General features: G+C 32.5%; 8 protein-coding genes across 12 annotated transcripts; 5 read left to right on the top strand and 3 right to left on the bottom strand.

Moving 5' to 3' along the window:
• Nucleotides 1-5564: 5564 nt before the first annotated feature.
• Nucleotides 5565-8045, top strand: LOC133038883 (uncharacterized). Its single transcript, XM_061117390.1, has 2 exons — nt 5565-5606; nt 6026-8045. The coding sequence occupies exon 2, from the start codon at nt 6953-6955 to the stop codon at nt 7727-7729; it is 777 nt and encodes a 258-aa protein (XP_060973373.1). The 5' UTR covers nt 5565-5606; nt 6026-6952; the 3' UTR covers nt 7730-8045.
• Nucleotides 8046-12142: 4097 nt separating this feature from the next.
• LOC115695392 (uncharacterized) lies at nt 12143-13551 on the top strand. Its single transcript, XM_061118204.1, has 2 exons — nt 12143-12253; nt 13171-13551. Exons 1-2 carry the CDS (start codon nt 12143-12145, stop codon nt 13549-13551), a joined length of 492 nt encoding a protein of 163 aa, XP_060974187.1.
• Nucleotides 13552-20569: 7018 nt separating this feature from the next.
• Nucleotides 20570-29058, bottom strand: LOC115725294 (probable protein phosphatase 2C 62). The gene is made up of 9 exons (XM_030654758.2): nt 28588-29058; nt 26998-28445; nt 26020-26147; nt 25403-25469; nt 24845-24932; nt 23399-23568; nt 21799-21942; nt 21475-21603; nt 20570-20919 (listed from the first exon to the last, which is right to left on the bottom strand). The coding sequence occupies exons 1-9, from the start codon at nt 28814-28816 to the stop codon at nt 20749-20751; spliced, it is 2574 nt and encodes an 857-aa protein (XP_030510618.1). The 5' UTR covers nt 28817-29058; the 3' UTR covers nt 20570-20748.
• A 2821-nt stretch (nt 29059-31879) lies between these two features.
• Nucleotides 31880-33156, top strand: LOC115725295 (chlorophyll a-b binding protein CP24 10A, chloroplastic). The gene is made up of 2 exons (XM_030654759.2): nt 31880-32391; nt 32494-33156. The coding sequence occupies exons 1-2, from the start codon at nt 32165-32167 to the stop codon at nt 33041-33043; spliced, it is 777 nt and encodes a 258-aa protein (XP_030510619.1). The 5' UTR covers nt 31880-32164; the 3' UTR covers nt 33044-33156.
• A 3491-nt stretch (nt 33157-36647) lies between these two features.
• LOC115725510 (uncharacterized) lies at nt 36648-39299 on the bottom strand. Its single transcript, XM_030655060.2, has 4 exons — nt 38792-39299; nt 38626-38686; nt 38269-38413; nt 36648-37119 (listed from the first exon to the last, which is right to left on the bottom strand). Exons 1-4 carry the CDS (start codon nt 39045-39047, stop codon nt 36874-36876), a joined length of 708 nt encoding a protein of 235 aa, XP_030510920.1. The 5' UTR covers nt 39048-39299; the 3' UTR covers nt 36648-36873.
• A 3046-nt stretch (nt 39300-42345) lies between these two features.
• LOC115695393 (cation/H(+) antiporter 4-like) lies at nt 42346-46696 on the top strand. The gene is made up of 3 exons (XM_061118205.1): nt 42346-42615; nt 43163-44170; nt 44711-46696. The coding sequence occupies exons 1-3, from the start codon at nt 42346-42348 to the stop codon at nt 45845-45847; spliced, it is 2415 nt and encodes an 804-aa protein (XP_060974188.1). The 3' UTR covers nt 45848-46696.
• A 7247-nt stretch (nt 46697-53943) lies between these two features.
• LOC115725314 (uncharacterized) lies at nt 53944-56966 on the top strand. Of its 5 annotated transcripts, none has more exons than XM_030654785.2 (2): nt 53944-55555; nt 56025-56966. In XM_030654785.2, exon 1 carries the CDS (start codon nt 54182-54184, stop codon nt 55502-55504), a length of 1323 nt encoding a protein of 440 aa, XP_030510645.1. In that variant the 5' UTR covers nt 53944-54181; the 3' UTR covers nt 55505-55555; nt 56025-56966. The 5 variants fall into 5 exon arrangements, with proteins under 5 accessions (XP_030510645.1, XP_030510646.1, XP_030510647.1 ...); XM_030654786.2 differs by having other exon boundaries at nt 56551-56966; XM_030654787.2 differs by having other exon boundaries at nt 56600-56966.
• A 9423-nt stretch (nt 56967-66389) lies between these two features.
• On the bottom strand, nt 66390-67124 carry LOC133039505 (uncharacterized). Its single transcript, XM_061118406.1, has 2 exons — nt 66920-67124; nt 66390-66825 (listed from the first exon to the last, which is right to left on the bottom strand). The coding sequence occupies exons 1-2, from the start codon at nt 67028-67030 to the stop codon at nt 66442-66444; spliced, it is 495 nt and encodes a 164-aa protein (XP_060974389.1). The 5' UTR covers nt 67031-67124; the 3' UTR covers nt 66390-66441.
• Nucleotides 67125-71791: the final 4667 nt, after the last annotated feature.

Raw genomic sequence — 71791 nt, forward strand, 5'->3', positions numbered from 1 at the left:
ATAGATGTGAATGAGAGTTACTCTATTGATAATAATAATAGATATTTAGTTAAAATTATTATTGAAAAAATAAATAAATGATAAAAATTAAGAAAATAAAGAATAGGATAGAAAACACATATAGATTGCCACCTCAACTCCCTAATGTTTTCCTTTATATGTATATATTGATATTGATTGATATTGATATATTGATTGTGTTATAAATCATAATAAATGCAAATTCTTCAAACAAATTAATTAAAATAGTAATAATTTTATAATATTTATAATTTAATATATCACTATTTAATTCTTCTTTTACCTGAGTCATTTTTGTGTGAGGGTTGTTTGTACAGTATTACTTTGTGGATTTCATAGAATAAAAGAAAAAAAACTTTAATATGAGGATATTTGTTCTTCTAGAGAGAGTCATCTTTAAGTTAACATATATCTTAAAAAATACATTATGTGATTATATATATATACTAAAAGGTAATATTAACATATTTTATAAAAATATGGTTTATTATTATTTATTTTCATTTTTAACGTATTTTTTTTATATTATTTTACTAACGTATTTTTAATTTTATATTCCCATTAGATTTAATAAAATAAAACGTATAATTATAGTACACAATAAATGTAAATTTTTTAATTAAAATAAATAATAATAAACTATATTTTACAATATATGTTAATATTACTTTCTTTTGTTGGATTAAAAACTATATACTTTTAGTATATATACAATCACATAATGTATTTAAATATATATATGTTCTAGTATTTATACACAACAATTTAAAAATATATACACATGCAATTTAAAATATATATACCTATAAGTATGTACATACAAATATACAATATTACATAATACCTAAAATATATATACCTTTTAGTATATATAAAATCACATAATTTGTTAAAATTACAAAATATGATTATAACTACTTTCTAGTATATATATCACACTAATTAGAATATAATAACATGTAGAAATTATTATATATAAAAATTAAAATAAATATATTAGTATAAATATTTGTATAACTGGTATATTTTATATACTATATAGTATCAATGTTTAAATCAGTTGTGTAAAGACCGCCTATGAATAGTACTTTGTATTATTAATTATTTAAGGTTTATGTATTAATAATTATGGAATGCATATTTTAGAAATATATTTTATATATCATATATGTTTTTATGCTATTTTATATTTAATTACCTAATTTCTGTGATTGTGCTCGGAAGCTGTGGAAAGCGACGTTGGGCCTAGAGAGTTGCATTTTATAATTTAGTTTATAATCGAGGTATTATTGTTAATAGTAGAAGCGTTAGAATTTTCGGGGATTAGTAGTTGACCATTTTGCCCTTGAGTTGTTTAATTATTTATTTTTTTTATTTATTTGGGGGGCAAGGAGGTCTTTTGGTGAGACTTTTCTTTTGTCTTTAGTGGCTAAGTTTTGGCTGAGAATGGATTTTACTAAGTAATTTTATTAAAAAGAAAAAGAAAAGAAGAAAAAGGAAGCAAGGAGAAGTTGCTTAAGTTTGAAGGAAAAACAAAGGAAAATAGTTCTTTCTCTTTCTCTCTCTTTCGATTCTTTTGGGCTGTAGTTGGGGGTGAGAATTTGTGTTGAATCAAGGGAATTCTAGTGGTATTGAAGCTTTGTTCAAGGTAATCTTTTTCCTTTATCTTTTACTTGAAGTTGTTGTAGTTAAATTAGGTTTTGATATGAATTTTGGGAAATTGGTGGCTGTTTGATTTGGGAATTGTTTAGATTAGTTTCTGGTGTTGATTAGAGGTTGTTATCCTGATTATAAGCTAAGCTAAGTGAGTATTTTAATGTTTGGATTGAATTTAAAGTTGTGAGTTCAAATTGGAGCTTTAATGGTGAAATGGGATTTTGTTTGATTTGTTGAGATTTGTTGATTGGAACTGGTATATTTTAGTGTATACAGGTATTCTGGAAAGTATTGGAAAATTTGGGGATAAATTGAGGTTGTGGGGTTGGAATTTTGGTTCCCGGACTGTAACCGAATTCCGGTTTCTGGGAGCTGTGTCAACCGGCCGACCGGTTGGTCCCGAACCGACTTCGGCTGGGAACCGCCCGCCGGGACTTTTTCCCGAACCCTATTTTTTCTCATTTTTAGATATTTTAGGGCATTGTCATCCTTTTCATCGATAGGGTTAAGCTTAGTTTGCATTTTATATTCCCGATAAGTGTTTTAGCGAGTCTCTCATCGGTTTTCGAATATATTGGTTTAGGGCCCTGTTATACGTCGAGCTGCACTTCCACTCAGGCTGACCGGCACACTTGAGCACGGAACGAGGTAAGATAGCGTAAGAATATATATATGAATGTTTATGCTTGTTTTGGATGTTATTATAAGTACGGTGTTACCAACACGAGTACCCAGGGTACGTCGTGTTCGTGGTACAACACTTAGTAATTCTCGGGAGTACAATCAGGGCTCTACCAACACAAGTACGGAGTTGGTACTTTAGTGCATTTGGTATAGTAGTCGTACTACCCTTAAGAACGTTCTTAATCATCAGGGCAGCTTGATCATAAAGCTGGCGACGTGCTACTTTTATATGTCTTGCATATCTTACTAAGTCTGTTGACTCATCAGTTTGCTACCTTGTGTAGGTAAAGGAAAGGCAAAGCTGGAGGAGCAGTGAGGTGGAACTCGGCATGATTGTACATATCGCGGCAGTGCAACCCGGAGGGTTCCGATCTTATATTATTTTGAGTCTGTATTTTGGAAATGCTTGTTCGCTAAGCTTGTAAAAAAAAAATGTATATGTGCATATTAGTAAAGTATTTTAAACTAGTATTTTGATACTCGGGATCCCGATCCGCATGTTTATTAATATATAAATTATTAAAATTAATTTCCGAGTTTATTATTATAAAATGCGGGCGTTACAGTTTGGTATCAGAGCCACTGGGTTGTCCACTGAAGACCGTCAAGATATGTACAATCAAGGCCAGTGTCGAGTTCAACTCACGGTTCCGTAAGCTTTATTCCTTTTTGCAAACTATTTTAAGATATGTTGTGTTATATATATTTATGATTAAATAAGATATTTTAAATTTTAAATTGCGGTCTTGAAAGTATTTTGACCACTGTCTGACCTACGTGCCTTGTGGGTTCGCAGGCTAAGTCCTAAATAATGGACGACCAGCGAAACGTTAGAAGGCAGGGTGAATTGGTTGAGACCGGAGGTGGTCGGGGTGGTAGAAATCCCCAAAACCCCCGTGGACGCGGTAGAGGCCGCGGTCGAATTCCGAGAGGTGGACAGGAGAATCCACCTCAGGCCCCTGTTGATTGGGAACAAAGGTTTGCTGAAATGCAAACTAGAATTGAGCAACAAGAAGAAGAGATCCGGCGACTCAGGCAACGGGATGCCCCCGTCGAGCCTCCCCGCAACCGGTTGTTGCGCTTCTGCAGCCCCTGCGGTGCCAGCTGAGCAACATGTTGCTGGTAACCGCATGGAACCTTTATATGAAAGGTTCAGAAAGCAAGCGCCTCCAGTATTTCTGGGAGGCCCTGATGTGGTAAAAGCTGAGCAGTGGTTGACCGTTATTGAGAAAATATTGAACTTTATGGGAGTAGCTGGAAATGATAGGGTGGCGTGTGCCACATTTCAATTTCAAGAAGATGCCCTGATCTGGTGGGAAATGGTATCCCTCACCAGAGATGTAACTAGAATGACCTGGGAAGAGTTTCGAGAATTGTTTAATGCCAAGTATTACAATGAGGCAGTCCGCAAGGCAAAGCGGAAGGAATTTATTGAGTTGGTACAAGGTGAGAATATGTCGTTGACCGAATATACCACCAAGTTTGATCGCTTGGCCAAGTTGGCCTCCGAATTGTACCAACAGATTTCAAGAAGAAAGAAAAATATTTGGTCGGGCCGAATGCCAAAATCGTACATGACTTGGTTATTACAACAAGTGATACCACAACCTATGCAGAAATGGTTGATAAGGCTCTTCGAGCCGAAGGAGCGATCAAATTTTTACAAGAAACCCGAGAGTCTTCGGTGTTGGTGGGGCTACTACTCTCCCTATGCTCGGGTCCCGAGAAAGAGAGTGGGGGTTCTACCTTTGAACGTAAGAAAAGAACTTTTCCATCTTCGGGAAGTTCGGGGCAAGGTAAAAGGTTTCGAGGAAACCGAATAGAGGAGGACGTCGGACTTATTCTTATCCCGAGTGCCCGCGTTGCAAGAAGCATCATCCCGGGCTTGTAACCGAGAGCCCGTTTTCGGTGTGGTTCGGTGGGACATCTCAGAAAGATTGTCCTCGATTGAAGAAAGAGGAACCAAAGCCCGAGGTCAAACCCGTACCCGCACTCGCTCGTGTCTTTGCTATAACTCGGGCGAGATGCATGCCGCCGCGTCCTTCGCAGTTGCGGGTCGCCTTCTAATCAATGGTTTTGTTTATACTGTTTTATTTGATTCGGGTGCTACTCGGTCTTATGTATCATCAAGACTTTTTGATCAATTTGATAGACCTAGTGAGATTCTCGAGACGGGGTTTGGAACCCTGTTGCCTAATGGGGAATTAATTATTTCAAGAAAGTGGATTAGATCCGTAATAATTAGAATTGAAGATAGAGAATTGAGTGCTGATCTCGTGGAGTTGCCATTGGCCGAATTTGACATTATACTTGGTATGGACTTTTTGTCTAAATACTCTGCTAGTATTGATTGTAAACGGAAAATGGTGACTTTTGAACCGGAAAATGAGGAACCTTTTGTTTTTGTTGGCTCGGTCCAAGGTTCTCGTGTCCCAAGAATCTCAGCGTTGAAAGCTAGAGATTTCACTACTACAATGTTAGCCTTTAGAGGCAGTTTTTTCAACCCCATTTATAATAAGGGAAGCTAAAGGGTGTGAAAATACCCGCTATGTTCGAAATTGACATTTAGAGGCGGTTTTTTGATAAAAACCGTAGGTATAAAATTGCATTATACCATTTAGAGGCGGTTGGAAATTAATTTTTTTTTTTTTTTTCTGAATTACCCTATGCCGTCGGTTTTTCCATGTGAACCGACGGCATAGGGTACACGAGATCATGACACGTGTACCCTATGCCGTCGGTTCCTATGAAGGAACCGACGCCATAGGGTCGACCCTTGTATATAGGGTTCGATCATCTTCTTCCTCCCCACTTCACTCAGCCCAGCAAAAAACCAGAGAGCCTTTTCCCAGCAGAAACCCTCGCCGAACCCACCTCCTCCCCACCCTATCTCCCCCATTTCTCAACCATTTCAGCCCATTTTTTTTTTAAAATCCTCCATTTTCGATACTTAATAACATATACCTAAAAAGTTTTGATTTTTTAGCCTCTAAAAGTGTCATCCGAACCCAAATAGTAAACTTTGGGTGTGAAATCCGGCCACCCATTTTTGTTGAGAAATTGTTCAATCTCAACCTCGTTTAAGGTATAAATATTGCTTCTATTCTTATTGTATTATGTATATTGTTTTATTTTATGTTTTTGTAAATTATTATTTGAGTTTTTTTATTTTATTAGTAATATTATTGTGTTTTATGTGTATAGTGTCGGGATTTTTACGGTGGTCGTCGGATTGCGGTTATTAGGTAATAATTTATACCACAATGTATAGTATATATATGTATTTGTATATTTTATTGAATATTTGTATATAATGTGTGTATATATTGTGTGTGTATATAGTGTGTGTATATTTTTTATGAAAATAAATTTTGTAATTGTATTTTATATATTTTTTGCAATGTATATTTATTGTGAATAAAATGACATTGGAGGGATTTTATTAGTTTCAAAAAAAAAAAAATTAGTTTAGAAATAAAAATTTTAAAATGGAATTAGTGTGTGATATAATTTTATTTTTTTGAGATAATAGTGTGAGATATAATTGATTATATATATGTATGTATAATTTAGTAACTAAGTAACTTGTTACAATTTTTTATAACTAGTTATAAGTTATGAAATAATTAATTTTGTAATTTCGTTGTATTTCTTTATATTATAGGGGTTCGGCATAATTTTGTGTGTAGCGTATTTGGGCTTGCAATTATAGGTATATACTTTTACTAACTTTTTCTTAATATATAATTAATTATCAATGCATGTTAGTTGAGTTTGAATATCTTAAATATTCATCCGTAGTGAAGTAGGTTCTGCGAATACATGTACTGCGGTCGGATGGGTGGATTAATTTTGTATTGTTTATCTGTTTTGTTTGTTATTTTAGGCACTTGTAAAATTTTTGGGAACGTCCAATTACAGCCGTTATGCTGCCGAAATTTCGGTAGAATTAGGATAAATCTTACTAAAACCATTCATAATATAGTTAATTATAACATAGTAATAAGAAGTTAGGTCACATAAAAAATAATAATATTCACATTTATGAAAACTTTTTAATTTTACCAACATTATAATCAACTAAACAACTTAATAACATGAACTAATGTAAAACGAAAATTTGAGTAATTTTTAGATTAATATGAATAAATTGTGTGAGAGACTTAGTTAGTTACATTGTGTAATTAGTAACTAGATATAATTAGTTACTAAATAAATTAACAAAATAAACATATAAAATCCTTCTTTTTTTATTTTTTTTCTTTCATTTGAGAGGTTCAATGTGGATTTTTATTTTTCAAAGAAAATAAAGAGCAAAAGTTAATTAAAAGGGGAAAATATTAGTTAATACCTTTATTGCTTTACCAAAAATTTTTCCCCTCAATTTTATTTATTAAAAATATTTAACATTTTAATAACATTCTAATCAACAAAACAACCTAATAATATGAACTAATCTAAAACGAGAATTTAAGTAATTTATAAATTAATATGAATAAATTGTGAGAAACTTAGTTAGTTACATTGTGTAATTAGTAACTAGCTATAAGTAGTTACTAAATACTGAATTTTTTTGGATAGGATTTTTGTTATGGATAAATCATGGATGCGTGAGGAGAGAGACACACTGCGATTTCAAGTAGGGTTCGATGCATTTTTAGAGTTTGCCTTAAAGAATTCTACAAATCACGATCGTATTCATTGTCCGTGTGTAGATTGTTGTAATGTATCTAAAGGGAATATTACAATGATTAAGGACCATGTGTATTTACGAGGTTTCAATAGAAGTTATACTAATTGGTATTACCATGGCGAACATTTACCTAATGATCCATATCCATTAGGAAAGCGGGGGGTAGATGATATCGAGGGTAATGATTTGGATGATTATCCATTGGACTTGCTTAACGAAGCACAGGAGGAATTTCTTAATGATCCTGAGAAATTCGATAATTTTCTTAGTGATGCTGATAAACCTCTGTTCGATGGTTGTAAAAAACTAAGATTACCAACAATGGTAAAGTTTTACAACATAAAAGCAGAAAATGGAGTGAGCGATAAATGTTTTACTCAATTTTTAGCTGCTTTTAAAGATATCTTACCATTTGCCAACTGCTTTCCGGAATCTACTTATGAAGTGAAAAAAACGTTAAATTCTATAGGATTGAAGTATGAAAAAATTCATGCATGTCCGAACGATTGCATTTTATATCGTAAGGAATATGCAGACATGAATTATTGCCCGACTTGCGGTTTATCCCGCCATAAAGTAAACAAGAGTAAGGAGAATAGGAAACTTATCCCCCAAAAAGTGATGTGGTACATGCCTTTGATTCCGCGACTGAAACGATTATATCGTAGTGCGTAACATTCTGAAAATTTGATTTGGCATGAGACCAAGAGAGTGAAAGATGGAAAACTTAGACATCCTGCAGATTCCCAAGCTTGGAAAAAAGTGAACTACATAAACCCTGAATTCAAATCTGAACCAAGACACATTCGTCTCGGTCTGTCTGCGGATGGAGTAAATCCACATAGATCTCTAAGTAGTCGTCATAGTTCATGGCCTGTCTTCCTAGTTATGTACAATCTTCCTCCCTGGTTAGTGATGAAGAGGAAATTTAACATGCTTTCTTTAATGATATCAGGCCCGCAACAACCTGGACATAATATCGATGTATATTTGGAACCATTGATAACATGCGAAGGAGATTGAACAATTAAAAGCCGAAGTCCAATCCCTTAAGCAGCAGAGGAACGCTGCCGAACAAGAGGAAGAAGGAGAGGTGGCTGGTGAGGCGTATGTTCCACAACCATACGCTCCTCAGGATGAGGTACAACCACAAATTTATGCTGAGGAGTTCATTTCCCTCAACGACCAAGGTATCCTATACAATTTTGATGACCATGCGGCCCTTAATCAGCAAGTACATCTCTCCTCTGACAACATCGACAATATTGTGGCCCGAGGGTATTTGTACGAGCATGTGGGTGAGATCAAAGTACACTGCAAGGATTACGATGATTCACATGCTCGAATCTTGGTTTCGGAAATCCTGCAAGAGGACGCTGAAATCCCAGTCCCACTTGAAGAGTTCAGATATGTTAGGGACGTGTACCAGATGTTCCTTCCTTGGCCTAAACACTTAATTTTAACAACCGAGGTAACTTCTCAACTGAAATTAATTATTAATGATTAGTGGAGTTTGAATATCTTCAATATTCATCCGTAGTGAAGTAGGTTCTGCGAATATATGTGCTGCGGTGGGATGGATGAACAAACTACTGTTATATATGTGTTATTTGTCGTTATACAGCCATGTTCAAAATTTTTGGGATCATTCAATTACAACCGTTATGCTGCCGAAATTTCGGTAGAAATTAGATAAAATTTGATATATATATATTATGTTCTGTTTTGTTTAGGGTCCACTCGCTCAACCGCCCTCAAGACGTGATGCGTCAAAGGGGAAAGCTCCGATGCTTTCTCCACAAAGCCGTGGTGCACGGGAAGATGAGTTGTTCACGGAAGAGAAGATGGCGTTGATCCCTAATTCGCTGAAATGGATGATTCATGAATTCCTAAGGCTCAAAGATAAACGTGATATAATCACAATTTCTGTCCCCCGAGGATTCATTGCACCGCGTACCCAGATCATTTTATCTGGAGAGGATTTGCAGCAGGTTGCTACGTGTAACTACATCGGCAACTGTGGAATGCCGTTTTGGAATGATGTATACTCTTCTTTAATCTAATTAACCTTATATCAAATTATAGTTAAATTATTATAAGGCACTAACACTTTTTTTTGGCAGGCACATATGGGAGAGCATCAACGGTCTGAGAAAAATTTTCAAGTTTTACGACCCAGAGCTTCTCACAGTGCATGGGATCAGCGATGAAGAACAGAGTCAGTCTTTTGACGATGCGGCAAGACGATTGGCTAATTGGTTATCATTAATGAACAGCAACCACCAAATGTTCTTTATTCCTTGGAATATCGGGTAAACTTTATTCAATTCTTTAGTGCTAATTGTTCATTTCTATATTATGTCTTCAAATTATTTTTATACTATCTTACTTATATTCCAATATAATTTTCTAGGATGCATTGGACGCTAGTGGTGGTTGCGCCAAATAAAATTATCCATTTAAACCCTCTAAAAGGCCGCCCAATTCCCGAAGAAATAGAACAAATGATCGGAAGGTAATTATTTAATGACTTCTTATGTAACGAATTTAAATTAACTAACGAATTGAAATGCTAATATAATTTTTCCAAACAGGCATTCATGTATATAGGGGACGCACATCAGTATCTTGGCCCGTGGCAAGGAATTGCACAAGCAAACTGTCCAAGACAACCTAAAAGCCAAGAATGCGGTTTTTATGTTTTGAAATATATGACTGACATCGTCGCACGTGCCAACCCCAACCGTTACATAGAAGATCAAAAAGCTGTAAGTTTTAATTATTGATCATAGTATATAAATTTTATAATAACAAATATATAATATACATATACATAAACTAATATAAATTTTTAATTTTTTTAACAGTTTGGGGGTAAAGAGCAAATACGATCCAAAAACAGAAATTTTACCACTACAGCGAAAGTGGATCGAACAATTGATGGCGGTGATTCACGGTGACGATTGAGGTTCAAAGGTCGAAGAATTTTTCTTCATTATGTAATTTTTATAGATTAACTTGTAATTAGATTTATTAACTTATTAATATTTTTAACTAATTTTACATGTTTGTGTAATATTTAATTATTTTTATGAAATCAAATTATGTTTTTACCCAAATTTAATTACTATTTAATTTAAAATGTAATTAATATATAATTAAATTAAATAAATATGTAATTTAAAATTTAAATAAATATGTAATTTAAATTAAATAAATATGTATATAAATTAATAAATATAAAATTAAAATAATATAATTAAATTAAAAAAAAATGAAAAAAACTGAAATCTGAGGAGTTTTGGCGTCGGTTCCTACGCCACATATGGCGTCGGTTATGGGCTAGGAACCGACGCCATATGTACCCCTATGGCATCGGTTCCTAGCTAAGAACCGACGCCATAGGGGTATATATGGCGTCGGTTCAAATAAACCCTTTAGCGTCGCCCTGATAGGCGTCGGTAGCGAATTTCGCGAAAACCGACGCCTAAAGGGCTTAAAAACTGCCTCTAAAGGGTGTTTTTGTAGTAGTGTTTATTACGAGACGGATGTGTTGGTTTTCTGGCAGTGGTAGTGGATTCCAGTAAACCTGTGTTACTTGGACCAGAAGAGGTTAAAGTGGTTAAGGAATTCCTGGATGTATTTCCAGAGGAATTGCCGGGATTACCACCTCAGCGGGAGATAGATTTCATCATCGACTTAATTCCTGGAGCAGAACCTGTTTCAAAGGCACCCTATCGAATGGCACCTGCTGAATTAAAAGAACTAAAGATACAACTCCAAGGGATGTTGGATCTAGGGTTTACTCGACCTAGTGTGTCACCTTGGGGAGCCCCTGTGCTATTTGTGAAGAAGAAAGATGGAACTCTTCGGATGTGTATTGATTATCGGGAGCTGAATAAGTTAACCATTAAGAATAAATATCCTCTGCCCAGAATTGACGATTTGTTTGACCAACTTCAGGGCAAGACTGTATTCTCTAAAATTGACTTGAGGTCTGGGTATCATCAATTGAGAATTCGAGAAGAGGATATCCCGAAGACAGCTTTTCGAACCAGGTATGGTCACTATGAATTCCTGGTTATGTCTTTTGGGTTAACAAATGCACCGGCAGCTTTTATGGATCTCATGAATAGGGTATTCAAGGATTTCCTCGATAATTTTGTAATTGTATTTATCGATGATATTCTTGTGTACTCTCGGTCAGAAGCAGAGCATGAGCAACATCTTCGAATGGTTCTGCAGCGACTTAGAGATCATAAACTCTATGCAAAGTTCAAAAAGTGTGAGTTTTGGCTGTCGCAAGTGTCTTTTCTGGGGCATATTGTTGGAAAAGATGGAATTATGGTTGATCCAGGAAAGATTGAAGCAGTGAAGAATTGGCCTAGACCTAAAACAGTCACTGAAATTCGAAGTTTTCTCGGTTTAGCGGGTTATTATCGACGTTTTGTGGAAGGATTTTCCAAAATTGCGATGCCGTTATCCGAGTTAACTAGGAAGAATCAGCGATTTATATGGTCAGATAAGTGTGAAAAGAGTTTTCAAGAGCTGAAGCAACGATTGATTACAGCTCCTGTTCTAGCCTTGCCTTCTGATCAAGAAAAGTTTGTGGTGTATTGTGATGCTTCTAGGCAGGGTTTAGGCTGTGTGTTGATGCAAGCAGATAAAGTCATAGCTTATGCTTCTCGGCAACTGAAAGATTATGAGCAGCGTTACCCAACTCACGACCTAGAACTTGCAGCAGTGGTGTTCGCCTTAAAAATTTGGCGACACTACTTGTATGGTGAAAGGTGTGAGATCTATACTGACCACAAGAGTCTCAAGTATTTCTTCACTCAGAAGGATTTGAATATGAGACAGAGAAGGTGGTTAGAATTAGTAAAAGACTATGACTGTGAAATCTTGTATCATCCTGGAAAGGCAAATGTTGTGGCTGATGCCTTAAGTAGAAAAGGACCTGATCAAATAGCCAACATGGTTATGATTTCCTCACAGCTAGCCTCGGAAATGACTAGAGCAAACATTGAGTTGGTGAGTGAGGAATTATTTAATCTGACATTTCAGTCAGATTTGTTGGAAAGAATCAGAATGGCTCAGTTAGAAGATTCAGAATTGACTAAGATTCGAGAAGATGTCTTAGCGGGCAAAGCTAAGGACTTCTCCATTGCTGACAATGGAATGCTGTTGTTTAAGGCACGGGTGTGTGTCCCTGATTTCATTGAGCTTAAGAAAGAAATTTTAGAAGAAGCTCATACTACCCCTTACTCATTACATCCGGGAACCACCAAAATGTATCAAGATCTGAAGCCCTATTTCTGGTGGTACGGGATGAAGAGGGATGTAGTGGACTATGTCACTAAATGCCTAACACCGTCGGCAAATCAAAGCCGAGCATCGGACCGGCAGGGTTACTTCAACCGTTAACGCTTCCGGAATGGAAGTGGGAAGACATTGCGATGGACTTTGTGGTTGGCTTGCCTAGAACCACAGGAATGTACGACTCAGTTTGGGTTGTGGTGGATCGTTTTACAAAGTCAGCACATTTCTTACCTGTTAAGGTAACCTATTCAGTGGATCAGTATGCTGATTTGTATGTGAAAGAAATTGTTCGTCTTCATGGGGTACCGAAGTCAATCGTTTCAGATAGGGACCCCAAATTTACCTCGAAGTTTTGGATGAGTTTGCAGAAGGCTATGGGAACTAATTTGAAGTTCAGCACAGCATTTCATCCTCAAACAGATGGTCAATCTGAACGAACCATCCAGATACTTGAAGACTTGCTACGAGCTTGTGTTATGGATTTTGGAGGGTCATGGAGTAAGTATTTGCCCCTGATTGAATTCTCCTATAATAATAGTTATCAAAGTACCATAGGAATGGCTCCCTATGAGCTGCTCTATGGAAGAAAATGCCGTTCCCCAATTCATTGGGACGAAACAGGAGAACGGAAATACTTGGGCCCTGAATTAGTCCAGAAAACAAATGAAGCAATAGACAAGATCAAAGCTCGAATGCTTGCTTCTCAAAGCAGGCAGAAAAGTTATGCAGACCCCAAGCGACGGGATGTTACATTCCAACCTGGTGATCATGTCTTTTTGCGTGTATCCCCGATGAAGGGAGTCAGACGTTTTGGAAAGAAAGGTAAACTGAGCCCTAGGTTTATTGGACCTTTTGAAATTCTGGAAAAGGTTGGGCAAGTTGCTTATCGGTTAGCCCTACCTCCTTCCTTGTCAGCAGTGCATAACGTGTTTCATGTTTCCATGCTAAGGAAGTATGTGTCTGATCCGATGCATGTTCTGAGTTACGAAGCATTGGAATTGCAACCTGACTTATCATATGACGAACAACCAGTGCAAATTCTGGATAAGAAGGAAAAGGTTCTCCGAACCAAAACCATATCATTAGTCAAGGTACTTTGGAGAAACAGTAAAGTGGAGGAAGCCACTTGGGAATTGGAATCTGATATGAGGGCCCAGTATCCTGAGTTATTCAGGTAGATTTCGGGGGCGAAATCCTTTTAACGGGGGGATAATTGTAAAGACCGCCTATGAATAGTACTTTGTATTATTAATTATTTAAGGTTTATGTATTAATAATTATGGAATGCATATTTTAGAAATATATTTTATATATCATATATATTTTTATGCTATTTTATATTTAATTACCTAATTTCTGTGATTGTGCTCGGAAGCTGTGGAAAGCGACGTTGGGCCTAGAGAGTTGCATTTTATAATTTAGTTTATAATCGAGGTATTATTGTTAATAGTAGAAGCGTTAGAATTTTCGGGGATTAGTAGTTGACCATTTTGCCCTTGAGTTGTTTAATTATTTATTTTTTTTATTTATTTGGGGGGCAAGGAGGTCTTTTGGTGAGACTTTTCTTTTGTCTTTAGTGGCTAAGTTTTGGCTGAGAATGGATTTTACTAAGTAATTTTATTAAAAAGAAAAAGAAAAGAAGAAAAAGGAAGCAAGGAGAAGTTGCTTAAGTTTGAAGGGAAAACAAAGGAAAATAGTTCTTTCTCTTTCTCTCTCTTTCGATTCTTTTGGGCTGTAGTTGGGGGTGAGAATTTGTGTTGAATCAAGGGAATTCTAGTGGTATTGAAGCTTTGTTCAAGGTAATCTTTTTCCTTTATCTTTTACTTGAAGTTGTTGTAGTTAAATTAGGTTTTGATATGAATTTTGGGAAATTGGTGGCTGTTTGATTTGGGAATTGTTTAGATTAGTTTCTGGTGTTGATTAGAGGTTGTTATCCTGATTATAAGCTAAGCTAAGTGAGTATTTTAATGTTTGGATTGAATTTAAAGTTGTGAGTTCAAATTGGAGCTTTAATGGTGAAATGGGATTTTGTTTGATTTGTTGAGATTTGTTGATTGGAACTGGTATATTTTAGTGTATACAGGTATTCTGGAAAGTATTGGAAAATTTGGGGATAAATTGAGGTTGTGGGGTTGGAATTTTGGTTCCCAGACCAGAACCGGAATTCCGGTTCCTGGGAGCCTGTGTCAACCGGTCGACCGGTTGGTCCCAGGAACCGGACTTCCGGTTGGGAACCGGCCTGCCGGTTGGGACTTTTTCCCGAACCCTATTTTTTCTCATTTTTAGATATTTTAGGGCATTGTCATCCTTTTCATCGATAGGGTTAAGCTTAGTTTGCATTTTATATTCCCGATAAGTGTTTTAGCGAGTCTCTCATCGGTTTTCGAATATATTGGTTTAGGGCCCTGTTATACGTCGAGCTGCACTTCCACTCAGGCTGACCGGCACACTTGAGCACGGAACGAGGTAAGATAGCGTAAGAATATATATATGAATGTTTATGCTTGTTTTGGATGTTATTATAAGTACGGTGTTACCAACACGAGTACCCAGGGTACGTCGTGTTCGTGGTACAACACTTAGTAATTCTCGGGAGTACAATCAGGGCTCTACCAACACAAGTACGGAGTTGGTACTTTAGTGCATTTGGTATAGTAGTCGTACTACCCTTAAGAACGTTCTTAATCATTTGGTGAGCTTCGTTGTTAAGCTCAGGGCAGCTTGATCATAAAGCTGGCGACGTGCTACTTTTATATGTCTTGCATATCTTACTGAGTCTGTTGACTCATCAGTTTGCTACCTTGTGTAGGTAAAGGAAAGGCAAAGCTGGAGGAGCAGTGAGGTGGAACTCGGCATGATTGTACATATCGCGGCAGTGCAACCCGGAGGGTTTCGATCTTATATTATTTTGAGTCTATATTTTGGAAATGCATGTCCGCTAAACTTTTAAAAAAAAAAAATGTATATGTACATATTAGTAAAATATTTTAAACTAGTATTTTGATACTCGGGATCCCGATCCGCATGTTTATTAATATATAAATTATTAAAATTAATTTCCGAGTTTATTATTATAAAATGCGGGCGTTACAAGTTGTTAGTATCTAAAGTTATATGTAATTTACACAAAGAATATTTATACTATTGACAATGTGTTTTTTATTTTATTATCTTAATTAATGTAAAAAAAATTGCACACCATCATAACTTTTTAATTAATATATTATTAGTTTTGAAATATATATAGAAATAAATAGAGAAATTTAAATATGAAAAAAAATTTATAAGTTACTAATTAATTAATATACAGTATATTTGATAAAATATCTAAATATCACGTTATAATATGTTTTATAAGTTGTTTTCGTAATAAAGTTTATAATAGTATATAATTATGTAAAGTTCCCTATAAAAAAAAAGGCAACAATATTATAAAATTACAATGAGCCGCCAATTTAAATATTTATACAGCTCACATATTATAAATACCTCTTGCACTCACCATCCAGTCACATGACCCACGCTTCTCTTCCTTGAACCCTTCATGCAATCAAACGAGGACAACAATAATGAATTAACCTCGGCAATCAAAGCCACTATTAATTCCGATGACTTCACTTGAGAAGAAGACCCAAACCAATACAAACATTTACAATTACTGAATGATACAAAAATTTGCAGAAAAATTAGCTTGAAACATAAACTCAACCATAAATGATAATTCAAATTCCAGAAAACTAACCCTCCTAATTAAATTTGCAGATTCATAAACTGTAGATCTATGTGAAATAGATATGGAAGTTCCAATCAATCCAAAACATGTATAATTCGAGAAAAAATGTATTAATACAATAGCTAATATTTTACCTGTTGCATTATCATTGTTTTTCAGCATTCAATAGTGGATTTATTCATATCAAATCACGAAAAATAAAGTAAAACTGCATTCTTCTCGAGCTACGAACATGGAAACATTGTTCTATTTTTTATGTTTCTAAGTAGTTGCATTACGGTTGGCTTAATATTTTAATAACGATCTAGAAATTGACATGTCAATAATTACAAACTGATAACTATACAATAGTTTTATGACATTTGTAAGTGTTTCATATCGACAATCCAACACAAGGCTCTCTAAAAAAATTATAATATATGATTAGACTTTTTTCATATATAAAATTAGTTGATTTAAAGTTGATTTATAGAGTTCTAACAATTATTTATCCATAAAATATTATTAACTTACGAGTGATTTTAATGAGTGCCAAAAAAAATATTGATAAATCTTTACTTAACGACGTCTAAACACATTTTCCATTCATAGTTGTGATTATGTTGTAAATCTGCTGAATAATAGTTGTGCTACTATAATATTATTATATATTAAAATAGGGCTTGTAATTGGCAATACACGACTCGTACAGAAAAAACTTGATTGTGGTAATAAGTTTGTTTGTTTCACATAGGGGGTTATAAGTTATTTTAAGGTTTTATACTAGATGCTTAACAAGAAATATAGTTGTTGCCTTTCAGTTTTTAGACAGTTTGTTCATAGTTGACTTATCATGCTTGAATTTTCAAATTACAAGGAAAATGACTCAATTTATTTTCTCATATTTTACAATGGGCAGTTTGATCAAGGAATAAATTATATAAATTAGGAAGCTAGTGGCCAATACACAAGTTGAATCAGGTGCTGGAATGCAACTAAGAAAATACTCAACTACAACTAAAATAACACACTAAGTGCAAGTAGTGACACACTTAGACTTGTAATAATCATAAGGATGAAATTTGTATTCTCAATCCATAGATATACAAAAAACACAAAAATAGAAACATGAATATTAAAACATAGATAGTTTCAAAACTATATTAAAACTAGAAATATACTTAAAAAAAATACATTCACACAGAACAACTAAAATCATGCCAATAAAACCAAACTACATTGCGACAATCTGTAAATATCAGCATAAACATCAATCATCGTTATTGATGGAACTTTTTTAAAAGCTACATTTTGAAGCACATTGTTCTCAGCTTGCACACAAGATGCAAATGGTCACAAATTTCTCTCATTATTGTCTATTGTAGATTTAGAAAAGTATAATGCATGGACTTGGTTTTTTTGTAAGATTAAGGTGAAATATATGGGGTCAGATAAGAATATCGATTGATCTCAGATAGAAATATCCAAGAAAAAATAGAATTGAATAGTACGAAATATTGGCATCACATATTTTTTTTTTCTTAATGTTGTCAATAACACTGTAAGTCAAAGTAGGGTATCACTTGGACTTGAAATAATCATAAGGATAGAACTTGTATTCTCAATCTTGCAGAGATAAACAAACAAACAAAAACATGATAATGATAATGGAAACGGTTCAAAACTACCTTCAAACTATACTAAAACTAATAAAAAATCATTCACATTATACATCTAATTCATAACCAGTAGGTAAATTATATTGCAACCATATAAACATCATATGCCAAAACCCAAAACAAATAATCTAACATATACTATACCTAATAATCTTCTAGAAAATAACAACAAAAAAACAAGCAAGAACGATTAAACATAAAATCTAAAACTATAAGAACCTTGTTAATAAACAATACCATACTAAAAAATGCCCAAAAAATAATAATAAAAATAAAATTAAAAAAAATAGTACAAACACATATTAAAATCAAATCTAAAATGCATAGGAAAAATTCCACAATTAACTACTATACCTAGGTAAAAAAAAAAAAAAAAAAAAAACTAAAACACAACTTAAATCTTTCCAAATCAGTGAACCTATCACTAAAAAAACAAGAAAACAAATAAAATATATGAAACCCCAAAATCAAAATCACATATAAAAACACTAAAAAGAACAAACACAAAATACATAAATTAGGGCAAAATAAAAAAAAAAAAAAAAAAAAAAAAAAAAAAACTATAATGAAACCTTCGGCAGTTCATCGACATGCTTCTTCCCCTTCTTAACTTTTGATATCTTACTCTTATCAATTTCATTACTCTTTGATTTCTTCTTCAAAGGACGACCTTCATGTTTTATTATTAGTTCAACAAAATCTTCATCAGAATCATCATCTTCCACAATAGCCCGTTTCTCTTTGCATTTTTGGCCGCCGATTTCACACTCATTACTGGAGGTTGCACGTTTACTATACAGTATTCAGAATCGAAACTAATGGAGAAATATAACAGATCTGGAATAAATAAAGAATAATCAGAATCAATATTTATAATATGTTGTTTACTATAATTATTTAGAAATAGAATAGTAATGATTTATTTTATTTACTTTATCAAGAAACATAATCGGAATGCTTAAATTAACTAAATTTTCTTTTTTAGTTAAACTATAATATATGGTAGTTATTTTTTAAAATATATTTTAAAGGACAAAATTATCATTGTATATTTAATATCAAAAATAAATAAAAGTCATTACCCTTAGGGGCTATTTGGAATGTGTTAATGTTAGCAAGGGAATGGTAATGTGAACGTTACCTTGTTTGTTTTGAGGGTTTAGCCTTGGAATGTTATTCCTTATTAATATAATAACTACCTTTGAGGAGGGTAATGTTGATACCTTAAAAAAGAATAGGATTGAATTATTACATTCTATTATATTAATTTGAATAGTATTTTTGAATTAACAAATAAATTTAAATACCAATAATATTATCATTTATTATAAATAAAATATTACGATACATATTTAGTTTGTGAGATCGTTTTTTTTTTAACTGAGTTATTTTTATATTATTAGGAATAACATATATATATATATATATTCATTATACATAAATTTTATACGAATTGTGTACATAAATGACATAGCGAATAAATATAAATAACACAGTGATAAAATATATAGAAATATTCATTTTAACTAATAAAAAATACAATAAAATTTAATATTTACTAATTAATAAATATATTTAAATAGCTATAATAAAAAAAATATTTTTATTTTAATTTTTTAAAATAATATATAGGATTCTTGTACTCAACCAAACAGTGTAATTTAGTTAACAGGAATATGATTACATATTACCTTACACAGTCAAACACAATTTACATATTTCCCTACAATTATATTCTCTTTCATAATATTCCCTATAATCAAGTTATTTTGAACACATCGCATTCCTTAAAAAATGGCAGGGAGAGTACTCCCTTTCTTTTATCTCATATTTAATAAACCTCTTTATTAAGATTTTTTATTATTTATTAGTAAACATGCCATTAGTAATAGATTTTTTAAGAAAGAGTTTCTTCGCAACAGAAGATAAAGAAGACGATGGCATGATAGCCATTTAAATAGGAATTTATAGAAAGAACAATTGTAAATAAATCGTTGGATGATGGAGAAATAGAGCAAGGATTAAAACTAAAAATTATGGGGAAAGTTTTTTAGTGAGAAATAGATTTTTGATTGTGGTTTCAAAATGAAAAAGTGAAATTGAAAAAAAAAACGAGTGAGTGAACTGTGAAATTTAAGTGCGATGGTTACAGAATGACATCACTGTGTGTAAGTGTGTGTAGGAGGTATGAGTAAGAGGTAACTTAGTAATTAATATTTTTTTGCATGGAATAATTAATTTTTTTAAAAAAATAAAAAGATATTTAAAATATATCATGTAGAGGTATTTTAGTGATAAATGTATTTTTTATTTTTATTTTTATGTAAAATTTTCAAACTAAAATTGTATATATTTATTTGGGTTAGAATAAAAAAACTATGCACTCTGAATTTATTTAAAAAACTAACTAATAAAACCAATGAATTTACTTTACAAGATTCACACGTCCGGTAAAAATGACAAAGATTTGTTTATTGTTTCAATTTTCATCATTCCTTTCTTTTTTTTTTTAAGAAAAAATATCCATTATCATAAATTAAAAGAGTACATTTACAATAACAAACTATAATTGGAGAGGAAAATTCTCCAACCAACAACTAGCTTCTTCCAACCCTAAAGCATGCTTAGCCAAAACATGAGCAGCAAAATTAGCATTCCTCATAGAGCTTTTTCCCGAAAAAGCAAATTAATACCAAACAAACAAGGTGGCACATGTCATTAGCATATAGTGGGACAGGCGCTATGAAGAGAGGATCCCCCATCCCTCTAAAATCTCAAATGAAAACAATGCTTAAAAAAAACTACTTCAGTATAATTTATTTTATTTTAATTTGTTATGAAAGAATATACAAGAAGTGTGCTTCATAAATATGAATACGGCAACTAGAAAACAATAAGATATATAGACATAATTATTATTTTTTTTTTCTTTCTTTCTCCTTGGGTATAAAACAAGTGATACAAATCAAGAGATTATACTTACTCTAAGAGGAGGATTTGTTGTGTACTAATGATACAATGACAATCACATCATCAAGCTTTCCACCAGTAAATCCCACATACCCTGCAGCCTTGGCTGCATCAGCAAATGGAGTCCTTGGTGTTGATGACTGCGCTACCTCTTGTGCTCTACCGGCCAACAATCCCGCTATCTCCTGAAAGGACAAACCCATATTCACACAAATAATTAAAAAGCTGAAACCATACAAAACAATTGAGTTTGTATTACAAAAATACATTCATGTTTCCTATAATTAAGTCTCAGATAGAAAATGCATTTATTAAAGCTTTACGCAATACCCTAAATATGATTGTATAGGATTCATTAGAAATTGATGTAGCATTAGCACAATCAAGTCATATTATGTCTTCAAGAAATAGCAGGATAAGAAGAAGAAACCAACAGCTATATGTTTTAAAAAGGGTGGGAGGGAGAAGACATGATTGGCCATTTAACTGTATATAAAAAAAAATACATATCCGATCTTAAAGTAAGCTTCTGAGAAACCATATACTTTTAACACTGAAGCTACGGAAGAATGTAGGATTCAGCAAGAGAAAAAAGAATTGGCTTATTGACAAATAAGCAAGGACATATGTGTATTTTAGATTATCTTCTTTTTTCACAACTAATAATGTATTTTTCTTTCTATTTATCTAGCATAAGAAGCTTTCAAAAGTAAAATGAGATATTTTGTCAAAAAAATCACCTGAGGTTCAGAACTGGCTTCTAGTGACTTTGATACAATTGAAGCAATTTCTTGTTCATACAAGTTGTCAAAAAGGCCGTCTGTTGCAGTAACAATTACATCTCCCTCATCCAAGTCGATTTCGTAGTCCTGAAACACATACATGTCCATGTTAAAGACATACTTATCACTCACAATAGAAATGGATAATCTACAAAAGGGAGTTGCAAGATCAAATTAACCACATTATTGAAAAAACTTTTAGCTATTTTTTTCATCTCTATTGCAAAATTATTGTTCATAGCATTACAAATTTGGTTGAACATGTAATTTTGTGTTTGATACCTCAATGAGATCGGTGGGATTATCACCACTTTCAATATGTAATGGAAAATTAAACTCGTGAACCATCGAAGAAGCCCGCTTAAAGACAACTCCATTTCTGATTATGATAAATCCTGAGTCACCTATGTTGGCCACATGGAAAGTCTGTGAAAAGATAGATCCAATTTTCAATACATGTGTTGAGGAAAAAGCTACCCAAAACATTATATTTAAAGATTTTTTTAATAACAGCTTTGGAATTGGAAACAGAAGGAAAATCTCCATATGGATTTTCATGTACATTTTTTTGCTTTTCTATGTCTAAAATGTTTGTTTTTCAGTTAAACTTTACCATAAATTCTCCAATTTCAAGGTGTCTTCTGGTTTTTCTTTTCTTCCACCATCATAATTATCATTAAGTTACAACCACTCGACTAAAACAAAGTAAATCTCACTCCAAAAGGTCTAGCTTATGAGAGAAGAGTATCCGAGTGGTAATAAACTACCAACAAATCTCATACTTGTTTGATGTTGATTCCATTTTGTTACAACCACTTGAAAAGAACTTAATCTCAAAATACTATCCAATGGGAGGAGGGTGTCAAAAAAGTTATAAACCACTAACAAATCCAATTATTAGTTCATGTGGGATCCTAACAGTTATCATCAAGATTTGTTTATCGTTATAATTCTCTTTTCTTCATGGTACTAATGTATTCATATTCAAACATCTTTGTTATTTCTCTGAGAGGTTCAAATAATCATAATGGAATAGTAAGCAACCAAACATGATGGGGATTGGGGAGACTTGGGATATACTACAAATTAAGTCAGCTACATTTTCACGATAAATGTTACTTCTGTAAAACCAACACTGCCTGCCTTCTGACATGCATCTCTTCTCCAAGACCGAATTTCACTCAATATTAAGGATTATCTCATCCTATGCTCTGCTATATATTTATACTTATCTTTGCACTTTTATACTTCTACAGAGGAAATGACACTATCCTGCTTAGACTTGAATAATACAGCAAGAAGGAAAAACAAAAAAAAAAAAAACCAAAGCAAAGCAAAGTTAGTACAATCCTCCCAACAGAAGAAAATGAAAAGAGAAAAGAAAACCATTTTGAATTCGGGATCCAACTCGACCCAAAAATAAATCACCCTGCAATTACTTGACCAACCCTTTTCACACCCTTGCACTACTTGTGTGCAGCTCAAGCAGCACACATTGCCAAATAAACGGCCAGCTCAGAACCCAAATTCCTCAACCACTAACACTATCTCCTCATTTACCCTTCCTCTTCTTCACAAATTGCAGCAGGGTTTTATCAGAGAAATTCACATCCACATAGCTTATATTTCAGGTTCTGATTGTGTGAACTTCATGACACTACGGTACTTATCCATAACACTCATATAATAACACTATAGTCCATTATAGAGGAAATACTGGATATGGCATAGTTATAGAAAATTTTACTCTGTACTTGTCTACCGCATTAGATATCATTATTTGAGTACAAGAAACAGAAACCGTTTCAAATATGTTAATACAAACACAATTATAAAAGGAAAATTGTAAGATAAAGTCATCCAAGTATAGAAAAGGCCTAACCTGACCATCAAAGTAAGCCACCAAAATCGTAGATGATCCAGGTAATTGTGTTTCTGCAACACTTTTAACAAGAACTTCTGCTGGTTTATTCACTAGAGTGCCTTTGGAATCGGATACAATCCTTTCACAATTCTTCATCAGTTCTCGGGCATATATTCCATCATTGATTCCTGAAAAATGTAGTCAAAAGCGGGGGTAATGTACATCATACATGTATTATAAGAGCATATATTCACTTTCCAAAACCACATGCGAGTTTTAACTTATGCAACTTACAATATATAAAATATATAGCTATATCATACACATACTCATGAGAAAATATAAACCATAAAACTGTATCACCAGGTATTCTTGGTTGCCCCATGTCTATACTCAGGCATGAAGCGAGGTGCATAGCAGGGAATATTCCCCAAAAAACTTTTTTAAAACTTTCTTGTAAAAAAATTACAGATAGTTTTAAATATAACCCAAAATTATTGAAAATGGAATCCCCTGAAATTTAAAATATACAAATCAAAATTATTGAGAAATAAAAATTCTGCCTCCCCAGAATTTTGAGAAATACTAATAGCCCCTTATTGAAAACACTGGCTTTGTGACTTCCTCCTTGTGTAAACCAAAATTCGATCACAGAACTTGATGCCTCAATTATATGGTAGAACAGAATTTGGCAACAGAGAATAATTAAATAATGGCTAATTAGGATTTTTGTCCCCTGAACTTTGACATGTACCAAATATTGCCCCCTGAACTTTTAAGGTCCTTAAAAATGCCCCCTAAACTATTGAGATTGTTGGATTTGAGAACTTTTGTCTAATTTCATTCAATTTTACTATTTTAATGATTGTTTATGTACTAAATCATGCTCCCCAGACTTTGATATCTACCAAATCATGCCTATCGAACTTTGATATATATATTAAATTATGCCCCCTGAATTTTCATCCATGTTAGACTTTTTGACTAAAATTGGAAAAAAGTCCTTAGATCCAACAATCTCTATAGTTCAGGGGGCATTTTTCATGACCTTAAAAGTTCAAGGGGCATGATTTTGTACATGTCAAAGTTCAGGGGACAAAAATCCTAATTAGCCTTAAATAATATACAAAATTAAGCTTTACAAATTAACAAATTTTCCCAAGAATAGAAAATTATAATGACTGAGAAAAAGTGAGCTATTTTAGACAAAGAGATAGGAAATAGTTAAGGAATAAAAATGAGCACTTCCCACCAATGTGATTTCGCAATTATAAGCATAAAATTAGAGTATTATTGCCATGGAAAGTATATAAGAAGTAGATATGTATTATGTCATCTCACAGAATAGTATTATTCTAGAAGTCGATGCTTATAATTATTTATTATTTTTTAAGCCTCAACTGTATTGATGAATATGGAAAAACAAATATTTAAGAAAATTATTAGTACTTAAATTTGTAATACCTTCTAGTGACCATTGACCAACTCCGTCAGCCAGACCTAGCCAATTTTGGGAAGCAACAAAATAGGCATCTTCTGCACCTATGAATGCCTGACAATTATTAGTGTTTTAAATTATCGCCATTAGTATTGAATTCAAGCACACTATTTACTTCTATAATTTATTACCATTAGTACTGAATTAAAGCACATAATCAGACATGATAACTTTTGTGTATCATGAATGTCTGTACTTGTTATAGCTGCACACACTATTAAAATATCAAAAAGGTACCAATGATAAAAGACATCAGAATTGCTAGATAGACACCATATTAAAACAATTCTGGAGTTCACATAAAAATTGCTGCATAAGTGCATAGCAATACTATTGAGAAGGACTAGAACTCAAATTATTGTGTTGCACTTACAATTAAAATGAGATTAAACTCCTTTAATTCACTTTTTAAACTAATTTAGTTTAGTCTTCCTCCAACATGGAGCGTATATAACTGTTTTTATGTTCTCCTAATACATATTTGACTTATAGGAAAAACTAGAAACAAAGATTTATGCATATACCTTTGAGGGATGAGTCAATAAAGCAGCACCAGTCGATAGCACGAGACTGGATGTTGAGATTTCCTCCCTGCAATCAAAGTGAACACATAAGGAACTAACACACGACTTCTCTGGATTTTGATAATAGCTTTTCTTATCAAAATTCAATATTGCTATTCGGGGTTTTCTTTCTGCATTGTATACTATATAATCAAACTATTAAATAACTGGATAACTTAGTTCTCATGAAAGATGAATCCATTACAACGTTACGCGCACCAATTAATATGGGGTCGCAAGCAAATCATAATGTGGCATGTGATACTTCAGAAATTTGGTAAGCATCAAACAAATATTACTAATGCTGATTATTGCTGCAAGGAAACAAATAACATCTGCCTATTTTTAATGTACGGTAAAGATGTTTTAGTGACCACCTAGGCATTGAACAGATGAGTACATAAACAAAGAATACTTATAGAACACAGCTACATGTACACTGTAAAATGATAGCTCCATCTGTACTCTGGACACTTATGTTGGCCTATACGCAACCATATGCAAGCGAAATTCCTCGTTAAAGATAATTGCTCCAAACAATAAATGTAAGTGTGGCTAAAAATACATATGGTGCATACCTACTAATCACATCTTCATTTGAATGAAGTTCTGCAACTTCAGAGATCAGTTCTACAGCAACATCACTGCTGTTTGATGTAATTCCTCTCTCTTCTTCGCAATTTGTGGAGGAGGCATCAGAAGCAATCTAGACACATGAAGAATAAGCTATTGAGTTTCTCACTACCCTCAAGGCCATTTAGAAAACTGCCAACTTTAGGTGAACACCAGCCTTGTGGGAAAAGAATGCTAAAAATGTCTTGAATATATATAAGCACAACCACAGCAGCATTTAGAAAAGAAATAGAAGGATATTCTGAATTCAAAATGCAACAGCAACCAGTACAGCCCCAGGGTGAAAAAAGAAAAAGAAAATGCCAAGATTCCTTCACCTCAACCTTCCTCCAGTCCACTCCAGCCTCAATCTTTTTTGAACTATTTGGAGTCAAAAGTTCAAGTGCCATCAGCTATGGAACACTACAGAGAAGTGGACAAAGCAGCACATCCAAAGAAACAATACAGATACATGCAGTGTATTCATCCAGGGAAAGTATTACTTAAAATGAGGAATACACAAACCAACATGTACATTTGCATGTGTGTGTGTGTGCGTTTATCTTTTATAATGTATTATAATTTCACCATGCATTATTCTAGAAGAGCAGAAGCCATAATGTTATATGCAAAGAGAGAAACTGAAAGTAATCAATGCCTTATACTCTTCTAAAAGAAAGAGGGGTTTTGTAGATAGGTATGCCAAAATAATAAATCAAATAATATGAACAGTTATCTAGTGGAGATTTGGAGAACCATGGCATATACAAGCTACCTAAAAACTTTTTGTAGTGAACAAAGGCAGACACCATAACAAAAGCCAAAATTAAAGAAGTTGGATCTACAAGTTATTCTCTACCTTTCAAAAGAGAGACCCAAGGTTATACATAAAACAGCACACAACACAATGAAATAAGCACTAGTATTTATAAATTGAGACTTACGGCTAATGAAGTTTCTGTTTCCTTTTCTCCAACATTCTCATTCAATACACTCAGACTCCTTTCCTCATCCAAAGATGTTTGGGCCTGTACTGCAGAAGACACAATCGTTGCCTCAAGCAGATTACCACCATCTCCACCAATAGTCTGCTGATAAGCAACTTGAACTTCAACTTCAACATCAGCACTCTGCTCATTACTTGCAGAAGTATAATGATCATCAAATACCTCTGTTGTGTTGTCAACAACTTCAACATCAGTCCTCTCCTCATTACTTGCAGGAGAAGTATGATGATCATTAGATACTTTTGCTGTGGTGTCAAGTTTGGAAGATGCCGACCCATTTGACACTTCATTCTCACAAATTTGTGTTGTATTCTCCTCAATGTGGCTATGCACTTCCTCTTTCAGAACATCAACTTGAGGAACATTATTTCTAGCCCCAACAACGTCCTCATCATCGGATACATCATCTGCTGTGTCAAGTTTGGAAGATGTCAGCCCATTTAAAACTTCATCCTCACAAATTTGTGGTGTATTCTCCTCAATGTGGCTATGAACTTCCTCTTTAAGAACATCAACTTGGGGAACCGTATTTCTATCTCCAACAACGTCTTCATCATCAGATACCTCTGTTGTGGTGTCAAGTTCCGATGATGGAAGCCCATTTAAAACTTCATCCTCACAAATTATGGTTGTATTATCCTCAATGTGGCTATGCACTTTAACTTCATCTTCACAAATTTGTGTTGTATTCTCTTCAGTGTGGCTATGCACTTGCTCATTCAGAACATCAACTTGAGATACAGTTTTTCTAGCTCCAACAATGTCCTCATCATTGTTAAGAGACGCTTCATCTACACTATACAAATCAGAAGATACCAACCCATGTAACACTTTATCCTCACTAATTTGTACAGTATTCTCCTCACCTTTACTATGTATTTCTTCATTGAGAACATCACCATTAATAGAAACTTCATCTACACCAGATGATTCAGTAGTTTCAATCTCATATGTTGTTTCTCCCACCAATGATTTACTGAGTCCTGATACACCAGATGATTCAGTAGTTTCAATCTCAGATGTCGTTTCTCCCACCAATGATTTACTCAGTCCTGAAACACCAGATGATTCAGTAGTTTCAATCTCAAATGTTGTTTCTGATACACCGTTACATACAGACTCTACTACACTAAAATCTTCACTGACTTCTCTGCTTACTTCGGCAGGGTAGCTTCTTTCTCTTACTTCAGAATGAGATTGCACTTGTTCTAAACTACTTTGAGGCCCCAAATTCTCACTCAATTTTTCACCATTTTCATTTACCAAACCTTCAGTGTCAGCATCATCGCCATCAACGATAACCTTATCAGTATCCACGCCCGAAACTGATGTTTCATCGTCTTTAGCAATTCCAAAACGAAATACAACGCTTCCGTCAGAACACTCTGTCCAAACCACCATTTCCAGAAACTCCATTTAGAAAAATAAAACTACTAAATACAGTCATACAAAGTCGAAATGATAACTTTCCCTGAGAAACAAACAGAAAAACTACAACGGAAAAAAGAAAAAAAAATACCACCGTACCTGCCGTTGAAACGATGCCGAAGTCCGGTTCCGACTTGGAGAGAATTCTAAACCTTGTCCGCTGTTTCCGGGTTCGAATTACAGCCGATTTTCCCGCAACATTGGTGTGATGGTGAGAAGTTCTGGGGAAGAGAATGCGAGGATGGAGGAAGAGAGAGCTCAGAGGCTGGCAAGCTCTAATAGGGTTAGAGCAAAATTCAGCCATTTTCGTTTCTCTATTCCTTTTCATTCATCTTAATTTTCTTTTGCTTTTTCTGGTAATATAAACGATAACATAACAAAAGAATAAAAATCGTATTTTGTTTTTTTGTCTGAAAAAGATCTAGTTTGGCTTTTTAGCTTTGGCCGGAGAGTGATTCCGTATCCAAGAAAGTTTAATTTCCGATATCTGCCATGGATTCCGGTGGGAAGAGTCCGATTCCGGTTATAGACGGAATCATAAAATTCCATCTAATAATTCTATGCTTTCCTGGTATAGTGAAGTGAGTGCTTTGAGTTCTTAGCAAATTACTAGCAGTTAAATTTTTTTTTACAGTTTCTTTCAATTATACCTGTGTGGGCTGTTATAATGTCAAAATTACCCTGAACCAAATTCCTTTGCCGTTAAAATTGTGGTGAGCATGTTTATTACAGTATCGGCTTACACTAATGACCACTAATCTTATCTCAAAGAAAAAAATGACCAAATTTTACTTTGGCCTAAAGTGATATGTTAAAAGATATTTCTGACTACAAATTAAATTATCATTCTAAGTTACCTAGCAAAAAAATCAAAAGAAGTCTGTACTTTTATATGTATGACTCAACCACTTGAAGGTGGTTCCTTTTCGAAAAAAAATTAACCAAGGTAATTTGATTTTGTATCACTGAAAAATTGTTCATCGATGAATCAAACTTTAATTTACATACAAATATAGTTAATTTGATTTGGTTTGATTCAAAATTGTTGATGGGTCAATCAAACTATAATTTGCATCCAAATACAGTTAAGTTGCTACTTGGGGAATGAGATTGTCTCTTCTTATATTTGCAAGAACTGATGCTATATATGGCAGACTTGTCTTCTCTTTTGTAAAGTTCTGAGCATTGGTATGTAACATCTTCGAGTCCAACAGTAAAATTAGTGTGGTTCATACATTTGAATAAATAAGATTCCAAATTAATTTATATTAATACACTAATATTACAAAAGATTTAGAAAGGAGCTCATTGATGGCAAACAACAAAATAATAAAAAAAATGTTTTTCTTTTTTTTTGAGATCACAAGCTCTTTTCTTCATTAAATGTAGAAGACATAGTAGATTAATCGAACTAAAGATTCATTTTTGGCAAAAAGAAATAAATCAAATATAGATAGGGAAAACATGGATAGACATGGAACCTATCAATTTAGGCCAATATGGACAATGTTGTGGGCCTTACTTGGTTTGGTATATCCGAATCCTTATATTTACTAATAAATTCTACTTTCAAATAATGACCATTTTATAATATGTATTTAGAAAACATATAAAGGAGTAAATATTGCACAACTTGATTTATACATCAATTTTCATTTATTTTCTATTCCCCATTATTAATAACAAAACTCTCTTCTTTTTAGAGATAATTACAAATCTATGTGAAGGTGATCATAAATACAACATAATAGTATTACATCTCTCAAATTTTTAAAAAAAAAAAAAAAAAAAAAAAAAAAAACTTATGAGAATTTTTACTCTCTAAATTTTAACATGTATCAAATCATACTCCCTGAATTTTTTTAGCCGTTAAAAATTCTTCATGAACTATTGAAATTGTTAGATTTAAAGACTTTTATTTAGTTTTATTCAATTTTACTATTTCAGTAATTGTTTATGTACTAAACTATGCTCCCTAGACTTTGAAAACTACCAAATCATGCTCCTCTAACTTTGACATATACTAAATCATACCCCCTGAATTTTCATCCATGTTAGACTTTTCTTTACTAAAATTAGATAAAAATTCTTAAATATAACAATATCAATAGTTCATGGGGTATTTTTAACGACCTTAAAAGTTCAGGGGACATAATTTGGTACATGTCAAAGTTCGGGGAGTAAAATTCCTAATTAATAAATGAAATCAAATGGATCTTTTCCGAATGTAAAAAGAAAGAAGTTTTCATAACTATGTTTTTCCATCTATAGTCGAGTTTTTTGACATGGTACGAAACTAACAAGAGTTTGGAAGATACGATCATGATTAGACATGAAAAAATATGGAACACAATACGAGAAACACGAAAGGCACGACACGTAAATACGAATAAACTAACCCAAAAGATACACCACGCGACAAGCCCGAAAAGCACCGTAAGACATGTTAAAAAACTATAAAATTCAATAATAATAATAATAATAATAATAATAATAATATGTATTTGTCAATTATAAATAAGTTAAAATAATAATAAAATTTAAATTTAATACTTAATATTATAATTTTACAATTAAACTTTTAAAATATGTAAAACTAAAATTATATATCAATTTATTTATAGAGAGTGATATAAAAATTAGAGTATTTATAAGTAAATATTTAAATTTTAATAATGCTTATAATTTTTATATATAATTATTAATAAAATATTGTTAATAAATTATATGAATATAACTAAAGCTACAAAATATACATATAGTTAATTGTAAAAAGAATATGAAAAATTAAAGCACGAATTCGAGTCTAGATATGAAAATATGCTAGCCTCTTTAAGAAATATGAGCTCACACGAGCAAAGCACAAGACGAATTCAAATCCAAATATGAAAACAGGTTCTAGCCTGTTTAAAAAATATAGGTTGACACGAGCAAAACACGATACGAATCCAATCACTGTTACAAAAATACTAGACCTATGGACCGTGTCGGGCTTGCCTTTTAAAAATATTAGCAAGGCATAACACAATTTATATTTTTCTGTAGCAATCACAACACGATTTGTATTTTAAAAAGCACAAATAAATATAGACCGGACTAGCACGACAGACACAAATTTACAACATTAATTTCCATCCAATTAATACTCCCAGAAAACATATTATAATACATATAGTACTTGTTATTATCATATATGTTTTTTGAAAAGTTGTAATTTTCATATTAATACTAAAATATTATAATTGAGAAAGTTTATAGCAAATCATGCAAATTTTCTCACAAAACAATATAATTTCACAATTGGTTCCTTATTAATGAGAAAGAAAAAAAAAAAAATCAAAGTTATATTGATTTACATAAAAGGAAGATAAAAACAAATAAATGGTGTAGATTTTTTGGGGGGTTTATTTAAGGGTACACGTGGTTGGAAATGAAGGTGAGAGTTCCCATTGGTCCGAAATCTATCCCAGATTTCGTCTCCAGATTTCATTATCCTACTTGGCTCTCTCCAAATACTCCAAACAGGATTTCATCCCCCAAACATTGGATTTGGGATATAATAAAATCAACACTCACTTCTCTATTTTATTACAAACACACCAAACTAACTCTGAAAAAACAAATAAAACACACACAAAAATCTTTACTTTTGCCTCTGTAATCGATCTCGGCCAGCATGGCAGCGACTTCTGGTGCGGTTCTTAATGGCTTGGGCTCTTCCTTCTTGTGCGGCGAGAAGAAAAGTAGCCGCAGCCAGGCCTTGTTTTCCGCCGGAACCAGAGCTGGACCCTCTGTTTCACCAAGGAGAACTGTCGTTGCCGCTGCAGCCGCCCCCAAGAAATCGTGGATTCCGGCTGTTAAGGGCGGTGGCAACTTCATCGACCCAGAGTGGCTCGACGGCTCGTAAGTCCATTCACAACTTCATCTGAAAACTCTGGTTACACATTTCATCGAACACCATAAAAGCAAGGCTGAGTCTTTTTCTCTTTTCTTTTAATCTTACAGGCTTCCAGGTGATTATGGTTTCGACCCATTGGGATTAGGCAAGGACCCAGCTTTTCTCAAGTGGTACAGAGAAGCTGAGCTCATCCACGGAAGGTGGGCAATGGCTGCTGTGCTCGGAATCTTCGTTGGTCAAGCATGGAGTGGCGTGCCATGGTTCGAGGCCGGAGCTGACCCATCAGCCATAGCTCCATTCTCGTTCGGCTCTCTTTTGGGAACACAGCTAATTTTAATGGGTTGGGTAGAGAGCAAGAGATGGGTGGACTTTTTCAACCCTGAATCACAATCGGTGGAGTGGGCGACGCCATGGTCGAGGACTGCCGAGAACTTCGCCAATGCCACCGGAGACCAAGGATACCCCGGAGGAAAATTCTTCGACCCATTGGGACTGGCCGGAACACTGCAGAACGGTGAGTACATTCCCGATGTGGAGAAACTGGAGAGACTGAAGCTTGCTGAGATTAAGCACGCGAGAATAGCGATGTTGGCTATGCTTATTTTCTACTTCGAGGCTGGTCAAGGGAAGACCCCTCTTGGTGCCCTTGGCTTGTAAATTATTTTATTGTGTACCAAATGTGTTTATAGAATTGATTTTGAGTTTTGAAAATAATTTTAATTTATGGCAGGGACGAGCTCGATCGAGTACTTTGTTTTTGGAAAAAGAAATTTGTAGTAGTAATTATTATTATGTATTTAACTTAATCCAAATTAACTAGTAATCAAGTTAAGCCTCATGTCCATAACAACCAATGTTACCTACAAGTTACATTTTGATTAAAAGGCCACTTAGAGCACGTACATTAAATGAGCTATAATGCTCTTTTCTTTCAAATAAAGAAGAGTGATGAAAAAATATCAAGAATTTGACTGTGAGCTATTTTAGCAATTTTTTAAAAAATACTTCTGACTATTCATTCTTTGTTTCTTCTTCTTTAAGCTAGAAAAACCCTAGATAGAAAAAGATAGCAAGGAACTAGGATCTTGAGCTTGTAAGATCCCATTGTAATACATTAAATCCATTCGTCTAATACATTGATTTGTAGATTAGGATTAATTAACACCTGAACCACGTTAAAATCTCTATCTCTATTACTTATTTACTTATTTAATTTCTTAAGTTCTTATGTAATTAATTTTTAAAATTCTCGTTAAACAAATAATATTTTATAAATGTGGAGCATGAATAGTGAATTTAAAAAAAATTTAAAATAGAGAATGAGTTTAGAACATCTGATGAAGTGTGTTTTTAGTTTAGTTTTTTTAAATATTTTAAAGATTCTCTATTTTAAAGCATTTGATGTAAGTGCTCTAAGATCAAATGATCCTAAAAACAAAATGAGAAAAAATAAGGGGAATTTTTAATTATATACTTAATTATTAAGTAATTAACAAATATACCATCAATAATTTAAATGATGCAATAAGCGGTAACTGTACCACATATATAAACAAATATATGCTATCATTTTCTGACGTTAGTGTTAGATTCAAGAGGCACATTTATTTATTTTTTTAATCATTTTCTCTTTTATGTACGGTGACTATTTTTTTTTTGTTTTTTTTATTATTTTCTTTTGCATTTATATCTATATCTATTTTTATTTTTTATAATTTAAAAAATAAATAACAATTACACTGTTAATTATTTTGCTTAAAAAATAATATTATTGCGATTTACTCCTTAAGTATCATTTTGATATATGAGAAACATATATTTTTTTTTTCCTTCACCAAAGAATATATTTGAAATCAAAGTAATTATTTAGTTTCTTTTATAAATTGTTCGAAAAAATAATAAAAATTTTAAACTTAAACAAAATCAAATATGTACCATACTAAAAGTATTTTTTTTTATTGTGACTAATCTACCAAAAAAAATTAATTTTATATTTAAAAGTTATATTATTAAAAAGTAAGGTACTATGATATTAATTGATTTCTTTTTAATAAGCTTTACTTTTTTTTTTTGAAAAAATTAATAAGCTTTACTTTGAGATAATATTATCTCATTTACATTTGTGTTACCTACCAATCAATTACTTTTAAAATCATATTGTTGTTTACCTACTAATTATAGTTACTTTCAAAATTATAATTTTAATTTTAAATTATATTATATTATTGATCAAGATGTATTTGTATTATTTATACATATATATTATATAGCTACTTTATGTTACCTCCAAATATATTTGAAACTAATAAATTACATTAAAATATAATAAATTATGATATAACTTATTAGCAAAATTAATATAGCTTTTTTTTTATTTTATATTTTTTAAAATATTTAAGATACTATCTAGTTTCATTATAAGTAGTTTTAAAATATATCAAAAGTGTTCTATAAAATAATAAAATAAGTATATGAAAACTACAATTTAGTTACTTTTAATTATTAAGTAAAAAAAAAATATCTTTTTAGTAACTTATGGAATTGGTTAGTATATTTAATTTTGTCTAAATTTAATGTTTGATTTTTTTTTTTGTTTTTGTTTTTTTTTAAATATAACTTATATGATGTTTAAGATACTATTTGGTGTATTTACAAGTTATTTTATAATTCTATCAAAATAATTTTATAAAAATAAATTTATTTATAATTTAATCCTGTAATATCTAAAGATAAAATAAGAAAAATACTTTAGTAACCTATCAAGTTGGTGATATATTAAATTTTGTTTTGTTTAAGTTTAAAGATTAATTACTTATTTGTTAAGAAAATATAAAAGAAACTAAAATGTTACATTTGATCTTAATTGTCTTCTTTAATGATGATGAAAAAATATATACTTCTCACATAATAATCATCTTAAAAAAAATTACAATGATGTAACTCTTAAAACTAAACAATTATTTATGTAGTAAAAATTAATCTTTTTAAACTTCAAAATAAGAAAAAAAAAACGAGAGAGAAGTAAATTAAGTTGAAAATTATTATAAAGTTTTTCAAAAGTAAATAAAATAAAATGAAAGAGATATGTTGATGTCATGTCATTAACATAAAAAGTAACAAAATAAATGAATAAGTAAAAAGAAAAACAATATAGAGGAGGTAGATGGATGCTTAGGCAAAAAAATAAAAATAAATAAGCTAGGGTGTACAAAATGAAAAAAAAAAAAAAGTAGTGCGCCACCACGTATATACCTGCCCAAAAGAAATGTAGAACCAAAGGTATATTTTACACGTAAAAACATCAGCGTTAGTTATGATATTTATTTCAAAATTTTGTCAGTAGGTGTAAATTTCTCAAAAAATAAAGCACAAATTTAAGCCCGTATAAGAAAACAAGCCGACCAAAGTAAAATATGGCACGAATCAAAACACAACACAAATCCGAACGCAGCACGATACGACTCATATTCTTTTATGACACGGCACGACACGACACGATCGGACCTATATTTATGGCACTTGTGTTTACAACACTAGTTAGGAGTAACTTGAACCTTGGAGAATCTTGCTTAACTATAATAATAGATCAAATTTGGTAATTTTTTCCTTTGACTCACATTGATCGGCTTAGTCAAATCATTAATGTGGTTTGAAGATGGATCTATCAAGAGGATTTTCTATAAATACTTAAGAGAGAAGACCTGATGTTTAAGTTAGTAGATGATGTCATTATTTTATGAATTATAATATTTTGTTAATGAGTCTAATATTAAATTTAAAACCATACAAAATTATACATAGTTTTCATCCCAAAAGTTAGGCCAGACCCCATACACCTCCTTTTCACTACTTCATTAGGATCAAACTCTGTTCTCCATTGTGAACGACTTCTCTTTCCATTCTCACAACACAACTATACTGAAACTTTATGATTTGCACATAGCAAGATGTAAGAAATTAGTAGATTACATAACCAAAAAGGGAAATCCCCTATTATTGTTATTTGATAAAGATAAATAGCAAGGATAATAAAGTATGCCTGACTTAATTGTGAAGTTCTTATGAGTTTTTTGCATTTCTTATTCAATTCATTTCTTTCCAAAAGCCTTGCAAAAATTTAACATCAAACCATTTTAAGGGTTAAATAGTGCTGCTAAGTTCAGTAACAGACCCATCTATCCAATTAGATGGATCCGTGGTGGAAGACGAGTTAGCCAACGCTGACGATGACATTGGCCAATCTGAGATAACAAGCAGTGAGTGTAACTGAGCAATGAAATTCTTGATTGCATAAAATAACATCAACTAGCTTTTCAATGAACAAAATTCTTAAAAGAATACTGTCCTTATTAATACTCTTACTAACGCTCAAATCGAATGGTAAACAAGCCCGAAAGATCACTAGAGGGTTGACATTTGGTGGAAAAATAAAATGGATATGAAGTAGTAGCAACGGTGAATTGACAACAAAAGTTTGAAGTCATTAACTACCCCATGGCCATCAAAAACTCACCCTCACATACAACCTCACCTCCAACATATGCTTTCCCCTCCATTTTCGCTATTCCAAAGCGTTTCTGCAGCTTTGTGAGTGTCATTCTCATAACTAAAGTGTCACCAGCAATCACTGGTTTCCGGAATCTAACTTTGTCGATTCCAGCAAAAAAGAAGTTCTCCCGAGAACCTCCCACTTCTGGTTGCAGCATCACCAAACCACCAACCTGAGCCATTGCCTAGATCCAACAAAATTGAATATGTTGTTTTGTTAAAATTACATTACATGATGACTAAATAGATCAGAATATTTCCTACAAGGACAGCAAAAAAATTCATTTTTCTAGGAACCCAAGCTGCAAAAGAAAGGTCCCTTCCCATTCTCTTCTGATTTCTACAAAAGTTGTTCTTAACATTTTACCCTTTGGTTTTCTGGAGTTCTTTTGGTCATATCATCAACTCACTCGAGTGTATGTATGATGTGTCGCTGAGCAGCACTGTAAGACTATTAGAACATTTTCATTAGAATCTCTAATCCCAATCCTATCTCACAGCATTATAGTTTTCCACATAGGATAGCCTAGTACTCTTCCAATTAAATTTCAAACTATTTAATTGTCTTCTAGTAGTGGTGAAGCCCAGCAATTTTTGTTCTTAAATTATGGGAGAACTGAGGACAACAGGGGCAAAAAAACAGATCTAAGAGATCCAATTTTTAAAATGACACCAACGAGTTCAACAGAACTTTTACAAAGCCTAGATCCAGTTTTTAAAATGACATCAAGTAGTTCTGCAAAACTTTTACCAAGCCTTTAGGCCAAAAGTACTTATAATCATTAAAAAAAAAAAGTGACCTAGATTGGAATACCATTGCACTCAAGTTACACTTCATAAAATTGCTGATTCACAAAAAAAAAGGAAAAACAGCCTACAAAGGTATAACCAACAGTTCAATGTCAGTAACTGGAGACACTGCACTTCTCTACATGAAATATGATTGTACTTTTAAAACGCCCAGGCTACTATCAATTGCAAAGCAAATCGAAAAAGAATCTAGAGAGGTAATGCCAACAAATGTCTATGATCACTTGATGTTGGTTCCTAAAAAAATGAATGAACCTCTATAGAAACTTCCAGTATCTAAAATTAATCACTTGATGAAATGTACAAAGACAGAACAAGAAAAGACAGGGCTTCATCACATCATTAATGTGTATTTGGACTAAAAGAAGGTAATGTTCGGAATGGATGCTAGTCTTGTGGTATATACTTGAGCAATACAAAAACTATATCTAAAAATGGAACAACTATGCTCTAAATTTAAACAGTGATGCAGGAAAGAAGGGAAAAAAATAGTATAAAAAAGAACTTGGAATAAAGCAAATTACCTCAACCATGAGAACACCAGGCATTATAGGCCTCTCAGGAAAATGCCCGGGAAAAAAGTTGTCGTTTATTGTTACATTCTTGATTGCAACAGCTGAAACTCCAGGATTGTATTCGATCACTCTATCGACTAATAGAAATGGAAACCTAAACGACAACCAAAATCAAAAATCAAAAGCTCATATGAGCTTAAACCAAATATCATTTGTTTATAATTAAACTTTTATCACTATAGCTACTAACATAACACCAATTTAAAATTTATCAGAAAACGAAACAATAAAAATAAGATTCTGAAAATCCCAACATGGGTTATTGTGAGTTTGGTTTAAAAATCATTTTTTAGCAGATAAACTCACCTGTGAGGCAAAATTTCACGAATCTGATTTATGTCCATAACTGTGGGAAATGCTTCATATCCTATAAATATACATAAACAAACAAATCAAAAGAAACAAGTCAGTACCCAATTCAAATCAAAGAAAAACAGAGCAAAACCCAGTAAAGAGAATCGAATTTCAGTACTCAATTCAATAGGAGTCTCTTCAGTCGATTGTTTTGCAGCCTCAGAAGATGAACAATACACACTGAAATGACTTAAAGAACTATCATTCTTAGTCTTATTCTTCAAATGGGTGAACACAGATTGAGATCCAGAATTGAGCAGAGAGAGTCGAGAAGAAAAGGAGAAAGCGCTTAGGCGAGGTGAGACAAGAGATGTGGGAGAAGTAGTGGGAGTTCGAAGGAGAATAGAGTTGGAGAGAGTTATGGTGGCCACCATTGTTGATCGAAATGTAAGAGAATAGAGAGGAAATGGAGGCAAATGTGGTGAAGGAGATGGAGAAGGAGAGCTAAAGGGTGTAATGGACGACAAGAACGAGGAGAGCTTTTTTGGGGATTTAATTTATTATTGGTTTGTTTGGTTTGAAAATTGTGAGAGATGGCGGAAACTCCAACGATCTCTTTCTTCTGATTTTGTGTGAGAAAATAAATTTAGTATTTTTGTCTCCCAAGTTAGACACAACTACAAGATGGATTCTGTTAAATTACGTATTTATATTGTATTATTGTTATATGGGGATTATAAGATCATGTCAAAATTCAACAAACATGATTTAGTAGATATCAGCGGTCGATCTGATCGGTTTATATTATATTTTATTCATTTTAAAGTAAAAATTAGTTTATAAAAAATTAAGTACAACCCGCCTAATTCAAAAAAAAAAAAAATATCAATTGACCTAATAAATTGATCATTTTAGTAAAGTTAACTTGTTCAAACCAAACACTAATATTTTTTTCACATTTAAATATTATATTTTACTGATAATAAGACAAATATATAAATTGAATTGAAAATTCAAATCAACCACCGCGAAAAAAATATAATAAATTGAATTTTTTTAGTTTTTTTTATAAATATATATTAATTATATTATAAATCAGGTTAGTCAGGTGAGTTTGGGTTGGTATTATTTTTAATTTACCCAATATAAAGATTAGGCAGATTATATTTTCGTCAGGTTTTTCGATTTGCATTTTTCGTTGAGATATCTTGGTTTGGTTTGGACGAGTTGTTCGAGTTGGGCGGTTTACAAAACTTTATTTAAAACCCAAGTAGATATTAAATTCGAAGAACATGATTTAATAAATGGACAATGGAAATTTGAATTTTTATGCATACAATAAAAAAAAAAAAAAAAAAAAAAAAAAAAAAAACAAGCCAATGTTAATATATATTGGGAGAATGAGTATACATTATGTTGAGTACCCAAAATGCCCATGTATACTCTCCTCACTCTCTCAATCTACCGCTCTCTTTCTCTCTTCACTCTCTTCTCTCAAAACCTCATTTTCTCTCATTCACTCTCAACCATTTCACACTAAAATTTTATTCTTAGTATACAATTAACCTCTCCAAGCTACTACAAGGTACTAGAAGTTAGAGAATTTGGTGTAGGACTCCAGTCTTACAGCATTGAACATACTTGGGGAACAATCAATGAGTAAATGATCTTTATGTTATTAGTTCTTATATTTAATTTAGAATATTATTTTCATAATTAATCTGTGAGTTGTTGTTGTTTTGTGTTAAAATGGTTACTGCATGGTTTTTTATTGGTTTTTCTGGTTTCTAAATTTTTTTCATCTAATTTAATGGGGCTAGATAGGGGCCCGATGCTAGTGCAATAGAGTTCTTAGATCTAAGGACAACAATGATGGCCCGACGGGCCTGATATCGGCCCGATGTTAGTCCGATGGTCAGCTTGGACCTAAGGACAGGGCCCAATAGGCCCAATATTGGCTTGATGCTAGTCTAACGGTCATCGTGGACCTAAGGACAAGGATGATGGGCCCAATAGTAGGCCCAATATGGTCTGATGCTTGACATATTTATGGCATTTTGAGGACTTTTTTATGACTTTTTTGTTAGATTTTTTTTTCTAATTAATTGTATTTTTTAATATCTGGTCAAAGGTTCAACTGTTTTTGCATTCGTTATGTATAATGGTGTTTGTGAGCTCAGATTGGGTTTAAAATTGAGCAAATTTTTTGACATTTAAGATTGATACGAACGTCACCTACTCACGTTTGCTTGATCTTTTGTACGAAGAACTCGATGTTGACAAAGTGCAGTATGACTTGAAATTGAAAGTGAATTACAAGTACATGAAAAGCTTAGTGTATATATATAATTATACATGCATAAACACACAAACATATACATATATACAACTATTAAATATATATATACGCATATATTTGTATAAATATATAATCTCACACATACACAAACATTAAAAATCTAAATTTTAATACAATTATTAACAAATTCATAGCTTTATATACTTGCAAATAAAGTCTAAAACAACTCTATTTTAGATTTATTTAAAGTATACCAAAGCTGTAGATTACCCTAAATTAAAACTAATAAATTAAAAAAAAATTCTAAAAATAAAAACAAACTTGTATGGAGTTAATTGCGCTTATGATTGCACCTCCTTTTTCTTTTTCTTCTTGCTCAATTTTTTGGATTGAAATTGTTAATAGAGTTTTTTTTTGGGTTGAAGAAGGGATTTTTTTTGTAGAAGAAGAGAGAAATCTAAAAGGAAAATGTAAAATGGCTCCAGAAAGAAGGAGATTTGGGATTTTAATAGGCACACTATTAGGGTGACAAAGTCACCCCTAATGTCTTGACCGTGTTAGTGGCAAGGCATTGTCGCCCCTAGTAGTATGAACGGGAAAATTCCTGTCTATTTGCAATTATTAGTTTTTAACTTTTTAGGAGCGACTTTTATCGCTTCTAATAGTTTTAGGGGCGACATGTTGGACAGATTAAAAAAATCAAATTTTTTTAGAGGCGACATTCATTTGCCGTCCTTCATATTCTTATTATTAGAGGCGACTTGATGTTGTCTCAAAATTGATCGCTCTTAAATATTATATTTGTTGTATTGTGAATCCCACATCATATTATTTGTCTCGCAATACTTCACAATAAAACTCAATAATAATTTGTTTCTTATATATGTAGATATATTTGAATTTCTTATCAAATAATCCGTTAATCTTTTGATTGAAAAATTTTAGAATTTGAATCTATCTTATTTTGTATATATTCATTAAGTTAAAGTGAAGAATAAAATATTTAGTAAATAACAACAGTATGTATCTTTTCAAAACAAATAAATAATAACAGTATAGGTATAATACACATTATTTTGTTCTATAAAATAATAATTAATAATATTCAATTTGTTTTAATTGTTGGAATAAAAACAAACAGTTAGAGAGAAGTATAAATTTAATTAGTAATAGCAAAAAACTTAAAGCTGGCCACACACATATACCTAGCTAAACAACTACTTACTCTCAAAATTAGAGTATGGGGTTACACTAAAAATAGTAATAATTCTAATAATAATTACTCACAAAAAAACAACATTAACCATCATACCCCAAGCAATATGAGTTGGTTTATATTATTCCAATTCTGAGTTCTCATCATAAGTTTTTTTTTCATACCTATATAGCTCATAATTTTCTCTCAAGCCAAACACAAAAAAAGAAAAAGAAAAATGGAATTGTTTAATACAAGTGCTAGGAATATAGTACCTATAAAACGATGCACAGCTTTCCCAGCAAATACTCACTCTGTTGGGCTATGGAATAAAAGTGATGCATGGCAACTTAATGTATCGACTCCTTTTGGCAATGTGACATTGCCTGTACAAAACTATACAATGCCAGTTTTAGAGATTGAGATGATTTCTATCTTTTGTATTACTCAAATTTCTCATTTTTTTCTCAAGATGATTGGCTTGCCAATGTTTGTTGCTGAACTTCTGGTAAGTTAATTTGTTTGACTTATGAATATAATTTTGGATTTTCTTTTCTTTTCATTGAAATATATTTATGGAGAGTGAAGGTAATAATAGAATTTAAAGTATTGATAAAGGAGGAAAAGTTTCTAGCTAAATCTACTTTTTATTTAATTAGATAATTGTAATTCTTTTACAAAATAGTCTAGCTAGGTTCAATTGCTTTTGGATGGACAAATTAACCAATAAAATATAATTTTGTATTGATTATAAATAAATTCTCTAAATTTAACAAAAAAAAAAAACCTATTTAGAATGAAAAAATGCAACAAAAATGGTAAATTATTATTACCATTAAGTTTGACTCATTTTAATTTAATAAATAATAGGAGAAAAAGTATAAATTATCACCCTATTGTCCTATGGAGCAAAACAAATACAATCAATATAAAGGAAAAAGGGCCTCAAAATTTAACAAACTAAAAAAACAATATAGTTAAAGTTAACTACTTTCTATTGTAATTTATTGTATACATAACAACTAAGAAATTTTCTTTTTGGTACATATAACTAGGCTGGAATTGTCCTAGGCCAAGGTGTCGCAGCACAATTCATAGAAAAGTATTACAACTCGATATTTCGACTCAACAACCAAGACATATTGGGCACAATCTCACTCTTTGCATACACAATGTTCATTTTCTTAAGTGGAGTCAAGATGGACTTAAGCATAGTCTTCCGTACTGGCTCTAAGGCCTTCCACACGGGTTCTCTCGCCATGATTGCCCCGCTCCTTCTAGGAGCGGGCGCACAATACTTGCTCAGTCGCCATTTTGATCTCGACAAACAAGAGAATCTCCAACTTATGTTTGTCCTAACAACACATTCCTTGACATCTTTTCCTGTCATAGCATGTCTCCTTGAAGACCTTAAAATATTCAATTCTGAGCTTGGTCGTCTTGGGTTGTCTTCCTCTATCATAAGTGACATACTTGGTGTGATTCTCACAGCTTTGGCTACTCTAGCCAAGGTGTGGGACAAGTCTATAGGGTTAGCCATTTTGGACTTTGTTTTGGTATCTTTATTTATTGTTTTTGTTATCTACGTGGCCAGACCAGCCATGATATGGATGGTTAGCCAAACCCCAGAGGGTAGACCGGTAAAAAAAGTTTACCTTTCCATCATTATTTTGGGACTTTTGTTCTCTGCCATGTTATCAAATTGGTATCATATGACACTTATTTTTGGGCCTATGATATTGGGCCTTGCTGTCCCTGATGGGCCTCCATTAGGGTCTGCCTTGGTGAAGACTTTTGATCCTTTAGTTTCTGGGGTTTTCATGCCTATCTTTGTGACTGTGGCCATGATCAAAGCTGACCCACATGACCTCAATCTCAACACCAAAGTGGCTAAAGCCAATGCTCTTCTTGTGCTTGTGATTATTGTGTCAAAGTTTCTTTTCTCTTTGATACCTCCTCTGCTTAGTAGGATGCCTTTAAATGATGGATTAGCTCTTGCCTTTATTATGTCCTATAAAGGGGTTGTGGAAATGGCCTCCTATGGTATTGCTAGAGATAGTAAGGTATGTATATCTGTACCAATTATTTTTTAACTGGAGTATAACTAATAGTTGGAATATATTGGAAGGAGAAAAATTCAACATTTAGATTATTTAATCACAACATAATTTGAAAGCAACACCACTATAACATATGGTCATTATATCACAATAATTTCTTGCTCATTAAAAATGAAAATATAAGTTTGGTTTTGTGCGACTAAAAGATGATGATAAATAATGTGTAGTTTCACTAAATTTAATTTTTTGTGAAACGTACACTAAAAATAAGGAAAACACTAACCAAGCACCATAACAGCTGATATGTATATTTCAATATCGTGTCCTATAAATTTTAATTTAATAATAATATGAGAAACTACTAACTAATAATTGAATGATACATATGGTGTTGAGTACCTTAAAGTCAAATAACAATACCCTTAAAATAAAAGATGATATCAACCAAAATTTAATTTTAAATTTTAAAATTACAATATACTAATACATAATTAACTATTATTTTTGTTTTGTTTTCTTGAACTTATTGCAATTTCAATGCAGGTTATAGAATTAGAGGTGTATTGTTTTGTGATGGCAACAGTTTTGGTGACCGCAATAGTGGTTCCAATTTCCGTTCGTTACTTATACAACCCCATGAGAAAATACGCAGGCTATCAAAAGCGAAACATAATGCAATCTGCCACCAATGACACCGAGCTTCGCATTGTTGCATGCATCAACAGACCAGACAACACCCCAGCCCTCATGAACCTCCTCGATGTCTCTTGCCCCACCAAAGACAACCCGATCTCGGTCTACATTCTCCATCTCATCGAGCTCGTGGGCCGAGCCACGCCCGTCTTTATCTCTCACCAACTCCAAAAGAAAACACTCTCCAACTACTCCTACTCTGAAAACATAATCCTCTCCTTCACACATTTCCAAAGGGAGAACCACGGCGCAGCCAATGTCAACGTCTTCACCGCGATTTCCCCAACCGAATACATGCATGAAGATATTTGTACTCTTGCCTTGGACAAGCTAGCCTCATTGATAGTCATCCCATTTCATAGAAAATGGTCTCTGGACGGGACAGCTATTGAGTCAGAAAACCTCACTGTTCGTGCTATTAATTGTAGTGTGATGGAGAGAGCTCCTTGCTCTGTAGCTGTCCTTGTTGATCGAGGACACTCTGAGACTGTTGAGTTTATGGTGTCGAGACAAGCTCCCTATCGCGTTGCCATGGTATTCTTGGGCGGGAGCGACGATAGGGAGGCTGTCACGTTCGCCAAGCGCATGGTCATGGACTCGTGCATAACCTTAACAATCATACATTTTGTGAGTGTGAATGAGGATCGAGAACTTGAGCAGTGGGAGACGGTTCTTGATAATGAAGTGCTTAAGGAGATAATTCTGAATTATAATCAAAATAGTGATGTTGGTCATGGAAATGTTGGTTATATAAAGGAAATGGTTAAAGATGGGACTGAAACGGCTACTAAGTTGAGATCCATGGCTGATGATTTCGAACTTTTTATTGTTGGAAGAAGATTCAATCTACACTCTATCTTAACTTCAGGTCTTGAGGAATGGAGTGAGTTTCCTGAACTTGGTGTTGTGGGGGATTTGCTTTCGTCTACAGATTTCATGAGTAATGCTTCTGTTCTTGTTGTACAACAGCAAAAACTTAGTAACTAGCTAGCTATGTGACTAATTAATGTTGATAAATTTGTGTTGTGTTTGTTTGACTTCAAGGGTCTTGTTAGTTGAAAATATGATCGTATTTAAGTTTTGATCTACAAAGTTACCTTTTAGTTTGTAGGACTAAAATTCCCTACGATAAATATGATAATAATGGGCATAAATTGGGATATAGATGATCTCTTCTAAACAAGTTTTATTACTTTGAGATATTGCTATGCAGGCCCGATCCTATTAGTGTGCAGGCAGATCTATTGCACAGAGCCCAAGGAAAGGGTCCAATTTTTATTTAATGTTTTTTTTTAGTTTTTCTAATAGGGTTCTTTTAATTATATACCTAATTTGAAAAATAATTATAGAAATAACAAAGGAAATTATAATTATGAAATGACGTGAATTATATAAGAAGCTTCCAAAATAATAGATAGAGATTTACTATTCTTAAGCTTCACCCACATTCTTAGTCATTTTTTTTTTCAGTGACACTTTTTTTTTTTTCCTTTTTTTGAGTACATTCTTTTTTCTTTTTGTTTTAATCATCAAAAACTTAAATTTTTTTTTTCTAAAGTCCATTTTTATCATGTTTTTGAAAAAGAATTATAGCTACATCATTAATTGTTTGGATTTAAAAAAAGTACTATCTCAACCTATATTTTAATATAATTATTTCAATATGTGGAAAGTATATATTAAAGAGTGCAGCATCAACATTTATCATGATGTTATTCATGTCAAGTTTAGTCCAACACTCAGCCCCATCTCCTTCAAATTTAAAGAATAAAGAAGATAAGGAAATGTTATCTTGAGCCTTACGCCAATGATCAAGAGTTATTTGTGCTGATGCAATGACTTCATTTCTTGAGGATATCTTTTTCTTCCATACTACTTGGTTTTGGGCCTTCCATATTGCCCAACATAGCATAGCTAACTGTGAAGCGATCTCCTCATCAAGATTTCTAAGTATTTTCTCAAACCAACTACCAAAAGATAGTTGTTGGTTCGGGTCATAGGTGATACCTAGCATACGCCAACATGACATAGCAAAAGGACAGTTGAGGAGAGCATGGACAATAGACTCGGCTTGGGCTTTACAAACTGGACATATTGCATAGATTCTCACGTGTTTAGTCACCAGTTGAAGACAAGTCGGAAGACAATTGGAAATAGCACGCCAAAGTAGGTTCTTGACCTTGGGTGGGATCTTCAATTGCTGCAGTCTACACCAAAAACCAAAATTATTGGAACCGAATGGCTGGAGTTTTTCTTTCTGAAGAAGAGTACATGCAGTTTTAACCGAAAAGAGCCCAGTTCGATCTTCTGACCAAGACTAGAAGTCAACTTCAGCATTGGAGGACAAGGGGAGACCGAGAATTAAAAGTGCATCCCAGTTGTTGAACAAGTCCTTGACGAATTCAGTATCCCAGCTACGAGTCTCCATAGAGAAGAGAGAACTCACATTATTATACGAAAGAGTTGGATGTGTTGAGGTTACAAACTTGTTATCAGTATCAGGCAGCCACGGGGTTCCAAAAATTTTGGTAGTTTCACCATTTCAAATAGTGCGCACAGCCCCTAAACGGACTAGATTTTGGGTAGTCCAAATACTACGCCAGACAAAACTGGGATTATTTCCCAATTCGGTTGAAAGGTAGTCACTAGTAAAGAAGTATTTTACTCTAAACATTTGTCCTACCAAAGAGTCGGGTTTGCATAAGAGTCTCCACCCTGTATTTAGCAAGCATTGCGATATTAAAGTCATGAAGATGTCAAAAACCCATGCTGCCTTCAAGTTTGGGAGTCACCATTCTTTCCCAGGACATCTATATAATACCACGACCCTTACTTGAAGTAGTTTTCCACTAGGTATGGCAAAAAGATCCATTTATTCGGGTCGGGTCAGTGATCCGATCCGACGGATCATTACTGATCCGAAATATTCGGATAGTTATTGGATCTTGGATCAAATCCGACCCGACCCGTTTAATTTTTTTACGGATCGGATTTGACCCGATCCGTTTGAAATATATATATATATTTTAATAAAATACTTTTTAATATATTTTTTTTTTTTAAAAAAAAAAGGATTAGTTAAAGCACAAGGAAACATTTATGATCACATTTAGGATCAAAGTATTTTTCTTTGTTATTATTAGTACCATACTATAGGATCAAAATATTCTTTTTTACTAATAGTTTCACACAAGATTATATGTAATTAATATATTCGTATATATAGCTACATGCTCCATTTTTAGTTATTGGCTGATATTGAAACTAAAATAATTTTAACGGCAACAGAAAAAAAAACTCTGAAGTTTTAAAAATGTTACTTATATGATTTTACAAATAAATTGTAAGGTAAATCTTATAATTAATACCACATATGTATATTAGTCTATTTTTATTGTTGTAAGAATTTTTTAATAGACGTACTGTTATTTATTTATCTAAAGTTAATAAAATATTGGGTTTCTAGTAATGAGCTTATAGCTTATACAAATATGTGTATATATATATATTTTTCTGATAAAAATATCTATCTATCTATATATATAAATAAAAGAAAGCACAATAGAGGTTTAGGTGGCACTCTACATTCATTCTATCACTATTTTCTTTTTTTTGTAAAAATTTTCATATTTTTATTATTTTATATTCATATATTTATAAAAAGTATAATTAATAACTAATAATAATAAATAATTTAATGTTATAATTTTTCCACTTCTTCATAACATATTTTATTATTGCATATTTATCACTATATATAAATACATAAATATAAAAACTTAAGTTACAACCTTTTAACTTACCCATAACTCCTTTGAATATTATTGTATTTTCATCACTATATATACACATATAGATTTGAAAAAAAATGATAATCACAACAAGTTAAGAGTGAAATACAAAATACAATAGCTTCATTGATAAATTTCATTACGTTACAATTTCTTCATTTTTTTTCTTTTTTGTTATCTTTTAAATAATTGTGTGTATATATAATGTATGTATCTATATCTATATTTATGTAATTCTATAAGTGATATATTTAAATATTTCTGGTATAAATTCTCAAACTTCTCATTTTTCATATCTCTATCTCTCTTTCTTTCACAAACTTTATATATTATGTATGTTTTGTTTTTGGCCACATTATTTTTAATCTACTTTATTATTTATTTTTATTGTAATTAAATACAATTACATATTTATATATGTTTGAAAAATAATTAAGTGTTTATATCCTTAATTTTTACTTTTTAATAGTAAGCTATATCTTGCTCTATCTTATAATTTATATTGTAAAACTATCTCTTAAATTTTATATATAATCATATCTCTAAATTATTTATTTCTTAATTTTATTTTTTCTATAACTTTTCATTTTATGATTATTTAGATATCTAATAAAATTATATATAAATATGTTAAGCAAATTGAGTTGATTTAATTATTTTAATATATGATATATTTGTATAAAAAAATTCTCACACTCAAAAAATGATCAAAATATTAAATTATACCATTTTAAAATATTATTTTGTTGTATTGTTAAAATAAAATGGTAAATATTTCTCATGAGAAAAAATTAATTGTTATTATTAGTGTTATCCACTTATCTTCGAAAATTAGCCAAAACACTAAAATGCTCAAAACACTAAATTAAAATAATAATTATACATATTTTATTTCAAAAAATTTAAAAACAAGTTACTCAAATTTAATACATGAAGTAAAATAACAAAATCGTTACAATTGTCAATAGAAATTATACTTTAAATAATTGAAATTTCTTTATCTTTTTTCAATAAAATAATAGTAATATTTTTAAAATTTAAATGATGTAGCATTCTCTTCTTCTAATAATTTATTTTTTTCTAATTTTTTATTTTTTTTCTAATTATTTATATTTAACATTTAGTAATCTATAACAAAAAGAAAATGAAAAGAAGATTAATATTAATATTATCTTTTACAAGATATTCTTTTTTTCTTTTAATTTGGTAAGGAATAATTATGAGATTTTCAATTACTAATTACATTAGTAATTTAATTAGACTATATTATTAAGAAAGAAAAGTATATATATAATTATGATTTATAAGAACCATAATATATAGTACAATGTATAACATATGTATAAATAGATACAATCATTAATAATTATAAGTACCAAATTTAATACATGAAGTAAGTTACTCAAATTTAATACATGAAGTAAAACGAAAATAGTTACAATTGTCAATAGAAATTATACTTTAAATAATTGTAATTTCTTTATCTTTTTTCAATAAAATAATAATAGTAATATTTTTAAAATTTAAATGATGTAGCATTCTCTTCTTCTAATAATTTATTTTTTCTAATTTTTTATTTTTTTTCTAATTATTTATATTTAACATTTAGTAATCTATAACAAAAAGAAAATGAAAAGAAGATTAATATTAATATTATCTTTTATAAGATATTCTTTTTTTTTTTTTAATTTGGTAAGGAGTAATTATGAGATTTTTAATTACTAATTACATTAGTAATTTAATTAGACTATATTATTAAAAAAGAAAAGTATATATATATATATATAATTATGATTCATAAGAACCATAATATATAGTATAATGTATAACATATGTATAAATAGATACAATCATTAATAATTATAAGTACCATATGCTTATATAATAAGAAGAATATATATATATATATATAGACAAGGCCGACTCTTAGTTAAAATGAGCTATAAGTAAAAAAAAAAAAAAATTGTTGGACCCTCATTATAAAGATAAATGATATTTTTTAAAATTAATAAAAAAAAATATGTATATTTTTTAAAAAATATTTTTTTATTTGGACCCTTAAAATGAGTGAACCTAAGTGCGGATCTAACCCGTCTATACCCAGGATTGGCCCTGCATATTGACGACGCAATACTATTTTATTAATGAAATGAATATATAAAGAAGTTACTATACATATATACACACATTTGTGTTTATTCCACTTCAAATATAACATCTAAAAGTTAATATTATTCTTCAAATCAATCATGATAAATTAATAATTAATATGTAATAATAGAAATATCAAAAGTCCATCCATATTCCCACAAAAAAATAAATCGATCTATACCATTCATATCAACAACTTTTTTTTTTTTTAATTACATTAGAAAATGTAGTATATAAAATAATGTAATTAACTCAAAATCAGTTATTGCTTTTGTTTTTTTATTTTTTATTTTAAAAAAATCATTATATTTTTGAACTGCATAGAGAAGTTCAAAAAACAACAATGCACATATATGAGTACATATATTTATATGGACCATTAAATATTGTTAAAATGATAAGATTGAAATATCAAGTAAGCACGAACAAACTTTTAATTTAAAATAAGTAAGCTAATAAATTGTTAGTGCATTTACAAATTATCTATTTATAATTTATTTTTTCAGTTACTAAATAGATAATTTGTAAATTGACTTTAAACTAATAATTAATTAAAAAGGTCTACTTTGGTGGTAATGAGTTATTATTTTTTTATCAATTAGAATTTATCTATTTTTTAGTTAAACATTTTTTAAGAGAGAAATATATATATATATTTATATATAAAATGCTAAATAGTTTTCACTTTAATTACAAATTTTTTTATTAATTTTACTATTCTATGTTAAATTTTAAATTTTTTACCAGAAAAAAAAGCACATGAAAAAAAATCATAATAAAACCATTTATTAATAGACCAATGTTAATTTCTTTTTATTTTTAGTAACTATCACTATTATTATTAAATTGCGTATACATATTGTAAACTACGTTTAAAAATACCTATAAAATCATTTATTATCAAGAGTTTTCCATATTATATATACTATTCAACTAATTATTTTTTTTCTCAAAGAAATGAGATAAAAAATTTTGATAGTGTATAATTTATGGATTATCATAAACACTATTTATATGTAACATTATTATTAGTGATGATCAACTATTTTTTTGAAAAAAAATCTTACCAAGATATACATCGATATTAATATCTTTATAAATTTGATGAGTAAAAATTTATATATTAAGTTAATTTAATTTTGTTTCATTACATAATCTAATAATCATCCTAACATATATAGATAAAATACATGAATATTATGTGTGAGCAGATACAATTGTTAAAAATATGAGTTCAAAAATTTGTGTTGTCATTATATTATATTATTAATTTTATACAATGATTTAGCTTACGAAAATTTAAAACTATTGTAAAAACCGCGCGAAGCGCGGATTAGTTCTCTAGTGTCTATATAATTGCTTTTATTATATAATAAACATACTTATATATTGAATTGTTAATTTATTTATTTGTTTCTTTTACTGTATTTCTGGGAGATAATACTGGACACTATTTTATGTTAATTATAATAATTTTGGATTCCTCACATTTAGGGTGGTGTTCACGGATTGGTTTGGTCAGGATTTTTAATTTTTTCAAACCAAATCACTATTACGATTTTTTAAAAATTCAAAACCAAACCAGACCAATAAAATGATCAAACCAAATCAAACCACTCAAAAATAGATTAGTTTGGTTTGAACCATTGTATTTCGTAGTTGTTCTAATTTTTTTTACAATAATTATTCATTTTTTCCTTATTTTTTTTTTTTAGTTATTGAGGGTAGTTATTGAATGGAAAATATGAGTTTTATATATAGGGGAGTAAAGGAGAGAGAGGTTATGCAATAATTGAGGTTATACATGATCACATTTTTATGTGATAACAATTTGATGTTTTTATTTTATTAATTTTGACAAATAAAATAAAAATATATAAGAAAAAAAATGATGCATTATTAGTTCTTAAACAAATAAATTTTGGAAAAAATAATTATAAATTTAGATATAAAATATATATATATTTTTTTTAAAAAAAGTTGGGTCGGATCAAATCCGATTCGTATAAGGCGGGTCGGATCTGATCCAATCTGAGTATCTGATCTAGTGGGGCGGGGCGGGGCGCGGCAGATTCGTACATGATCTGGATCAGGTCGGATCATAGTCGAATCAGATCCGACCCGCCCCATTGACATTCCTATTTTCTACCAAAAGCTTGCCATAAGTTTCTCAATATCCTCACAGATGCCTAAGGGAATTAAGAAGACACTCATAGCATAGGTTGGCAAGGATTGAATCACAGTTTTAAGGAGAATTTTTTTACCAACACATGATAAAAATTTGCTGTCCCAACTGTTGATGCAAGCCATGACCCAATTCTTTAGAAAGCCGAGGATAGAAGTCTTGTTCTGACCTATGATGTTAGGCAAACCTAAATAGAGGTTTCCATCAGACGCTTCAAGCATTTCAAGGACAGAACAGATATCTGATCGAGTTTGAGCAATAGTGTTAGGACTAAAGAAAACAGATGACTTGGAAAAATTTACTTACTGCCCAAATGCCAGTTGGAAGGTATGGAGGAGAGTATTGACGCTTTCAGCAACTTCTTTTGTGGCCTGGCAAAAGAGATAACCGTCATCTGCAAAAAGCATGTGAATTATAGAGGGAGCTCCACGAGTAACCTTACAACCTTGAATAGTTTGATTTGCCTCAAACTTGTTGATAAGCGCCGTAAGCCCTTTAGCACACATAATAAAAAGATATGTTGAAAGTGGATCACTTTGCCGAATATCGCGAGACGGTATGATATGGCCAACAACATGACCACCATGGATTACATTGTAGCAGATAAAAGTAATACAAGACATGACAAGATCAATCCACGTCGAATGAAACCCCATATCTGTCATAACAATATGAAGATAATCCCACTCAACATGATTATATGCTTTGCTCATATCAAGTTTAAGAGCCATGAACTCTTTTTTGCCTTTTGTTTTTTGTTTTAAATAGTGCATGACTTTAAAAGTTATCATCACATTATTTGAAATAAGTCTGCTTGTAATAAAAACACTTTGATTGAATGAGATAATATGATCAAATTTCCCTTTTTAAAAAGCTTGGTGGAACAATTTTGTTTAAATATTTGACTTAATGAAGTATAAATTTGTATTGTTTTTTGCTGAAATAAATTTTGTATTGTTGATTGATTTAATAGTGTGCAACACCCACACCTAGACTGGCTAGAGTATTCTCTCACAAGTCTTAATACCATATATCATATCATAAAGCCTTTAAAAGAAAAAAAGAAAAGAAAAATACCCATAAAGCATAATAACTCCTTCCCTAATATGCATACTTCCTAGCTTTTAATAAAAAATAAAAAAACCAAACCACAATTGAGTTGTAATTGAGTACTGAAGGCCACATTCCACGGCCATGGACTTCCGCAACTCACCTTCTTCCTCCACCACTTCTTCCACAACCACCACACCTAACCCCGCCATCACTACTGCCACCGGCACCGGCCCCGCCTCTTCCGACGACCCTATGCACTCGTGGTGGGAGTCAATCTCCAAAGCTCGTTCTCGCATCCACTCTCTCTCTTCAATTCTCGACCCCACCTCCACCTCCTCCTCATTCTCTCTCTCCTCTCTCGCCGATTCCGACCGCCCTGCTCTCTCACTCCTTTCTTCCATCGACGCTTACCTTGCTATCTCGGCAGCCCTCTCTTCGCCTCTCTCCGGTTCCGGCTCTGACCCTCTCTGTCACTGGCTATACGACACGTATCTGTCGTCTGATCCCCATCTACGACTTGTTGTCTTCTCCTTCATTCCTCTCCTCTCCGGCCTCTACCTCTCTCGGATCCACTCTCTCTCATCCGATTCGCCTTCTATCCCTTCTCTTGCAGGATTCGAGGCCGTACTTCTTGCTCTCTACGCTGCCGAGACCAAGGTCCGGGCTGGGAAGCCCGTCTTAGTTTCGGTCCCGGACTTATCTCAGCCGTCGCTTTATCACACGCCTCGGCAGAAGCCCAATTCGAACCCTGGTAGTGGTCACACCAGGAACTCGATTGGTGTTCTGGCTCCACCACTGGAGCCCCAGGTAGCGGTCAAGTCAACGAAGAGGGCTGGCATTGTTGGTGTCGCCCTTGATTGTTATTACAAGCAGATCTCGCAGATGCCGGCTTGGTCTAAACTCGATTTCTGCCGATTCTCCGCGGCTTGGGCCGGCCGCGACTGCTCTTGTCAGGAGCAGTTTGACGATGAACCTGAAATTACTGGGTTTTCTGAGACTAGGGTTTCGGAGAATGGGTTTCGAATTGACGATGTAACGGAAGAGATCAGTCAATTGAGGATCGAGAACGGTAACGGTAACGGTAACGGTCATAGTTATAGTAATGGCAATGGCGTTGGTAGCAGTAGCAACAGCAGTAATGGTGATTTGGGTTCTAAAGGGTCGAGAATTCCGCTTCCATGGGAACTTTTCCAGCCGGCGTTGAGGATTTTGGGACATTGTTTGTTGGCGCCATTGAATTCCCAAGATGTTAAAGATGAAGCTGCATTTGCAGTTCGGCGATTGTACGCAAGGGCATCTCATGATTTGCTTCCTCAGGCTATCTTGGCAACCCGAAGCCTCATTCAGCTCGATAAGAGGGCTCGAGCTGATGCCAAGGCGGCTGCAGCCGCCACCAATTCGTCTTCTAACGCTAACACTCCTAGCAAGGCTAGGAAACCCGAAGTTCTTTTGGTCTCAAAGTGATTGATTGGTTGGTTGGTTTATTCAGAACAGAGAAGATGTTTGCTTTTTCAGGTAATATAGGTTGTTGTATATTCATTCTCAAGAAGTTTTTCTAAACAGTTTGTGAAAGCTAATTCTGTATGTGCCATTTGTACTTGTAGATTTTTTATTTCTTTTCATTGTTCTTCATTTTAATGATTATTTATTTGTAGGTGTACTTATACAAACTTTTCTGTTGCTATAGTGTGTTTGAGTGAGCTTGTTCCTCATGTTTTGATAATTCTTATTTCACACAATTCTTTTCTTTTGTGGAGAGTGTCCGAATGAATTTAATTTTATACTTTTTCTTTTCTTTTTATAATATGAATTCGGTTCGTCTGTGTAATTTGTTTTAGCCATGTCTTATTATTTGGTGTATGTAATTCTGCTATCTTAGTTGAAATTAAACTCTGTTTGGTAGTTGATGTTTGGTGGTGATAGCAAAAGCAAGTACTAGTTACCTGGATACATTAATTAGAATGATTTTTTTAAAACTTAACAGGGATTCAAGTATATAATGTGTACCTCTCATTGTGGGGAAGTTCTTATTATATAATAAGAAATTAATGGGTGATACATGGATACTTGAAGTATACACACAAGATAAAGCCTCACAATTAGTGTATCTTCTTTAGGTCTGTAATATTTAAGAATATAATTTGTTCAGTTTTTGGAGTTTTAGCTGTTTAACTCTCATGGTAAGATATTGGTTGAGTGATTTGGTGTTCTTATTCTATAGTTAGGAAAAATGGGTGTTTTATTGCTTCTTGAACTGTTTACTAAGAAGAAAGCATTCTAGTTTTTGCTTCTTAAGTCAGAGATGTGTAAGCTTTATAGATTATCATGGCCTCTGCTCAAGGATCACACACACAAATTGAGAAATTATTTGAGTTTTAGTCCAAGTTTAACTGATGCTTAGAGGCTTAGTAATCTGTTGTTACTTGACTACAAGTTAGGTTGCATTGAAAGTGCATAAGCCATTGCAATAGCTTCCAGTTTCCCTCTAACATGCACTTTTGGTTCTTTAGAGTTTCCTACTGAATCCTGATGTACATTACATTTCGCCGATAATACTAGTGCAGCCTCTCTTGAATGCAGCTGATGGCTCGATGTTCGCCGATAATTGGTTTGATGGAAGGAACTGCTACCTTACTTGGTGGGCTTTCTCTTTTCTACATTACATAATTATTTTCCTGTTTGTTTTCCTTATATTCTTATGTTTGGAGTAAGTATTCAAAATCAATAGGTCATTTGTATGATTATGTGAAGATTTCACAAGGACTAAAAACAAGAGTGAAGCCCATTTCTTCTGTTAGCTATAAGTGAACTTTTCTGATAGATGAGGCATTTCTAGGATTTGTATATATGTAGAATAAAATTTTAAGATGAGAAGTTTGTTAATCTGGTTGCATGAGATTTAGGATTTAAAATTCTGTTTCTTTCATGATTGTGTAAGCATGCGACTTTGACTATTGACTGATACAACCAGAAGTAATGGTAATGGAGTCCATTGGCTATTAGTATCAGTAGCAGTGATAGTAAAAGATGTGGTCGAATCAATGCCCATCGCATTTTCTTTTGTGATAATCCATCATCTATGTGATTATAATTATGCACGAGATCTAGAAGAATGTAAGGAGATACATTTTGTATTATGTTTGGGGTGAATGAGCTTTCTTCTTCATATAAAAGAAAGTGGCATTTCTATTTTTGGTCTAACTAATCTTTTGATTTTGGTTAATTGTCAAGGAAATAGTTGTAGCATATGTGAGACAAATTATAGGACTAAGTTTACACTATATCTTGTCAAGGAAGGAAATGGTATTATGAAAAGAAGGGAACAAGTAACTTCATGTAGGAATTACACTAATCTTCAGATGAAGCATGTTTTTGAAAGAAAATTAGGGTGTATGATTGTTAGTGCAGTGATGCTTGTGTCAAAGTTCATTTTTTAACAGAACCTCTTTTTGTCAAGTTTTCTTATCTAACCCCTTACCAAATTTTTATTTATTCATTGTATTGATACAAGCATGGCTTACCTTACCCCTAGTATTGGTGTAGATTTTTTTTTCTCCAGAAGTTGCAGTTGTCTTGAATTGATAATCTGTGATTCTAGATATAGACGATGGGTGAGCATGTATGTATGGATGATGTATTTTGACTGAAAAGAAATTGAACTGTTACAACATGTTTGGTTGGATACATGGAGGATTCCATTTCATTGTTTCCTTTTGTCAGTTAATTAAAGAGAAATGATAATATAGAAAATGGTTTAAGGGGGCAACTCTTGTCTGTGAATTCTTGTGGTATTAGTCTTAGGCTAAGGCTAAGGTACTGGATAATAATGTTCTTAATTAAATAATAAAATCATCATTATTCCAATGAATAGCAATTCTATTTTTCAACGGAGGCCACATTCCAGCTCATCACCATTCGCAATCTCTTTTCATTATCAAATTATATATAAAATAATTGAGTTTTTTTTTTTTGTCAATTCAATATTAATTGGATTCTATTCATATATCAACTAAACAAAATAAGTTTGTTTTCAATATATAGACAAGTAACACAATATTCTTATTCTAATTATTATATTGAATAGACTTGGGTGGTAAGCTTATTTATCTTTTCTTTGAGGAATTGGTGTAATTAGGTATTATATTTTACATATTTTAGGTTAATAATTATTGTGTAAAATTATTAATCACTCACAAATCGCCATCTCGATATTGGGCATCATTTTTTTTTGATTCAAGCGTTTATATATTACAATCATGTTTTTACCTGGGACTTGAACCCAGGACCTCCAAGACACACACCTGTTGGGTTTTATGCCCTAAATAAAACTCATTTCAATATAATCAGATTTACTTATTAATATAGATCAGAAATAACATTTAATGTTGCATGGTTCACATGATTTATTTCTTGATTATATGTACATAATGTATAAATTCATCTGAAACCCTTTTCACATACTTGAACCTGTTTATTGTGCCGTCAACACATTGGAAAGTAAACATGACTGTGAATAAAGTTTCCTAAATTTATCAGACATAGGGTTTTACTGATATGATAATCTACAACAGAGTTTACTTGCATTTGGAGAAGTGCTATGTTCTTTCCAGAGCATTGGTTAAAGTAAAGCTCAGGTTGGATGCATGGAGTATGCATCGGAAGGGACCGATATTGAACTTTGACTTAGATTTATTAAACTTACCGTAATATCTATTCAAGTCAATATCGCCTAGTTGATCCTAGATCAAATGTTCTTAATCCTGTTATGATTAGGCTCAATCTTGAAAGGCTATTCGTGTTCTTTGATTTGTTAGTTAAGCCTACTTTTAGGTCAGGGTGATACGTACATTTTGGGAACACGGTAGTGCAATTGAGTGGGAGCGCTATCATAAACATGGAATCTATAGCTTCTATCTGGCGAATAGTAAGCAAAGGATGATCTCCTTCGAGTTTGACCAAACGAACATAAATGGTGGAGTACTCATTTCACATAAACTGAAATATCATTTATACGGGGTCAAGTGTTTTAAGGATAAAATACATTGTAGGGTGTAACGGTAATTTAATCCCTTTACAGTGTAGATCATTCATATAGAGGATCAGTGATCAAATTAGGATTATAACAATGGATAACTAATGATGTGTCTATATGGTGGAACATATAGAGCATTCTATATAACTGAGAGTGCAATTTTAAGTTCTATGCGTGGATTCAACGAAGAATTAATAAGTTAGTAAATTTTAGTGCTAATTTCTTGATCTACTTATTGGAAGCTCGGTTATATAGACCCATGGTCCCCGCACTAGTTGAGATAATATTGCTTGTAAGACTCATGTAATTGGTTTTGATTAATCAATTATAATTCTCAAATTAGACTATGTCTATTTGTGAATTTTTCACTAAGTAAGGGCGAAATTGTAAAGAAAGAGTTTTAGGGGCATATTTGTTAATTATGATACTTTGTATGGTTCAATTAATAAATATGATAAATGACAATATTATTTAATAATTATTTATAGTTATTAAATAGTTAGAATTGGCATTTAAATGGTTGAATTAGAAAATTGGCGTTTTTGAGAAAATCAGATGCAAAAAAGGTAAAACTGCAAAATTGCAAAAAGTGAGGCCCAAATCCACTAGTATAGGGCCAGCCACTTTTGTAGGCAATTTAAGGAATGCTATAAATAGATAGTGAAGGCTTCAGGAAAATTACACTTAAATTTTCTATTTTTCCTTCTGAGAAAAACCTGAACCTTCTCTCTCCCTATCTTTGGCTGAATCCACTCTCTTTCTCTTCCTCATTGAGATTTCGAAATTCTTAGTGTATGAGTAGTGCCCACACACAGCAAGTGATACCTCAATCATAGTGAGGAAGATCGTGAAGAAAGACTTTCAGCAAGAAGGGATTTCAGCATCAAAGATTCAGAGAAAGAGATCCAGGTTCAAATATTGATAATGCTCTGCTACAGATTGGAATCAAGGGCTAGATATCTGAACAGAAGGAGTCATATTATTCCGCTGCACCCAATGTAAGGTTTCCTAAACTTTATATGTGTTTATTTCATCGTTTTAGAAAGTTCATATTTAGGGTGTTAATCAACATACTTGTGAGTAGATCTAAGATCTTGGTAAAATAAATTTCCAACAACTGGCCTCAGAGCCACGGTAATTGATTTACTTGCAAGAAATTTGGACTTTAAAACGATTGTTTGTTTGTTTTTGGATGGTATCATGTTGTATTGAGTGTTATTTGATGATTGATTGGTGTTTGTGAATTTTCGTTAAAAATAATTGAATATCTGTTTCTAAAATTATTTTTATTGGATAGTATGGAAAAAATTAAACAAGTTACTTTTTTACAGAACTCAATTTCGATTTAATTTGAATTAGTTATGATTTTTTGAAGATTCGGAAAAATCGGAGTTGTGCTGAAATTTTCCTGCGATCGCGAAAACTGTCCGTACAGCTCGCAATTTTTTCGTTTTTCTTCGATTTTTCATGCTTTTTCATGGAATTAACTTCCGATTTTTTGTGTAGTTCTATATTTATACTATTACTATTCCTAATTCAATTCTAATTATCATTATGAATTAATTTAATATTTTTTAAATTTAATTCAAGATATTAGTATAATTTGAATTTAAAAATAGTTAGTATCTATCTTTTTTGCTTAATAATCTATCTTATTTTTAAATTTGATTATATCTTATCTTATTTTTAAATTTAAGGTCAGATTTTAAATTTTTAAATTAAATCTTTTTTTTAATAATTTGACCTTATTTAAATTTAAAATAAGATAACTATAATCATGTAATTTTAAATAGATATAAGATATTTTGCTAACTTTTAAAATTTGTTATTTTATTTATTTAAATTACATTTAAAATCTGAAAAAGATATTCATTTATCTTTTTTTAATTTTTTATTTAATTTTTATTTATAAAATAACATTTAAATTTTAAAAGTAGTTAGCAAATTTTTGAAATGATATTTAGGTTGGTTGAAACCTAATTTTTCAAAAGGGATATTGGCGGCTAAACCCCCCAAACTTTTGGGTTTGTGACAGTTAACCACCAAAACTCAAATTTTGGCGGCTAAACTACCTGAACTCCACTTCCGTTTTGGTCCGCACTATTCCGTCACTTTGGCTCCGTTTAATGGTAGAAATGGCTTACGTGGCACAATCCTTGTCAGCAACTCATGCCACATTGGCATTAAGTCATACCCAGAATAAATTTAAAACAATATGACATAAGAAATTTAAAACTTAATTAAAAAATTAAATTAAAAGAATAAATTTAATTAAAACAGAACTATACCCAGAAAAAAAAAACAAAATTAAAAACCCAGAACAAAATTTAAATAAAAGAAAACTAAAAAATAAAAGGGAAATAAAATCAAAACAAAATTAAAAGTGGACAGAACCACACTTACACTTAACCCCTTGTCCATTCGAACCCCTAACACAAAAAACCTCACCATCTCTTCCACCATTGTCGTCTGCAACAGTGGAAACCCACACCCAGCCCCGAAGTAAGAAAACCCAGCCCCGAAGTAAGAAAACCCACCCCATTCAGGCGACGGTGTAAGGAGGCGAAACAGCAACAATGACATACCGTAGGCGCGGTTCGCACGATCCCCCACCTGGTAAGATTTCTAAACTTTTAAAATTTTAGGGTTTATGTTGAGTGTTTCTGGTTCACGTGTCGTTGAGCAGGGAAAATGGGTTTTTATAATGGGTTGGGATTAGGTTGTTAGGTCAAATAGTTAGATGGGTATTAAAGTGGCTTTGAATATTGAGTAAAAAACAAAGGTCTGAGGAAAAGAAGAATCTTTTCTCACTGTCGAGGGTTTTGTCTTGATCAGTGGGGTATCTTGATCAGTGGGGTATCTTGATCAGTGGGGTATATGCTTTTGATATTTCACGTGGTTTACAGTTGACCAAAAGGAAATGGTTTGCACATGTGGGGTGCGTTTTGGTTTTTGTCTTTTTGTGCAGGGGCTAATTGTTTGGGGGGTTTAGCCGCACTTTGTTAACTTAACTTCCAATGTTTAGTTTAGGCTTTGTGCAGGGGCTATTTGTTGGTTTTGGTTTTTGTCTTTGTATTTCTGGTTCACTATAGCTTGTTGTGATTGTGGCAGTGAATGAAGAGGGTGAATTCACAGTGAAGCTTATACATGGGGGTTTATGGTTTTCCCCATTTGGAAATAGAAGATATGAGGGAGGGTGTTGGGAGTACTTTGATCACTGTAAAATTGAAGGTTTTACTAGACATGATTTGGAGGACATGGCAAGAAGCCTTGAATATAGGTTTCCTTTTGGTTTTCTGTACAAGCCCCATGGGAAGCATTTAAACATGGGTTTCATGGTTGTAAACAATGCTTCAATTTAGCTCATGTTGGAGGATTTGACAGGTACAATTTTAAACTTTTTTGTTTGTACATATGTTAGTTGTTTGATGTCATAGGTTTTATTGTTGTCAAAGTTGATGAGTTATGGTTGTTGTTGTTCTTTTTGGCAGCTAGAAATAATGCAGAGGCTAATGTGTATCTGGTGCTACCAGATCCACAGTTAGCAGTGGAATGGGAGGAGGATGCTGAAGCTATTAAGATGCAGGAACCACAACAGTCTTCAAAAGTGGAGAAATGTAAAATTGAGGAGCTGCCTGAAGGGTGTACTGTTGTTGCTGATGTTGTTGTGAATCCCCCAGGGCATGTCAATGTAGATGACAAATTTTACAATTTCTTTGTCCACTGGGGTGAATTTTTGGCAGCAGTTGCAACAGAGGAGGTGATTTCAGAAGAATTGCAAGAAGCAATTGAGATTAGTTCATCATCTGATGATTCAATTGAGGTGGCCTCAAATGAAGTGGACTCAATTGAGGTGGACTCAAATGAGGTTGAAGAGGACTTTGATTATTTCAATCCTCCAGAGATGGAGGATTATATGGCCTGGGCAGAGGACTTGTCAGAAGGTGAAGGCAGTGATAGCCATCAAGCATCTGATCTCACCAAGGAACAGGTAACTTTGATTGAGTTAAAATTTGTACTTAGTATTTCTGAGTTTTGAATTAGATTTGGGGCTGTGTTAGTGATATTGATTGTTGTGAACATGACAGGAACCTCCAAAGGAATCTGATGCTCATGCAGAGCCAGATGCTCCTAAGTCCCCTGAGGTTGTGCTCACTGGATTCAATGAAGTTGCAGAGCCAGATGCACCTAATTCCCCTGAGGTTGTGGTCACTGGAGTTAATGAAGTTGCAGAAGAAACTCCAAGGTCTAAGAGATTGAGACTTAGGAGGATGAGGAAAGCTCCATCCCAACCCCAAACAGAACCACAGCCCCAATCACAACCCCAAACACAAGAACCTACTACCCCCCTGTTGCAGATGCTGCTCATGACACTTTGCTCGAAACACACTCGACCCAAACACTGATTTTGAGATGGATTATCTTTCTCAACCCCTGCCTGAAACACAGCCCCAAACCCAACCCCAAACACAAACCCAAACAGAACCACAGACCCAAACCCAACCCCAAACAGAACCACAGCCCCAATCATTGCCCCAATCCCAACCCCAAACAGAACCACAACCCCAAAGACAAACAACTGATGCTGACTTTGAATTTATAGAAGAAGAGTTCAATCCAGCCACACAAGGGGAAGTGGAAAGGGAACATGTTGGGACATCAGATCCAAACAGATGGTGGAACCAGGCAAGTGAGAATCCTGTTGGCAATGATGATGGCAATGATGGGTTAGATTCAGGAGATGAACTACACAGTGTTCATAGTGATGATGAAGAAGGTGATCATACCTCGAGGTTGGAGTTCAATCCCCAAACCAAGAAAGATGACTTCAAGTTTGAGTTGAACATGGAGTTTGGTAGTATCGAAATATTGAGGGCTGCACTGAAGGAGCATTTCATACATACAGATAGGGAATATATTCTAATTCACAATGATAGAGCTAAGTTCAGAGCTAAGTGCAGTGCAGAGGGGTGCCCATGGGTTCTACATGCACATGTCCAACCAGATGGAATGACATTCAAGATCACTACAATAACTGAAGGAGGGCACCAATGTGGCATGGTCTTGGAGAACAGGTACTTTTGCTGTTCAATGTTATTGATTGTTCATTAAGTATAACTATTTTCATTCATACTGATTGTTCATTCATGGGTATTTTCAGGCTTATTGATGTGAATTGGGTGACCAAACACTTCATTGATCAGTTTAGGCAACACCCTGAAATGGAATTCAAACAGTTTGCTGAAATGACCAAAGACACAAAGTATTCTAAGGTCACTTCATGGCAATTCTACGAACGGAACCGCAAAGAAAGGCATTGCTTGAAGGGTCTGTGGCAGAACAGTATGCCATACTAGATGATTACTTCCAAATGATCTTGAAGACCAACCCAGGGAGTACAGCCAAGATTCAAACAGAGTTAAGGGGTGAGAGAAGGATCTTTCAGAGGTGTTATATTTGCCTTCAAGCATGCAAAGAAGGGTTTTATAGAGGTTGCAGGCCATTAATAGGGTTGGATGGTTGCTTCCTCAAAGGTTACTGCAAAGGTGTGCTATTGGCAGCAATTGGTGTAGATGGAGGGAATTCCATATTTCCTGTAGCTTATGCAGTTGTGGAGAAGGAAACTACTAGCAGTTGGGAATGGTTCCTAACATTATTGAAGGATGACTTGGCACCAAGGGATACAAGGACACTCACCATGTTAGGCACATGTACTGCAACTTCAAGAAAGACTTCCCTGGCACCAAGGGTCTTCAAAATGCTGTTGAGTCTATTTTCAACAGCCCTGACACAAGATTCTGTGTTAGGCACATGTACTGCAACTTCAAGAAAGACTTCCCTGGCCTATTACTGAAGCAACTTGTGTGGGCAGCTGCTAGATCAACAATTCCTGCTCATTTTGACCAGAGGATGAAAGAAATCAAGGATATAAATGAAGGAGCTTACAATTGGTTAGCAGCCAAACAAAAGTCAGAGTGGACAAAGGCATACTTCAAGGAAGGTGTTAAATGTGACATGTTATTGAACAACATGTGTGAAAGCTTCAATATGGCCATTATGGATGGAAGGGACAAGCCCATTGTCACACTGTTGGAGACAATCAGAGGTTGGTTAATGTCTACTTTCACAAAGAGAAGGGAAGGCATACAAAAGTGGAAGCATGGAGTGCACAACAACATAGCAAAGCTTGTAGCAAAAAATGCTGAAATTGGTAGGAAGTGCTCTGTCACAAGAGCAAATGCTGTTTTATTTGAAGTTAAAATGTCAGAAGCTGGTGCCTTTATGGTTGATCTGGACAAACATGAGTGCACATGCAGAAGGTTCCAGCTCACTGGAATTCCTTGTGGTCATGCCTTGGCAGCCATTTGGTTTTGTGGCCATAATGAATGGGGTTACATACATAGGTACTACAAACCTGAAGCTTATGCAGCAGCATATGCAGGCACAATTTCCCCCATGCCTAGCCCTGACAAGTGGCCAAACAAGGGCCTTAACCCTATATTCCCTCCCTGTGAGCATAACCTTCCTGGCAGGCCAAAAAAGAAAAGGAGAAGGGGTGCTGATGAAAAAGATCCACCCGCTGCCACGGTTAGAAAAGCCGGCGAGTTGGAACTGTCATGCATTGTTCTAAATGCAGAAAATCTGGACACACAGCCCCAAGATGCAAGGAACCTGTACCAAATGTGCCAAACGAGGTATGATTAAGTTTTAATTGCCAATTTATTTGACTTTTACATTTCTATTGTGTTTTGACATTGTTTATATGTCCATTGTAGGCTCCAAAGAATAAAGGAGGTAGGCCACCAATTCAAAATCCATCTGCTGCAACACTCAAGAGGAGGAAGAGAAGGGACAAACAACTTGCAAAAGAGGCTAGGAAGAGGGGTGAAGGTTCAAGTTCCCAGCCTCGGGGTTGATTGTCGTTTAGAATTGTAACATTATAATTTACATTAAACTATTGTCACAGAAACTAGTTTTAGATACCTTTTGGATATTTCTTGTATAGGTGCATTTTGGTGATCTTTTGATCAATGTGAATTGTATAGGTGCATTTTGGTAATATTTTGATCAATGCACCAAGCACAACAACAACATATTTTGCTAATGTATAGGTGCCTTTTGGATCTGAACAGGTCAATGCACCAACCAAATGAATAGAAATTTTATTTTGCAAAAGTTTCAATGTTCATTTAAATTGCCAAGTTTTACATTACATTCTAATACTGCATTAGCAACCAAAAGATATCATTACATCCTTAAATAACATTCCAACATTATCCTTAAAAACATTACATTTTGGGGTTAACTATTACAAATATAAAAGTTAAGGTGGTTTTGCCTAACAATATTTCCATACATTAAACAACATTCAGAACATTAACCAAAACAGAACAATGGCAACAACAACACTTATGACTAAGATTCCACTGGTGCAAATCTTCTCTTTTGGGTCTTCAACACTTGTACTGCTACTTCCATTGAAACTCTCCATGCAAGCAGTCTTTCCCATACTGTTAACCAATGAGTGCTCATCAACCTGAACCCCCTTGTTCAAGGCCTTCAGTATTGAAGATTGCTCACAGTTATTTTCCACACTGTTCAGATAATTATATGCATCAACATTTGATGTTGAAATGTCTGAAATTTCTCCCTCAAGCCTTCTAATTTTACGCAGCAGCCCAGGAACCACCTCCGATGCCCTTTCACACATTGGTGGGTCGATCCACTCCCAAAAATAACAACCACCAACCAGCTGTTGAAAAAAAACACCATTACTGCAGAATCAGACGAGGTCTCGAGCAAACCAATCACGGAAACACAGAAAAAATTAAAAAAATACAACTCACCCTATAACGTCGACACATCCCGAATCTCCTTCCTGGGTTTGCATCTGTCCACGAGGTTTTGATCACTACAGGTTGTGCACAAGAGCACTTCGGATGCGAAACCCTCTTCATTTTCTTCTTCGACTGTGGCTGAATGAAGGGAAGGGAAGAACGGGGGAGGTCGGTTCAGTCGTGCAGGTGAGGGATTTTAATTTAGGGTTTTTTTTTTTTTGATGGGTTATTTCTGTTTTTAATTTAAATTCTGATTTTAATTAAATTTTTTAATTTTCTGATTAAGTTTTAATTTTATTTTAGGAAGGTGGCATGATTTAATGCCAATGTGGCATGAGTTGCTGACAAGGATTGTGCCACGTAAGCCATTTTTACCATTAAACGGAGCCAAAGTGACGGAATAGTGCGGACCAAAACGGAAGTGGAGTTCAGGTAGTTTAGCCGCCAAAATTTGAGTTTTGGTGGTTAACTGTCACAAACCCAAAAGTTTGGGGGGTTTAGCCGCCAATATCCCTTTTCAAAATTGTAGGTTTAATTTTAAATTTAAATATTTAATTAAATTTTGATTTTTTTTTTATTTTTTCAAAATTTTTAAAAATTTTTGAAATTTTTTTAATTAATTATTTTCGAAATTAATTATTTAATTTAAAATTAAATAAATCCTACATCCAACTATCCAACTAACCTTGTTGCAGGAGTATGTGTTTTAGCTTGTGTGTAAGTTTTCAAAACCTATTATTACTTGATTGCAAATAGCCATGGTTACTTTTTTGCCAGATCTAATGATCTGATGGCTCCCTTGATCAAGATAATAATTTGTAACAGGTATATTTACAATCTTCTTTCATCTGTGTATGACCTAGCAACATGATAGGACCCATCCAAAGTGTGCCTGTGTGAGCCTATGTGTTTAATTTTATTATAGATGCATATAGGTTGCTGTTGCTAAAATAAATTATCATAGTTCTTGATAGAATTTATTTAGGCCCATTTAGTTTTTGGGCCTATTCAATTAATAACAGTTGTTCTTATTAAGGTTAAATTCCTCTCTTTTGGGCCTTGTGTGAGAGTTGGGAGCCATAGTAGTGAGTACGACATACTGAACCCAGCACCCCCTCACATGAACCACCCCAATTGTGAAGGCCCATTTGCCTGATTTGAATAACTGTACTAGGTTAATTAAACTAGTTTAACATAATAAAACTGATTAGCAACATAATTAATTTCATTTATTTTGAAATTAATTTAAGAAAATTATAGTTTAAAGAATTTTTTATTCTAAGTTAAACTATATGTATTTTCTTGTATTTAATTAAATATAGAATTATAACCATCTAGATTCTTTCTGGAGCTTAATTTAAATTTTCATTAAATATTCCTATTTAAGTTGATATTTAGTTATCTTCAACTAACCAACTTAAATCTGAATATCTTTTGGATTTAAAATTTCAAAATTAAGTTGAGGAATTTTAGGTATTGGTTATTAAGATTCTTTAGATATTTTTTAAGTTAATATCTTTTCGAATATTAACTTAAAATGGAATATTTTCAAATTAAGTGGTTACAACTTAATTTTTGATATTTAATTAAATTTAAATTTGAAAAATATTTAGGTTCTAGATTTTTTCTAATACAACCTAAATTAGATATTTTTTCAAATTTTGTAGAAAAGATACTTAGTCAAATAAGATATTTTCTAGATAGTTATTTCTAGACTACTTATTATTTCTAATATTAAATAGGAAAATATTATAAATTGTGAAATTAATTATTTAAATAATTAATTTTGGTACAATTTATTTTAAGTATATTTTTCCTAGTATTAAACTAGAAATTAATAATTAAGCCTTCTCTACACTTAATTATTTATTTCTTAAATTTAATACATTTAATTAATTTGAAAATTAAATATCTAAGTTGATTTTCATCATCATACTTAAACATTTCTTTTTCATGACACTTAATTAAATAGAAAATTATTTTTAGTTGAAATTTATTTTTTCAACTAAATTTAAATAATTTTCAAAATATATTTTTTCTTTATTTTATTAATCAAATTTCGAAATTGCATTTCTTAAATGCTGGAATTTCGAATTTTATTTGAAAAATAGATTAAGTTGTAAATTAATTATTTATTTTAATTAATTCTTGGATCAACTTAAATCAATGACTTTTTCATTTATTGATTAATTTAAAATAAATTGAATTAAAGTATATTATTAGAAATTGAATTAATTAGTCAAAGGAAAATCTAGATAGATGATATTTTTGCTTGAAGTATTTTTCTAGTGTATTGAATTAAATAGAAAATTAATATTTAAGTTGATTTTCATCATCATACTTAAATATTTGAAATTTTTCTTATATATTTAATTAAATAGGAAAATTATATTTTTTGTTGTAAATTAATTTTATTAATTAATTTTGGGCCAACATTAAATTAGAATAATTTTTCCAGGATTAATTTTTTATTTTAATATGCAATTTCGAAAATTGTATTCTTCAATACTTTAATTTTTCGAAATGCAATATATATTTATAGAAAATTAAATTTGAGTTGTAAATTAATTTAAATTAATTTTGTAGCAACTTAAATTGAATATTTTTCTAAATATTTATTGGAAATTATTACTAAGATGGAAATAATTCATGTTATTTTCTTATCCATCTAAGTAAAATTTATAAATATTAAATTAAAATTTATATTTAGAATTTTTTATTCTAAATTGGAAATTTTAATTAAATAAATATATATTTAAAATAAATAGATTAAATAAAGAGAATCAAAGAAAATACAACTCTCTAATAATGAGCTTTATTATTAAGATATTCGATCTCCATTGTGGGTTTTACACCGCGTTTGTTTTAGTGAGTAATCCTCCCTAATGGAGGAACGTTCATTAGCAATTTCGCACCGTTTAACCTCGCATGATAAGTAGTTTGTAAGTGTTTTGTATGGTATGGATCACCCTAATGGTGGCGACCATACTTCACTTGCAAATTATGAAACAATGGTGGAAGCTCATAAGATAGAATTGCCTTGACTCTCGCCTAAACGAGACAACGCTGAATTCCAATCTTGATCGAATAAAAGGTTGCTAGAATGTTTAACATTTTAGACGAGCTGACAACTCTATTCAATGAATGGTAGCTTTGACTCTCGCCTATACGGGACACTGATATCAGTTTGTTGAAAACCTTAGAAATTATTTAGGATTGTATGTTTTAGTATTTTCACTTGTCATTCCTACTTGCTATATGCTTATAATTTCTGAATTGTGTATGAATTTATATTGAACCATGTTATTTTCTGTTATTAAGTTGTAGTTTAATTTCGAATCTTCATTGTTGGTCCAACATTTTGTTTATCTAATGAGATAAATCCCTAGTGGATTTTCACCATTAGACATACATAATAGTGTTAGATCTCGAAAGATAAATATTGTATATGCGACATCTAGCTGTTCATCAATTGATGACACCTTAGACTAGTATTTTTACGATATGAAACAAGAAGATTGTATAAATAAGATTACTTTGACTTTCGCTTATCGAAGCATCGTTGGATTCTTATTTTAAACGAAATTATCCTAATTCCTCTTAGCTTATTCATTTCGAATTAGCTCAATAACATATCATTGGATGAATGGTCTATAAATCATTTCATGTCATTCTATATTTTCTCTTAAGAAATTAAATGATGCATATGATTATATCCCGAAATTCTATTCCCAATTGATATAAATCCTCAATCTTAGAAATCTCCTACTTGTATGGGCAAATCTGACTTAGAGTTTGTATTAGTAGTGGTGGTCCAAGATAGAATTACTCATTATATTTGGTATAAATTTAAGTCTTTGACTTTAATTTTAGATTCCAAATAGAAATTTTCTTATATTTCTAATTCCAGAATACAATACAGTTACACTTTCTCAAGTGTTTAATATCCATCTTCTATTAATGGATTAAAACTGTATGGAATATGAGCTAGGTATTCTGTGACCAGGATCCACTTGCAGTATTCTAAGAACTCTTTGATGTAACTAAACCTATGTCATCAAAAGACACTACCACATTTTTTTTATCTATGGCATTTGTATCTTGTTCATAGTGGATTTGACAAGATCAATCTCTGCAAAGAGTTAATATGCCTATATCCACTGAAAGTAGTTCATCTCATTCGCAGATGGATGTACATTCAGGGGTGGATATGAGTTTTTCGTTGTATTCTTAAAACGAAAACTCTAGATTATACCTTTTAGCAAGAAATTTGAAATGTTTAAAAATTTCATTAATTTCTAGCAATGGTTAAAACCATAAAGGTAAGTGGTTAAAGATCTTGCGAACTGATAGGGGTGGAGAAATAGTTAGTAGATATGCAGTTCAAAGTTCATTAATTTAATTTTTGAATTATATCCAAACTTACCTCCCCAGAAATTTCGAGTTGCATATTGATGATTAGTTACTAGTCGTTCCCTAAATCCTTCTATGGTAATACAATTTCAGAATGATGTAATGGTTGGGTACTTAATGTAAATCATTACTAGATTCATGGATGACCTAATCAAAATCTTAAGAAAAGCTAGAACTGTTAACCATGGTTTGTTAGCTATTCTAAGTGATTAGGGGTGGACCATCCCATTGTCAATAGATAAGAAAGTGTTTGTTCAAACAAATACTACTTTTCTAAGATAATGACTAAGTCTGAAAAACAAGTAGCAAATAAAGGAGATATTTAATTCTTGATTCCAAAAGTGTTCTATCATCTTATTTGATATATGATGATCCCAATGCCTCTGTTGTCTTGTCACAACCGAAGAGATCAATACCATTTAGTTTTCTTAGACATAATTCACGGTACCTCGTCGTAGTGGGAGAGTT

The sequence above is a fragment of the Cannabis sativa genome, chromosome 6 (genome assembly GCF_029168945.1).
Source record: "Cannabis sativa cultivar Pink pepper isolate KNU-18-1 chromosome 6, ASM2916894v1, whole genome shotgun sequence".
NCBI lineage: Eukaryota > Viridiplantae > Streptophyta > Magnoliopsida > Rosales > Cannabaceae > Cannabis > Cannabis sativa.

Bases quoted from the DNA above. Each gene is read 5' to 3' on its own strand.
- LOC133038883 (XM_061117390.1), top strand. From the start codon at position 6,953: ATGGATAAATCATGGATGCGTGAGGAGAGAGACACACTGCGATTTCAA.
- LOC115695392 (XM_061118204.1), top strand. From the start codon at position 12,143: ATGGCTCAGTTAGAAGATTCAGAATTGACTAAGATTCGAGAAGATGTC. The intron at 12,254-13,170 runs GTGTGTGTCCCT...TCCCCGATGAAG, and splicing joins TGCTGTTGTTTAAGGCACGG to GGAGTCAGACGTTTTGGAAA.
- LOC115725294 (XM_030654758.2), bottom strand. From the start codon at position 28,816: ATGAAAAGGAATAGAGAAACGAAAATGGCTGAATTTTGCTCTAACCCT. The intron at 26,148-26,997 runs GTAAGTCTCAAT...TCATGTGTCTAG, and splicing joins AAACAGAAACTTCATTAGCC to ATTGCTTCTGATGCCTCCTC. The intron at 23,569-24,844 runs GTATTACAAATT...TACATTTTTCAG, and splicing joins TGGTCAATGGTCACTAGAAG to GAATCAATGATGGAATATAT.
- LOC115725295 (XM_030654759.2), top strand. From the start codon at position 32,165: ATGGCAGCGACTTCTGGTGCGGTTCTTAATGGCTTGGGCTCTTCCTTC. The intron at 32,392-32,493 runs GTAAGTCCATTC...TTAATCTTACAG, and splicing joins CCAGAGTGGCTCGACGGCTC to GCTTCCAGGTGATTATGGTT.
- LOC115725510 (XM_030655060.2), bottom strand. From the start codon at position 39,047: ATGGTGGCCACCATAACTCTCTCCAACTCTATTCTCCTTCGAACTCCC. The intron at 38,414-38,625 runs GTGAGTTTATCT...GTTGTCGTTTAG, and splicing joins CGTGAAATTTTGCCTCACAG to GTTTCCATTTCTATTAGTCG. The intron at 37,120-38,268 runs GTAATTTGCTTT...TGTTGGATCTAG, and splicing joins CTGGTGTTCTCATGGTTGAG to GCAATGGCTCAGGTTGGTGG.
- LOC115695393 (XM_061118205.1), top strand. From the start codon at position 42,346: ATGGAATTGTTTAATACAAGTGCTAGGAATATAGTACCTATAAAACGA. The intron at 42,616-43,162 runs GTAAGTTAATTT...ACATATAACTAG, and splicing joins TGTTTGTTGCTGAACTTCTG to GCTGGAATTGTCCTAGGCCA. The intron at 44,171-44,710 runs GTATGTATATCT...ATTTCAATGCAG, and splicing joins GTATTGCTAGAGATAGTAAG to GTTATAGAATTAGAGGTGTA.
- LOC115725314 (XM_030654785.2), top strand. From the start codon at position 54,182: ATGGACTTCCGCAACTCACCTTCTTCCTCCACCACTTCTTCCACAACC.
- LOC133039505 (XM_061118406.1), bottom strand. From the start codon at position 67,030: ATGAAGAGGGTTTCGCATCCGAAGTGCTCTTGTGCACAACCTGTAGTG. The intron at 66,826-66,919 runs GTGAGTTGTATT...TTTTTTCAACAG, and splicing joins GGATGTGTCGACGTTATAGG to CTGGTTGGTGGTTGTTATTT.